The 69751-nt window shown below is 50.1% G+C and overlaps 3 protein-coding genes across 3 annotated transcripts; all 3 read left to right on the plus strand.

Moving 5' to 3' along the window:
- Positions 1 to 4179: 4179 nt before the first annotated feature.
- KRT74 (keratin 74) lies at positions 4180 to 12196 on the plus strand. Its single transcript, XM_019037983.4, has 9 exons — positions 4180 to 4724; positions 5364 to 5578; positions 6027 to 6087; positions 6560 to 6655; positions 7182 to 7346; positions 8032 to 8157; positions 9624 to 9844; positions 10320 to 10354; positions 10845 to 12196. Exons 1-9 carry the CDS (start codon positions 4254 to 4256, stop codon positions 11042 to 11044), a joined length of 1590 nt encoding a protein of 529 aa, XP_018893528.2. The 5' UTR covers positions 4180 to 4253; the 3' UTR covers positions 11045 to 12196.
- Positions 12197 to 24901: 12705 nt separating this feature from the next.
- Positions 24902 to 34155, plus strand: LOC101124417 (keratin, type II cytoskeletal 71). Its single transcript, XM_004053171.4, has 9 exons — positions 24902 to 25419; positions 27813 to 28027; positions 28703 to 28763; positions 29260 to 29355; positions 29740 to 29904; positions 30074 to 30199; positions 31551 to 31771; positions 32465 to 32499; positions 33321 to 34155. Exons 1-9 carry the CDS (start codon positions 24979 to 24981, stop codon positions 33530 to 33532), a joined length of 1572 nt encoding a protein of 523 aa, XP_004053219.1. The 5' UTR covers positions 24902 to 24978; the 3' UTR covers positions 33533 to 34155.
- A 23474-nt stretch (positions 34156 to 57629) lies between these two features.
- Positions 57630 to 63473, plus strand: KRT5 (keratin 5). The gene is made up of 9 exons (XM_004053170.5): positions 57630 to 58301; positions 58883 to 59097; positions 59884 to 59944; positions 60055 to 60150; positions 60294 to 60458; positions 60816 to 60941; positions 61191 to 61411; positions 62216 to 62250; positions 62808 to 63473. Exons 1-9 carry the CDS (start codon positions 57747 to 57749, stop codon positions 63104 to 63106), a joined length of 1773 nt encoding a protein of 590 aa, XP_004053218.2. The 5' UTR covers positions 57630 to 57746; the 3' UTR covers positions 63107 to 63473.
- The last annotated feature ends 6278 nt before the right edge of the window (positions 63474 to 69751 follow it).

Below are 69751 nucleotides of genomic sequence, written 5' to 3' on the forward strand. Positions count from 1 at the left end.
GTACTCTACAAAATAGTATCTAGATAATCTCTATCATCTTCCTGGGGCGCTTTTCCTATTCCTCTGTGCCTAGAGTTTCCTCTTCCCCCACTCACCAACACAGAGCTTTCTGCTTCACTCTCCACACCCACTCCAACTAGGCCCCAAGCCATGTCTAGAGCCTGGGATTGCAGCAGTGGGTTCTGCCCATGTCTCTGGTGCATATCCCATCTGTCATCGGACTCCTGGCACAGAAAATTTAATGTCAGAAAAGTGAAGGGTTTTGGGAGACACATGGGGAAAAAGCAGATGAACTCTATTGTCTGGGCTAGCTAACTTTGGACTAGGATGGAAAAACAGGCTCCTTTCAAACCGGTTCAGACAGGCAGAGGGTATTAGGTTTCTGCACTTAGCTTATTTTCAAAGGGAAATCAGAGAACTCAGTTTTAGGTCCTTTCCAGTGCTAAGGTGCTGTGGTTTGTCCCCAGGTCTTGTCCCCGCAAAGTTAGCTCAAGAATCCTTCAAGCTTCTTTTTTTCTTTCTCTCTCTCTCTTTTTTTTTTTTTTTTTTTTTGAGATGGAGTTTCGCTCTTGTGCCCCAGGCTGGAGTGCAATGGCACAATCTCAGCTCACTGCAACCTCTGCCTCCTGGGTTCACACGATTCTCCTGCCTCAGCCTCCCAAGTAGCTGGGATTACAGGCAGTGCCACCGCTCCCAGCAAATTTTTGTATTTTTATTAGAGATGGGGTTTCACCATGTTGGCCAGGCTGGTCTGGAATTCCTGGCCTCAAGTGATCTGCCCACCTCGGCCACCCAAAGTGCTGGGATTACAGGTGTGAGCCACCATGCCTGGCCTTCTTTCTCTTTTCTTTAATGACCTTGATCTACAGAATTTGGGTCCTTCAACTGTTGTTCTGTGCCCAGGAGCAGTCGAAGGCCAAAGGGCTAGAGAAAAATGGCATTCACTATTCATCTTCAAACTACAGACATGATGGTTACGGCCATTGGGGTTTTTCATGGGGCTGCTTTTTATTTCCCTCTGGTGAGGTGCTCTGCAGAAGGGGATTCTTATCCTCCAGGAAGATGGTGAGAGATTATGGCCCAATTGACTCAGCTCCCTTGGGTTCCCTGGGGTACCTCTGTCTTCCACAGCCCTCCTCTTGCAACACAGAGCCTATTCCTTAACCGAAAGCACTGGCCCTGTGAAACTGCTTCCCCTCAAGACCCTCGCATGATGCCACACTGTCTACAGGGAGAAGGGAACTGTCGAGGCCTGTGCCGCCATCTCTGCCTCCATCTCTGCTTCCCAAGTTGAGCCTTCCTTTACAATCCGCCTGGGCCTCTCGCTGTCTCAGGGATGCTCCATGCACCTGCCCAATCTGGCCGACCTTCCAGTTCCCCACCCCTACCTCAGACAGCTCAACCTCTCTTTTATTCTATTTTTCCATTTCTTTTTAATTCAAGAATGGAGAAGATTTAGGGTAAGCAAAAAGTAGATTTTCATGTACTTTTTAAATTCTTTTTTTTTAGATCAGAATTTCAATGAACAGCTTGTCTGAGTTACTTGTTCAAGCACATAATCCAATATAGGCATGTAGAATTAAAACTACAGCAATAACAACAGCAAAACAACTTTTGTATGTTTATATTGTTTGTCCTCCAGTTCAATTAACTTCCTAAAAGAGAAAGAGAGTGTCTCAGACATCTCCCCGTCTAGCATAGAGCTGAACACACAGTAGATGCCCAGTTTTATATGTATTTAATGAACTAATCTCTTCAGGACTTGGGACACTCATTAGTCCAATGAACTCAAAGACCAGGGTGTGGTGTGTGATTACTAATTAAAGGGTATCTGACACAGTGAAGGCTGGAACTCTAGGGATCTGACTGCATAGGCCAAAGGCAATTCCCCTGCAATTAAGCTCCCTAGGAACCAATTAGGAGGATTGCTTCTGTGTGGCCACAATCACAACACTGTTGTCAGGAAATTCTACTCTGCCTCTACCTTTTCCTTCTCTGTCACAGCCACTCTGCCACCATCATTACCACTACTGTCAGCAACCCTTATGGCCAGCCTCCAGCACAGGGCCCAGCCCACAGGGGCACCCTTTGTAATGAATACAAAGGGTGCCAGGACCCCTAGCCTTAGTCCTGGCCCTCCCCAGCCCATCACTTCTGAGTGTGGATGGACCCCATTCATTCTGCTGCATTTCCTTGGGCACCTGGATATCTGCTTTTTGTTTACCCCAAGTCTTCTCCAGCCTCAAAGATCTAGCCTCATGCCTTTTCTGCTTTGTAAATGCCTTTTCGTTGAAGTTCCTATCAGATTGGGGCTCATAGTCAGCCAGGCAGTGATGGCGCAAAGACTCAGCTAGCCAGAACTATGATTATTTCCCCTTGGAGCCGGGCAATGAAGGGCCAGCTGCTGGTGATTCTAGAATAAAATAGCCGCTCATGAAAGCAAGTCTCTTCCTTCCCACTGCCCATCCTTGCTGTGGCTGATTTTCTCTCTGAACCTAGAGTGATGTCTTATCTTGAGCAGCTACCCTTTGCAAGCCCTTAGTTCAGCAACAACCTCCCCTTCTCCTCATGTCACACTTGAATCAAAAACAATAGAAACACAAGCACGAGGGCCCCAGCCCACAGCTGCCATGCCTGCCACATGCACCACAATGTCTTTGCATCTTTGCCACTAACTTCCATCTCTATCACATAACACGATGGTCAGGAACATGGACTTTGAAACCAGACGCATTTGAATTCCAGGCCCAGCTCTGACTTAACTAGTTGAGTGAGATGGGTAAGTTCCTCTGTTTCTTCAACTGTAAATGAAGTTAGTTAAAGAGGGTTAAGTGAGACATCCCATGTAGACATCCCATGCCTGGCACACAATAAGTGTTAACACTTTCTGTTACTACCATCACTATTATACAATGATGTTACTACCACTATTGTACTACTACCATAAGGAATACTTCCAGCCCCACTACCTCTGAGCCACTACTCTGAGCCAGCACCTGTAATGGGCGTTGTTGGGAATATAAGCCTGGCTTCTGGAGATCCCCAAAAACCCTAATCAAGATGAGCCATTCTTCAGTGCACCTCTGATTCATGGTTCATAATGCTTTTCTGTCATTCCAGAGCTTTGGCTCTACTTTAAGTTCTTTGTGTAGATTCCTCTCATTGGTCTGCAGGCTTCTTGGTGGCTGGGGCCTAGGACAGTCACCCCCAGGTTAAGGAACTCACGCCATTTTTTGTCTTGCACACTCCAGCACAGGAGGGCGGCAAACCCAGCATCTGGCAGCACCCCTGCTGCTGCCCTTGCAACCTGACTTAGAAAACCACAAGCAACCCCTTCGATTACAAGCTCCTGTGCTCTAGGGCTAGGCCCTGCCAGGAAGGCCCCCCGAGACAGGGTCCCTGGGGAAGGACCTTCCACCGTTACCTCAGGGGCTGAGAGGAAAACAACTGGGAGAGAAAATCCAACTGGAGGAAATGCAGCTGACTGGAAAGGTTCTCATGGTTGTAAGTCAATGTCAAGGTCACCACCACCCAGGCCCTGCCCAACACAGAAGGCCCTAGACAATATCCCTGCTAGGGGGGCATGCAGATGCTGCAGAGTCATTCCTCTTCCTTCCTGGGGTCCACTTCACTGCTAGACAGCTGTGGTCCTTAGCATGGCCCAAGGACGGATCCTGGAGCTTCTTACCCAGATCCAGATCTTTGAGGACACCTTTCCAAGAAGAATCATCTTTCTATGTCTTCTTTTCCGTGATGTAAAAATTCCAGCTTCCACACAAGACCCTATAATAGAGAGATGGTTTCTTTTGGGAAGAAACCTGGGGTTTTTCAGGTGAGTCTCCTCTGGGGAAAGCCAGGCATTTCCCTTGCTCCTTGCTGATGGTTAAGCAAGAAGGAGGTAGCACTGGAAAAATAAAGCTAGGAGATCTCTTCAGGGGATAACTCTTCAGGTCCCTAATTAGGGAGCACAGATAAACTCCAAATTAGACCACTCCACTTTGCAAGGGCAGCATATTCCACTTGCTATCAGAAGAGCTTTGTTGCTGCAAAGGGCTTGGAGATCTCTGTTCTACAAATTGCCCATGGCCCCTGGCCCATCAGCAGGGGAAAGGAGATAGTGGAGAGATGCCCTTTTCCGGTGTCCTGGGCTCAACAGGGATAAAAGGAGGCAGCACTCTGGGTGCCCCATCAGTGTGTTCTCTACCCCTTGGCGACTGCTTTTCTCCAGCTCTGTCAACTCAACCTTTCCCACCATGAGTCGGCAACTGAACATCAAGTCCAGTGGTGACAAGGGCAACTTCAGTGTGCATTCGGCAGTGGTGCCAAGGAAGGCTGTGGGTAGCCTGGCTTCTTACTGTGCAGCTGGCAGAGGGGCTGGTGCTGGCTTTGGCAGTCGGAGCCTCTATAGCCTTGGAGGGAATCGGCGTATTTCTTTCAATGTGGCTGGTGGCGGCGTTCGGGCTGGAGGTTACGGCTTCAGGCCTGGCTCTGGGTATGGAGGGGGCCGGGCCAGTGGCTTTGCTGGCAGTATGTTTGGCAGTGTGGCCCTGGGGCCTGCATGTTTGTCTGTGTGCCCACCTGGGGGCATCCACCAGGTCACTGTCAACAAGAGCCTCTTGGCCCCCCTCAACGTGGAGCTGGACCCTGAGATCCAGAAGGTGCGCGCCCAGGAGCGGGAACAGATCAAGGTGCTGAATGACAAGTTCGCCTCCTTCATTGACAAGGTGGGTCTCATAGGAGGAGGATGAGGCCGCCCCCTGAGGCCTGAGCAGTTTTCCTGCTGCCTGGGAATGGACTGCACACTGTGGCTGGAAAGGTGCAGCTGGGCCTCAGGAAGGGCTTCCTCATCATTAGGGAAGGAGAGTAGGTCTGTGAGCCATGGAGGCCAAAGGAATACATGAATATATTGGCTTCTTTGGCGATTTTGCAGGGAAGGATGGGAAGCTGGGTAAAGAGCAGCCCTTCCTTGACAAAAAGGTGATGAGTTTCTTGAGGACAGCTGGATCTTCCAAGAACATGAAAGGCTAATAGAAACCAGCAGTGTTCAGAGGGAAGGGCTCATGGTACAGGAAGAGACACTTAGTTGAGACATAAGGAAGGACATCTCCTGGGACCAGGGCCGAGCAATAGAAGAAAGCTGTGGAAACTCCTTGAGTGAGTTCTCAGTGATGGCTTATCCAGAAGGCTAGGAAATGAGCACTTGTAAAGGATCTAGTTTGTGTGGAATGGCAAGGGTGGAGAGTCAAGACATGAGCAAAAATGACTACAACAATCTATGGCAAACCTGGGGAGTCAATGGTGTGTGTCCAGGGGGCATGACTGCACCCATTGTGGTTCCAGGTGTCTGTTGATTTGGGTTCCAGGTACGGTTCTTAGAGCAGCAGAACCAGGTTCTAGAAACCAAGTGGGAGCTGCTGCAGCAGCTGGACCTGAACAACTGCAAAAAGAACCTGGAGCCCATCCTTGAGGGCTACATCAGCAACCTGCGGAAGCAGCTGGAGACACTGTCTGGGGACAGGGTGAGGCTGGACTCGGAGCTGAGAAGCATGAGGGATCTGGTGGAGGACTATAAGAAGAGGTGAGCAGGCCCCACCCGAGGGTCACAGACCATGTTTCCCGTGCCTCTGGGCTCACCTGATCTCTGTGCCATTATGTTTTAGGAGATGGGCGAGTATGCTCCAGGGTCAGGAGCTCACATCCCCTTCTCTGGCTAGGGGGAAGGGCCTATCCTCTTTGATGATAACTTCCTGCCTAGTTGATAGGAAGCAGTTCCTGTGCTCCTTGACCCACTAAAATGTTCAGTTGCTGGTGTCCGGGGCCCAATAGACACCTGGGTGTTTTCCTAACATGCAAAAACTAGGAGGCAAGTGAAGCAACTCAGGGATATCTTACTCCTGTCACTAGCCTCTTACTGCTCACCCCAGAGACCCTGCAGGGACCCCGTATCCCAAACATTTGCCTGGCCAGCAGGAAGAGAAAGTTCCTTGGCTAAGGGGGCTAAGGCCATCTACTCTCCCTGCTGGCAGATATGAGGTGGAGATTAACCGGCGCACAGCAGCAGAGAATGAGTTTGTGGTGCTTAAGAAGGTAAGGGAGGGAGGAGCCTCCTTATTAGGGTCTCTCGCACCCCCATCTTAGCAACTCTGCTCAGGACTTCAGCCCAGGAGGCTGGGGAGGGGGCTGGTGCCTGGTGAGGGTGGAGTCATAGTCCTGGCCTCCAGTGAGTTGGAGAGGAAAGACACACACTCGGGAAATGGACAGAGACAGACAGAGAATTCTGGTCTGGGAACTGTGAAACTCGGGTCCAGCTCAGCCTTGCTGTGTGACCTGAGGAAACCTACTACCTCTCTGGGCTTTGTTTTCTCCAGGCATAACAGAGCTGCCCCATCCTCCTTTCCCTATTCCCAAAGCTTCAGGGAGTCTGAGAAGTAATTGATATTGAGTGAGCTTTCCTTTGTGGGTAGAAAATAGAAAATCAGGTGGCTTTGGGGCAGGAGTTGGGCAGGGCAGCTGTGGGATGAGGGTTGCATCCCCCAATGACTCTGGGGCCTCTTGGCAGGATGCAGATGCAGCCTACGCAGTCAAGGTGGAGCTTCAGGCCAAAGTGGACTCACTGGACAAAGACATCAAGTTCCTCAAGTGTCTGTATGATGCAGTAAGGACACTCCTGTCCCCTCACCCTCACCCTGCCTCCTTCCCGACTCTTCCAGGGAGATACCAAAAGGAGAGATTTAGGATCAACAAAATGAAAGATGTTTCGGTAGAAAGGTGCAAAACCCTGCACCAGGAGACCATGGAAGTGCAGGATGCTGGTTCTTGGAGGCCATACATACAGGAGGAAATTGATCTTGACCACAATAGTGGCCTTGCCCATAGGCAGGAAAAGATAACCCAGTGAGGTCTTACAAAGCACAGACCCTTGGATTCTGTGAAATTGTGGAAAATGCATTCTTCACCCATCTGCATGTGCCAGCGGGCATCTGCCATATGCAGGGTTTCCTGCTGCTGTGAGCTGCTCTCCCTCAGCTCTGCAGACACATCCCAGAGGGCACTTCTTCCCCCTACTTTGTCCCCGTGGATCCTAGCAGCCTATTGGGCCAGGGACCATGGGCCCAGAAGACTGATGGGGCAGAAGAGGGAAGCCAGGGGGTTGCTGAATCTGTCTTCCTCTCTCAATGCAGGAGATCGCTCAGATCCAGACTCACGCCAGTGAGACCTCTGTCATCCTGTCCATGGACAACAACCGGGACCTGGACCTTGACAGCATCATCGCTGAGGTCCGCATGCATTACGAGGAGATTGCCCTGAAGAGCAAGGCCGAGGCCGAGGCCCTGTACCAGACCAAGGTGGTCACCGAATGAGTCTCCTCCCACAGCAGCCCCTCGCTTCCTGGGAAGGGTCACCTGCACAGTGAATGTGAGGAATACTTTTGTGGGCATGCTGAATGAAAGAAAGGTTCCAACCAAGGCTTCAAGGAAAAAAGGAATTCTTAGCAGAGCTTGTTATCAAAGATAAATCATGAAACTGGTATGGATTGAATATATGCAACAGAGAGGATCCCTCACTTCTTTCCTCCATCCACGAACTGCCTGTCCCTCTCTGTTGCATGTGAAAGAAGTGAGGTGGTAAAACTAACACACTTATAGGAATGGGGGCATGTTGCCACAGGGCAGACGGAGAATCACAGACTTGCGGGAGTGTAGCCATGGGTGAATTTGGTGCGGGGCGAGTGAGAGAAGGAGAAGCCTGTAGCTCTTTCCTGATCCCCACGGGAAGACTTTCAAAAGGAAATGGAAGGCGAGGAGTGCTCTGAGTAATGGAACTATGCTTTGGGTAAACTGAGTAATGGAACTATGCTTTGGGGCTGTCAGGGAGAAAACCCCTTACCTGGGCCCCCAGGACCCTGTCCCAGCACTCCTCTTCAGCTCCGTTAAATCCCACTAACAGCCAGGGTGGCAGGGGTGGCTTATTTACAGGACCCTTCCCCAGTGCCCTTGTCTCATCGCCAACTTCCTATCTCTGGGAAACCAGATCCAGGAGCTGCAGCTGGCAGCCAGTCGGCATGGTGACGACCTGAAACACACCAGGAGCGAGATGGTGGAGCTGAACCGGCTCATCCAGAGGATCCGGTGTGAGATCGGGAATGTGAAGAAGCAGGTGGGCAGCAGCCCCACAAAGAACTCTCGGGCTCCACAGCAGGCTCTGGGATGAGGAAATGGGGCCTGCCCTTTGGGAACAAGCAAATATCCCCTGCTGGGCTTAGGGGTCCCTCGGCCACCCACAGTCTCCCTTTCCCACCCTGCCTCGGTACCCCACCATCAGAGCTGGTACCCTGCCCAGAACTGGGAGGAGCCTCAAACCTATTTCTCTGACTCCTCGTTTTGCAGATAAAGCAGCTGGGCTGGGAAGGGGAAGGGACTTGCCCAGAGCCCCCAGCTGGTAATGAATGGAGCTAGGATTAGAACTCAGGTTCCTCTTCTGCAGATTTTTCTGTGTCCAATGAACCTGCCCCATGTCCCCTTTGGGTTCCCCCTCTGAGGGCAGACCCTCTGTCTCCTCCTCCCACTGGACACGGAACGTGTGTGGGGTGCAGAGGGTGTGCATCAGGCGCCTCTGTGGCCACACCAGGTTCCTGCTCTCGGAGTGGGGCATGGTCTGTTGACTGAGGGACACAGCCGTCGATGAAGCCCTCCTGGGTTCCCCTGCCCTGTGCCATGGTACTACTTCCATGTTAGTGGGCGGGGGGTGGGGCTGGGGGGCCTGTCTTACCTGACAGCAGCAAATTTTAAACACTGCGTCAGTGGGGAGATGATATTGGAAGCTGGAGGATCCTTCCTGTGACCTCTCTGAGAACCAAGTCTGCTCTGCTAGTGATAGAATTGCCCAGCGGAAAGATCTGAGCCTGTTCTCCTTCTGGTGCCCCCACAACCCTCCATGCCCTGCAGGCAAACACAGGGACAGCTCTACGACTCTACATTTGGCCGATTCACAAATTCCATGAGCATAGTTCCTCCCTCTCTGTTAGCAACAGGCATCGCAATGCCCCCCAGATGTTCATCAGAATCCAGCTTCTGTGGTTGTGCCTATAATTTAGGGCCTTATCCTCCTGCTCTAAGGGAAGGCCAGATGTGGGAGCCTTCACACAGACTCTCCCCAGAGTGCTGGAGTCCAGAAACACTCATCTGGATGCTAACAGATCAGAAGGATCCCCAATGGGGAGAGGTCCTGCAGCAGGAATCTGATCGCAGTGGGACCGTGGCATACTGTCTCATCCTCAGGGCTGGCCTTGCTAGGGGATCGGGCATGATTTTCCTGAACCTGGAGTATTTTGAATCTGTAGATACTGGTGGCCTCCAGTCTCAGGCACTATCTAACTTTGCAAGCATCGACATTTCTTCCTGACCCCCTGAAATGCAACTGCTTCCACAGCTTCATGTGACAACAGCTTTGAATACTCCTCTGCAATAGAAAATAGAAGAGACAAAGTTCTGGTGTTGGCTTTGCAGCTTTTACTCCTTGTCGCCTAGGGCTCCATCTGCAAAATGAGGGCATTGTTCTACTTAACTGGTATGAGCTAAATGTAATTTTCTGTTCTGATGGTGTCTCTGTTCTTTGCCCTTCAGCGTGCCAGCCTGGAGACGGCCATCGCTGACGCTGAGCAGCGGGGAGACAATGCCCTGAAGGATGCCCGGGCCAAGCTGGATGAACTGGAGGGCGCCCTGCACCAGGCCAAGGAGGAGCTGGCGCGGATGCTGCGCGAGTACCAGGAGCTCATGAGCCTGAAACTGGCCCTGGACATGGAGATTGCCACCTACCGCAAGCTGCTGGAGGGTGAGGAGTGCAGGTAGGTGGGGTGGAGGGGAAAGTGTGAGAAGGGACTGGGGTGTGGCTCCTGTCTGGCTGAGGGGCCACCTGGAGAACAACATGGTTAGTGCCAATACAAGCAAGAGATGTGGTGATTTCGTGAACTCAGAGGCAGCTTCCTGCAAGGGGTTGTTGGACATGAGCCATGAAGCGTAGATGGCCGTGTGCTGCTGTGAAGAGAACCGGGGGCTCAGACAGACCTGGGGCTAATGACTGGCTGTTCAGCAGGGGCTAATTATTGGCTTTACCCCATGCTAGTGGTGTGGTCTCGGTAAATCATCTAGTATCTCCAGGACTCTTGTTTTCTCATCTGTAAGATGAAGGCGATAGTGTCAGTTTCGTAAGTTGTTATAAGGATGAGTTTAAATGATGCACGTATAAAAGCAGGAGCCCATTGACGTTTACTGGAATCTCGACACTGAGTTTTTATCTTTCTCTAACTTTCTGTCTCACAGGATGTCTGGTGAGAATCCATCCTCTGTGAGCATCTGTGAGTACTCTTGAGAGATGCCTTGGGTTGGGAAAGCCAGGGACCCTGGGACAAAGTGATGTCACCTCCACTTACTGTCTCACCTCCCAAGAAGCTTCTGTTACTGTCTTGGGAAGGTTTCTGGGCTTCAAAGGAAATGTTCTCCCTTTTCATCCTGTGAAATGGTGACTGAGGTCATGCCCACCCTTTTCCCTTCCTGTTTCTCCCCTGGGACATTGTCATTTGGAGCAAGGGTTGGTGGACATGGATTTTCCTAGAATTTCCAGGAGGGCAGGGACTGTATCTATCCTATGGGGTCTTCACCTCACACAAAGTCCAGCCCATAATAGGCTCTCAGTTCTTCTCTGTAGTGCTTCTTGACTACTGAGGGTGGTTCTGCGGATTAAATGGGGTGTTGTTGTAGAGAAGCCCTTGGGGACAGCCGTTACCATAGCTGTTATCTGCTGATTGACACTGCTCATCTCCCCTGCTCTTGGCCCCTCCTCCTCAGCTGTCATCAGCAGTAGCAGCTACAGCTACCACCACCCCAGCTCTACGGGTGCTGACCTCGGGGCCAGCGCTGTGGCAGGCAGCTCTGGCAGCACCCAGAGCGGGCAGACCAAGACCACAGAGGCGCGAGGGGGAGACCTCAAGGACTCCCAGGGCAAGAGCACCCCAGCCAGCATCCCAGCAAGGAAAGCCACACGCTAGACCCATGGCCTCACCCACCTCAGCACTTGGAAGAAGAGGTGACTTTGCCACCCCCAAAGATGTCTGCCACACCCAAGTTCCCAGGCCCTGAGTTTTAAAACTGTCTGTAGTACACTCAACTGTCTGCATCGTGGTTTAGCTTTTACTTTCAAGCTCTGATTGACACAGTCACCTTCCCTGTTTCCTTAGGTCCCATGTGGACTAACGACTTCTCATTTTCCTCGCTGCCTTTGGCTGGCAGGAGGCTTTGGAGGCACAAGCCATTATAACCTTCTTGGCCCTAAGGAAGCTGTGATCATCCCTAGAAAGAGGGAAGGAGCAGGAGATGACAGGGGAGGGGCTGGTTTGTTCTGTGCTTAGGCCAAGTTAGCTACTGTCTGAGAGGTTTTACATCCCCTGCCAGCATGGTGGGGTGACACGAGACCTGTAAGCAGGTGGTGAGAAGTTAGATAGCCTTTACTTGCTCCATCAGAAACAACTTTGCAGGATGACGCCAATATTTAGGACACCATGTGTACATCTGTAGACCACCAGCTGCACCCATCTCCACAAAGCCAAGTGAAGGTGTATTGGGGATTCTCTGCCAGCCTGTGTCACCCACCCACCTCTTTCATTATCAGCAATAGCTACCATCATTTGTCAAGCACCTACTAGATGCCAGGCACCCTACACGCATTGCCTCCCATTCTCATCCAGTCCTGCAAAGAAGATGCAATGAGCATCCTTGGAACAGACTGGGAGCCTGATCCCAAGAGGCTGCAGAACTGGCCCCAGTCACCCACCTACGTGCCAGAGTCAGGCCTGGCCGACACAAGGATCTATGCTCTTTCTGTGGTGTGTCACTGCCTTTTTAACAAAAGGGCTGTCAAAGTCACCATTCTTTTTGATGAGGGCAGCGTAATTACATTGCCTTTTGTCAGGACTGTGGGTATGTGATTTGTCTTCCACAGTCTCTCTGGGGCTGTGTCCTACATAGCTTCTGACTCTCAATTTTTGGTGCCATGAGCTGAGCTCAGTGAGTGGAGCTGGCTTTTCTGTCGCTGAGTGGTACTGCGTAGTCCAGATGTCGTGGCTCAGGGTGTAAATATTCCTAAGAATGGCAGCATCTATTTCCTCTTTTGTTTGAATTAAAGACTCTGAATTTCTGCTGTATATTCATTAAGTTGTCCTTGAGTGGTGTCAGAGGTACGCTTCTGTCAGTCTGTCAATCTTTCCAAATGTTCCACCCTCTAGTGATGATGTGCCACCCTCCATTTCTCCCCAGCAAGCGTGCAGGACTCTTGCTGGGAAGCTGCAGGCCAACTCAGATGAGGCTGCTCTGGAGGCAATCTCAGGCTGCTGGAAGAGACAGATACACACTCATGTAAATCAGGGAAGGGCAGCCTAAGGCAGCAATGCTAGTAAGGGACTGGAATAGAGAGGCTAAGCAAGGAAGGCTTCCTGGAGGAGGAGGAGAGTTTAATTAAATAACCAGAAAGATGGACACATGGGCTCCTGGAGAGGGAATTTAAATCACAGCAACATAGTAGTTTGGACACAGGCTTTCATGTGCTTATTTAGTAGGGGGTGGGAGATCTCAGATTTTCCAAAGTCAATACAGATTGGGTATACCTTATCCAAAATTCTTGGGACCAGAAACATTCCTGACTTTGGATTTTGAAATATTTGCATGTGCATAATGAGATACTTTGGGGATGGAACCCAAATCAAAACATGAACTTCATTTATGTTTCATATATACCTTCTGCATAGACTAAAGATAATTTTATACAAATTTTAAATAAAATGCTCCAAAAGTTTTGGAGCACTTTGGATTTCAGACTTTTGGATTAGAGATGCTTAATCTGCAGTGGGGCTGGGTGGATTCCAAGTCTCTCAGCTGTGGCCGGCAGAGTCTAGCTGTCTAAGCAGCTTTCAAATTTGTCTTGTGTCACGGGTGTGCCCAAAGATGTTCACCTCTACAGGCCTCAAGATAATGGGGACAGGCCTTGGGAGAATGGGGACTCTGGCCTAAGTAGTGGCCTCCATTCACCTCCCTGTGGCTTTCATGTATTAAGGAGGTCCTCTTCTGTGTGTGCCAGGGTGCAGTAAACCATGGGAAACACAAGAGCCCAAGAGTGTGTTGGGCTTTCTGCCCAAATGTCTCCCTCTGATGTCACCACTGCTGCCACTGTGGATACTGAACTAGTGCCCTGGGAGTGGGAGGCTCCATTCTAGCTCTACCACTAACCAGTCACCTGTTCCACACAGTGGTTCTTAACCTTGTAAGTCATGAACATTTTGAGAGCTGATGAAAGCCATGGATCTTTCCCCTGAAATGTGGACAGGGTCTACTGCATGTCCAGAGGTTCACAGATCCCCACAGCCCATCCATGGATTCCCTGGGTCATGAACCACCAGTTAAGAGCCTTTGCACCAGATACCCTTAAGGCCCTTCCTAGCATTGATGCTCTGTCTTTCCCAAAAGACCACATTCCCAGTGAGGGACCCAGTAAGAGGGCCTGAGGTGAGAGAGGGAATGAGACCCACAACCTGAAATAGCATTTGGAGAAGTATTAATACATGAGTCTCCGTGAAATCACTTCTTTCAAGGCTGCTGTGCAGCATGCCCCTGACAACTGGGCACAGCTGAGCTGGTGCTGTTGGGCTGTGATGGCTGCACACAAACGTGGCTCTGGATGCAGGGACGAAGGGCTAAGAAGATGTGATACAGTGTGTCCTCTACTAGAGTGCTGAGGTGGGCAGAAGGAGCAGCCTCTCTGGCTGCAGCTTATCCACCTGAGAAATGGAGAGATTCTCTGCCATCTGGGATTATGAAGATGCTGAGAGGTGCACAGGAGTGACTGTGCTCTTGCTTTTGGACTCAGTTAGAGTCCCCTGAAGCCCAAGAGGAGAAATCATGAAGGCAGGACCAGAGGCGATTGTTAATTTCAATTATTTACAGTTATGGCCATTTTGACATGGGTACCAAGACCATTCAATAGGGGAAAGAATAGCTTCTTCAACAAATGGTGCTGAGACAGTGAGGTATCCACATGCCAAAGAATGAGGTTGAATCTATTTTGCATCATATACAAAAATTAATCAAAATGAGTCAACAACCTAAATATAAGAGCTAAAACCATAAAACTCTTAGAAAAAATGTAGAGGGAAATCTTTGTGACCTTGATTTGGCAATGAATTCTTAGATATGACATCAAAAGCATAAGCAACACAAGAGAAACTAGATAAATTGGACTTCCTCAAAGTTAAAAAACTTCTTTACAGTAAGGGACATTATCAAGAAAGTGAAAAGACAACCTGCCAAATGAAAGAAAATATTGGAAAATCATAGAGCTGATAAGGGTCTAGTATCCAGAATATATAAAGTACTCTTGCAACTCAACAATAAAAAAAACAAACAACTCAGTTAAAAAATGAGCAAGTAATTTTAATAAACTTTCTTTAGAAGATACACAATGGCCAAGAAGCACAGGAAAAGATGCTCAACATAATTAGTCATCAGGGAAATGTAAACCAAAACCATAGCTAGGCACCAGTTTATACTCACTAGGATGATTTATAATAAAAATAACACAAAATAATGAATGCGGTGAGATTATGGAGCAATTTGAACATTCATACATTACTGTTGGAAATGTAAACTGGTTCAGCCATTGTGGAAAAGTTTGGCAATTCCTCAGAGTTAAACAGATTTGCCATATGACCCAGCAATTCCACTCCTAGATAGAAAGCCAAAATAATTGAAAACATGGCTGAGCTCACTGGCTCATCCCTGTAATCCCAGCACTTTTGGAGGCAGAGGCTGGGGGGCGGCTTGAACCCAGGAGTTTGAGACCAACCTGGGCAAGGGAGGTTGCCCTTGGGCAACCCAGGGCAAGGGAGATAGGGAGATCCTGTCTCTTAAAGAAAAAAAAAAGCTAGGTATGGTGATGCATGCCTGTGGTGCCAGCTACTTGGAAGGCTGAGCTGGGAGGATCACTTGGGCCCGGGAGTTCAAGGCTGCAGTGAGCAGTGATTGTGCCACTGCACTTCAGCCTGGGTGGCAGAACAAGACCCTGTCTCATTAAAAAAAAAAAAATTAAAACCAGGTTGCTCAAACAAACACATGTACATGCATATTCACAGCAGCACTATTCACCATAGCCAAAGGTGGAAACAGCTCAAATGTCCATCAATGAATGAAAAACAAAAAAAAAACAAAAAAAACTGTGGTATATACTTTCAGTGGAATATCATTCAGCCATAAAAAGGAATGGCTCAGTGATATGTGCTACAATGTGGATGAATCTCAAAAACATTATGCTAAGAAAAAGAAGCCAAACAAAAAAAGCCACACATTATGTAATTTCATTTATATGAAATGTCTAGAATAGGTAAATTCATACAGATGGAAAGCAAATTGGTGGTTGCAGGAGTTGGGGAAGGGGAAATGGGGGTGACTGCTAGTAGGCACAGGGCTTTCTTTCGGGGTAATGACAATGTTTTAGAACTAGATTGAGGTTATGGTTGCACAACATTGTGAACATACTAAATGCCACTGAATTGTTCACTTTAAGTAGTTAATTTTATGTTATGTGAATCTCACCCCAATAAAAAATAAAATAAAATTTGGGAGTGCAGCAGGGAAAAGGTCAGAGAAACTGTATCCCTGGACTTTGCTCTCCGCCTTCCCTACCACGTGGCAAATAGCAACCTGGCATAAAGACAGAGTTGTCCATGACCAGCAGGGGGACAGGCACTACTTACCCTCATTTTGACTGGCTAAGGCAAGCCCTGGGGGAGCTGGACTTCTGATGGCCAAGAGCTGACCATGTCTCTGACACTTGGCCGCCACACCCAGCTGAGGGCAACCACTGGCTCTCTCTCGGCTAATTAAGTGCTTGCTTAACTAACCACCTGAGTCTCAGACTTTGGTTATGAAGAGCAACTCAGTGCCCTCGAGTAGCTCTCATAGCTCGTGCTGATGCCTGTTGAGTTGAAGCATCTGAGGCCAAAAAACTGCAATACTTCTTTTTCTCTGTCAGGGTCATAGCCTCTGTACAGTGACCTGGATTAAGATTTTAAGTGGACACCCAAAATCTTGCTTAAGTTCCCAAACTCACTGTATCTTGGTTCATTAGTTGAAGTGAGCACAAAACCCAATTGCTACTGGAATCTTCTCTCCACCTGGGATTTAATGAAACCTACAAGGCTCTGCAATGGCAGACCTATCTGCTGGACCGAGAAGTCCTCAAAAGCAGGCTGGTGTCTTCCTCTATCCCTGCATGTGGTAAATGCTTGGCACAGAGAGGCTGCTTAGTAAGTGTCAAATGGGATCACTGAATGCAAAAGAACATGGCAATCAGTGTCTGTGCACTGTGTCCTGGGACCTCATCCACCCTTTCCTGCAGCTTCTTCCTATGCCTCTCCCTCTGCCTCTGACCTTCCCATTTTCTGATTTTTCTAACCATTCTCTCTAGGTTCCAAACTCAGTGTAGCAGGAGGCTTTAACTGAGTAATCTGTGTTCATTGGTAGAGAAAGTCTCATTGAAATGCATCCTCTGTGACCTTGAAAGGTCACCTTGGCCATCCTCCTGCCCTGGGGAAGGGATGTTCTTTCAGGTCTAAACTGTCATGACTTCTCCTGCTTTCATGGTCTCAGAGCTGTTGAATGAATGAATGAATGAATTTGATTCCCTCACTTGGTCACCAGCTGGGAGTCACTGCATTGCTCCCTCCCGTCATGGCTATTATTGAAAAAGAATATATTGAAAATATATGAAAAAGGGACAATCAGCTCCCTGTTAGAAACCACTAATGGAGAATAATGGAGACTCAGGGGTCTGAAAGCAACAGCTAATAGAAGATGGGAGCAATTATCAGGTGCAATGTCATCAGAAACCCATGTACACATGCATAGACATGAGGCTGCAGGCTCACAAAGCTGATGTCTATGGAAGATGCAAAACATTTAACAGCTGGTACCAGCAGGCACTAACCAATCAGAGATGTCAGCCATGGACAACCAGGATAGCCATGTTCATAATGGCTGGACACCTGTTCTGCTCCCAGCAATTCACATACAGATGTGCACACACATCTTCTGATATGCCTTGGAACATGTCTGTCAGCTGGTAAGACATGCAGTGCTCACAGTTCCTGCATTAAGCCCTGGAGCCTTTGGTCATTTTGGGGTGGAGGGATGTGCCCAGAACCTGAGCAGCAGGAGAAAGCTGCAGCCTGACCCTGACAGGGAAGGGGTGGAAACCAGGGGAATTCGGGAGGGCTTAGGGGAGGCTTCTTGGAGTAGCTATGTCCTGCCTGGTAGGCAGGAGGCTGGGAGAATAGCCCAGAGCATGACATCAGGAAAAAGGAAGCTGCCCGCAAGAAACATGTCAGGGCCTCACAAGCATCCCCAACACCATCCTCACCCAGGTCCTGAAATCACATCTATTTTCTCCAAAAGAGCAAAGAAGGCTGAAAAGGGGACTGAGGAGTCAGATGTGGCTGGCTGGAGGGTTGTGACAGGAAGACAGGAGTGTGTGAAATGTCAATCCTGGAAACCAGAGGCTTATAGGGTGGGCTGGTGGGAGGACCACCCAAGAGGCTGCTGCCAGAATTCCAGAGGGGAGAGGATGAGGGGCAGCCTGGGCCATGCCATGGCGATAGATGCAGAGCAACTGCCTTAAGAGACGGCAGGTGACTTCTTGAGAGTGGGGAGCACCCAGGTGAGTGAGGGTGTGGGCACTGATGGGGTGGGAGGGTATATTAGGGACAGAAAGTGATGAGCTCAGCTTTTCACACTGTGGTTCGAGTGTTGGAGGGACAGGAGAGAGCAGAGACCAGAGCTGGTGAGGGTTAGAGGTGGGCATGCTCACCTGGGAATAGGACACGCAGGGGCACTAGACATTTGTACTCAAGAAAGCCAGGATGGTGTGGAGGCTAAGGGCACAGACGATAGCCAGCATGCCTGTATTTGAACCCTGGCTCAAATCCTGGTTGAGTACTGAGCTTGGTGGTTCACACTTGTAATCCCAGCACTTTGGGAGGCCAAGGCGGGTGGATCACTTGAGGTCAGGAGTTTGAGACCAGCCTGGCCAACATGGTGAAACCCTGTCTCTTCTAAAAGTACAAAAATTAGCCCGGTATGGTGGCCCACACCTGTAATCCCAGCTACTCGGGAGGCTGAGGCAGGAGAATTGCTTGAACCTTGGAGGCAGAGGTTGCAGTGAACTGAGATTGTGCCACTGCACTCCAGCCTGGGTGACAGAGTGAGACTCCATCTCAAAAAAAAAAAAAGATCCTGGTTGAGTACTCTCTTGAGTAAGCTGCCTAACTTCCTGTGTCTCAGCATCTTCATCTGTAAAGTGGGGACAATAATGGCACCTACCTCATAGGGCTGTTGTGAGAATTAAATGAATTAATATATGTGAAGCGCTTAGAAGGATGCCTCACAGCACTCACATTGTATATGTGTTAACCACTGCTATTATTATCATCATCACCATTATTCTTATTTACAAGGTGCCTCCCAACCACCTTGGGGAGTAGGTGGAGCAGGTGTTGGCACCCCCTTTTTTAGAGATGTGAAAACAGAGGCTTAGGAAGGTAGGAGACCTGCCCACAGTCACATGGCTCATGAGTGGCCAAGGCAAGACTGGGACCTGGGTCCTCAGAGTCTCAAGTCCATGCACTTCGCCAGAGGCTTGGCGTGGGGCTGGAGCATGGCTCAAAGGAGGTGCTCCCAGCCACGGAGCTGAGTGAGGAGGAAATGAGGAGAGGGGCAGCCCCAGATGACCCTCTCTGTCAGAAATATGGCAAAATGGGAGGGGAGCCGTGCCTGGAAGGACAGCCCTCCTATCCTTTATATCCCAGCTCCTCTGGGGTGGGCACACCCTCAGCCTTGGCAGCTGCAAAAATGCTGACCAGCTGTCCTGCCCCCTGATGAATGGTGGTTTGTGGCCAGGCACCCTGCACTGTGCTCCATCCGGCTGGCTGGGGCTGAAAACCCTGCCTATCTGAAACCACTGAAAGATGAGGGAGTGCCAGGAGGGGGGCTTCTGGGGGATCCATAGATGACATGCTCATTTCCTGGGTTCATCTGCTGAGGAGGGCTGGCAGGACCTGGGCTGATGTCATCCAAATAGCTCAGCTCATTCTCTCTAATTCTGGAGACAATTATTTGCTCAGAGAACCACCTGCCCCTCTCTCAGTGCCTCCAGCCTCTCTCCACCCCCACCAACTCTGCTCACATAGCACCTGGATTCTGCTGCCTCAAACATGGATTGCTCAGGCCCTCCCTGGCTCAGTAGCCCTCAATGGCTCCCCATCACTTGCCCGCCCCATCATGTGCACAGCCTGGCATCTAGAGTCCCCCACCCAAAGTCGTCCTTTATTCATGATTGCTCCAGCCTGGTGGGTCTTTTCCTCACAAATGACCTGCCTCCTGCCACCCAGGGCAGTTTTCCTCATTCCTCCATGCCTGTCCATCCAAGCCTTCTTTCCTTAAGAGACTGGGATCCAAACTCCATCCTCCAGGCAGCCCTTGTAGGTTTAGTGTCCCCACATCTATGCATTCCCCTTTCCTCTCACCCAGCAACTACCCTCTTATATTGTACTCAGTTTTCTTGCCCTGCTCTTGGAGGTCTTCTCTCTCCAGACTTATCAGACCCAAGAGCGCTGAGAGGAAAGAGCAAGATACAAATTAGAGCCATGGGTTCACACACAAATGTGTCAAACTGGTCATGATCACAGACACAGAAACAACAATACAAAGACAATTACAAATTATACATGTAAGCCAAATAAAACATGTGACTATAAAACCAAGAGCCACACAAATGTAATGTAACATGCCATTTAATTTTTTTCTTGAATGTCCAAGCCAGATGTTCCTGGTATCTTAGGGATTTGATCCTCTGATATGACGCATTCCCCTGACTGTTTCACAGATGGGTATAACTGGCCCAGAGATGTCCACGCCTGCCCAAACACTGCTCAGAATTCAATTCTCATGTGGAAAGCTGGACCCCTCCCATGGAGGGCATGAAAGAAAAACAGAGCCAGACGGGCAGCTCAGATCCTGCCTCCCCACCAGGCAAGAGGGCTCCCCAAGCAGGGGTGCTGGCTCCTCCCACCCCTAAATCTTCCCAGATCTCAGTTAAAGCGGGACTGGGGGGATTGGGGGTTTAGTCCCCCTAGTGAGCTGTGGCCCTGTCCTGGTTTCCTTCAGTCTCTCCTTTTTTCCCTCCCGAAAAACACAGGCACCTCAGGAGCCCCACCTAGGCCCTCCCTTCCTGTGGGAGGTCCCCAACTCTCCTTCTTCCTCTATCACTGGCCTCATCAACAACACTGGGTGTCTCATGCCTAATGGCCAGTGTCTGACTAACTAATTCATGCTAAGGTGTTAACCACTTGTTAATAGCTTGATGAGCTTCTTCTCCCAGGGGTGCTTGCATTTGGAGGGACCCAGAGACTAAATCATTTGAGGGCAGGAAACTTTTTATGGCCCCCCTCAGCACTTGGTAGGTACCCAATAAATATTTGATAAAAGATCAACACCAAAAGATCTGAGATAATGTTTGTAAATTGCCTCCTACTGAGTTTTGTACTTGGCTAGCACTTATTAGATGGTGGCTGTTATTTTTATTTATTTATTTATTTATTTTTGAGATGGGGTCTTGCTCTGTCGTCCAGGCTGGAGTGCAGCGGTGCAATCTCGGCTCACTGCAAGCTCCACCTCCTGGGTTAATGCCACTCTCCTGCCTCGGTCTCCTGAGTAGTTGGGACTACAGACACCAGCCACCATACCCGGCTATTTCTTTTTTTGTATTTTTAGTAGAGATGGGGTTTCGCCATGTTGGCCAGGCTGGTCTTGAACTCCTGATCTCAAGTGATCCTCCTGCCTTGGCCTCCCAAAGTGCTGAGATTACAGGCATGAGCCACCACACCCGGCCTACAATTTTTATTTTTAATGGCAAATTTTCCAATAGCAAGGAGGGTCTGAGTTGGCAGATTCTTTGAGCCTGGGGCCTGAGGGAACCCCACTCCCTCCCTTTCCTACAACATCAGATGACACTGCGTGGGAATGTGATGGTCCAGAGGAGAGAAAGGAGAGAGGGGAGGACAGGCCAATTCCCCAATTCTACTGAGCTCTCTGCTTTTAGTTGTTGATAACATTTATTATGTATTTTATAAAGCAGGCACTTTCTATGGATTAACATGTTATCATCACAACTATCTCACCAGGAGTTTATTTCCCATTTACAGCTGGGGAAGTTGAGGCTTAGAGACACCGAGCAAACTGTGCTGCTGAGTGGTGGCATGGAATTCAGATCCCTGCAGCAGCCTGGGCTCCAACCTGGTGCCACTCCAGGTGGACAACAGGCCTAGAAGCCCCCTAAAGATGCCCTGACTCTGTTCTGTTTTGTTGCTTCTCCAACAAGGGGCTATTCACTGATTCTCCCGTACCTGGGAGGGGATGTTCAGAGGCTGGTCCTGGGCTCTCAGGGAAGGCACAGAAGGAGGAATTGACTGGGGCATGGGACCCTCCCCAGGACCCAGGACCCAGGACCCAGGCCCTAGGAAACAGCAACCTGCACATGGGTGTCAAGGGACAGAGGAGTCGGGACGCTGGGGAGGGGAGACTGCAAAATCCAGGGTTTTAAGCAGGAGTTCAGAAGAGCAGTGGGATTGGGGTCAGAGGAGATCGGGAGATAAGGGGTTCCAGACTAAATAAGAATAGCTTGGCAAAATTTTGGAGGTAGTCGAAGATGGGGCCAGTGGGTGAGATGTCCTTGGCTGGGGCATCGAGGAAGGAGGTTGTGGGATGGGTTGGGGTGGCTGCAGCAGCAGCAGGGACACTAAAGGCTGGGCTAGGGCTCTGCCATGCATGTCAAGAAATGCAGCCTTCAGAGCCAGAGATGGAGGACCACACGCAAGAGCTCTAGAAAACCTTCAAATCTTCAGTGTACACCACCAACTCCTGTGCCCCCAGCACTGAGCATGGTGCCAGCATACAGCAGACACTCAGTAGAAGTCCACCAAAGGAAGAAAGGAAGGGTGGGAGGGAGGCAGGAGTTCTAGAATCAAACTGGAGTCCACTTGCCCGGCCCAGGAAGACCAGATATCTACACCGAGGTTTGCAGCAGTGGAAAGGAAGGCGTTTATTTGCAGGGCACCAAGCAAGAGGGACCAGGCAGCTAATGCTGAAGTCCCAGCCTCCCTGATGGCGTGAAGATTAGAAGCTTTAAAGGCGTGAAGATTAGAAGCTTTAAAGGCGGGGTAAATTTCAGCAGAGCAGAAGTTACAGGCGAAACTCAATACATGAAGGCTACACATTGGCTTTGGCCTAAAAGGGCAGGATGTCTTTCTTTTTTTTCTTTATTTCTTCTAAAAAAAACTAGGATACCTGTACAGAACGTGCAGGTTTGCTTCATAGGTACACATGTGCCATGGTGGTTTGCTGCACCTATTGACCCATCCTCTAAGTTCCCTCCCCTCACCCCTCACCCCCCAACAGGCCCTGGTGTGTGTTGTTTCCCTCTCTGTGTCCATGTGTTCTCAATGTTCAACTCCCACTTATGAGTGAGAGCATGTGGTGTTTGGTCAGGATGTTTTTAAGTGGGAGCTTACAGGTCATAAATAGATTCAAAGATTTTATGATTTGCAATTGGTTAAGGAAGAGAAACTTTGTTTAAAAATTTGGGGTCAGCAGAAAAGAATGTTAGCTCTGGCTTGTGGGTGTGACATTCTCCAGGCCCCTCGGGAAGAAATTTAGAACAAAGAGTGGTGGTCAGAGTTCAGTGCCCACTGTCCCTTTATCTGAGGTCTATGTGCCCAGGCATCCCTTTTGGTGGGGTTTGGGTTTCTGACAAACAACTTCGGGACATATGTTAAGGTGCTATCTTTAGTTTCTATGGCGGAACCAAACATCCCATGATTCTAGCTTTTGTGGCTGTTGTTTTGGGCTACTGTTACCTTCTTGCTTATCAAGTTGCTTATTTATTTCTCCAGGCTAGCAAGGTGCCCAGAATTTCCCTTGAAGGAACTCAAGATTGTCCTTTATTTCCATGCTTGAGGGGACCTGAAGGCCCCTAGGAGGGTGTCCCTGTTCCATCTCAGAGTGCAGTAGGTGGTCTCTAATCTGGAGAAGACTCTGCTAGCTTTACAAAGAAAAACTAAGATGACATATGACATGGCTTCAGAGGATCCCCATGGGAGCTGTCACAGAGTTGCAGCCCCTCCAGCACATGCTAAGGATGTGTTCAGAGCGGAGGGAGGTGAGGAGAGCTCAGACCTGGCCTGTATGGGTGCAGGAAGACCTCCTGGAGGAGAGCAGGATGGGGAAGTGACAGAACAAGAAATGGCGAAAGGCTGAGAGGGAAGGATGGAGGGAAGATGGATGGGAGGGATGAGGAGGGATGGAGAGAGAAGGTGAGAAAGAGAGAAGGCAGGGATAGGAAAATTCGGGTGGTTTCAGTAAGAGCAAAGAAGACAAAATGGCAGGGGCAAGAGTAGAGGAAGGAATGCAGAGGAGTGGGAGGGACTGGAGTCCAGGCTCTTCCCCTAAACAATATGAGAGAGAGCCCCAAACCAGCCTGTCTCCAGATTTTCTTCCCTCCTGTGCCCCACCCAGCAAAGAGCTGCTGTTCACCCATGGGGCTCCAGTAGGGATCTCTGGGCAAGGGGATCTTCAGGGACAGAGCTGCCTTGGGTTGAATAAGGCCACAGTGGCAATGGCGATCATGGGAGTAGCTGGGGCCCAACACAGGAGCCAGTGGCTAGGAAGCAGGGGCCGCAGCCAGAGTCTCTGAGGCTGGCATCAAAGGACTGTTTGGAGTAGAATGACATCGTGCTTACTGGGTCGCCCCCATTGGGTCTTTCTGGTCTGAGCCTGCCTGGAGGCTTGCACTCCTGGGGAGGGTTTAGCCAGCCTTGTTCTTGGCCCACTTGGGCCTGGACAGAGGCAATAGGAGTTAAGTTTCATGTTGATAACAGCTTCTTTATTTGAACTCTAAACAGATGATTACTGTCCTCAAGTTGTTCCTAGTCTTATTAGCAGATACACATTGGAGGAGAGACAGAAATGATGAAGTGGACCACCCAGGAATCTCCATAACCCTCCAGGCCATGGGCCAGCCTCTGTCTTTGTCTTCTCTGTACCTCCTTCCAGTCAAGTCCCCGAATTTCTCAGCCACCTGCCCCAACTCCATCCTCCTTTTCTCGTCCTCATTTTCCCCAGTATTTGAAGCCTCTAGCCTGCTTTATTATGGGTGTTTGAGGGGGGTGAAGTGAGGATAGTGCCCATGGTTGGCTCTGGCCTGGGCTGCTCCTGTCCCATGCTAGCGAGAGGGTCACTCCACCTCCTAATACCCCATGAGTGAGAGCAGCTGCCCTCTATGGGTTATGTTTCCAGGAGGCCTGGGAAGAGGTAATGCCTGATCAGTCCCTTTCCAGGAAGGAGGAGAACAGAAGTTGGAGGCCCCAGTACTCTACCCAGTGTCCTGAACTATCCAGGAAAGTCCATCCTGTCTTCACCTGCTGCATCCCCAGGAGGAAGCCAACAACCCAGAGAAGATTAATCAGGATAGGGATGGTGCAGTGCCAGTGACATCCCCCTGGAGAGGCTGGGACCTGGGGCAAATTACCCTATAACAGCAGGTTAATTAGATAAGACCCAAATTACATGAGCAAAGCTTGCAAGCCCAGCAATTTGAAGGTTTCATGTTGTTTCGGAGGTGGAGAGGGCTTGATCTCTAGCTCAGCATAGAGAAAATGACTTCTTGCTCCCAGGCAAGCCAAACCCACGAATTAAGCTCTTGACTGCCCATCCACAAACCCCAGTGCCAAGCACATATAAAGGCACCTGCCAGTCCTCACTACAACCAGCAGAACATTTTGGGATTTTGTCTTCCTCCCTCCTGCATCTGAGCTTTGTCTCCACCAGCAACATGAGCCGCCAATTCACCTGCAAGTCGGGAGCTGCCGCCAAGGGGGGCTTCAGTGGCTGCTCAGCTGTGCTCTCAGGGGGCAGCTCATCCTCCTTCCGGGCAGGGAGCAAAGGGCTCAGTGGGGGCTTTGGCAGCCGGAGCCTCTACAGCCTGGGGGGTGTCCGGAGCCTCAATGTGGCCAGTGGCAGCGGGAAGAGTGGAGGCTATGGATTTGGCCGGGGCCGGGCCAGTGGCTTTGCTGGAAGCATGTTTGGCAGTGTGGCCCTGGGGCCCGTGTGCCCAACTGTATGCCCACCTGGAGGCATCCACCAGGTTACCGTCAATGAGAGCCTCCTGGCCCCCCTCAACGTTGAGCTGGACCCCGAGATCCAGAAAGTGCGTGCCCAGGAGCGAGAGCAGATCAAGGCTCTGAACAACAAGTTCGCCTCCTTCATCGACAAGGTGGGTCTTCTAGGACCTGGGGAACTTGTGAACAGCCTTCCTCTTCTCTTCTTGGAACATAAGACTTTGTTACAGCAGGAGAGATTGAGGTTAGATGTGAGGAAGACTTTGCTGTGGGCAAGGTAGGTACATCCCATCAACAGGGTGACCTGTGTAAGGTTCTCTGTGTTGTCTTTCCAGAGAGAAAACAGAGGCAGGTCAATTTCTACTGGCAGAGGCTTCTCAGGGCTCCCAGCAAGAGATGTGGTCCTTCCTCTTGAGGGCTAGCTTGGTGCCATTGCTAGGCCTGCAGGCCGTGTGCAGAAAAGGCCTGTGAGAGCCAGTCTCGCCCAGAGTAAGCAAGGAAGCTGTCCTCCTCCCCTGGTATGCTGCCCTGCCCACTAGTCACTTGCCCAGCGGATCAGGAGCAGCAGGAAGGGGCCACTTCAGGCCCTCTGATTGGGCATTTGCTCCGGTCAGTTGAAGACTTTCTTGAGAGGCAGAAGAGGGCGCTGGGGAAGGGGACTCCACGGTGCTCTTGTGCTCACTGCTGGCCACAGCTGAGTGGCTCTGGCAAGATGAGTTGCCTGTCTGTGTCGCCATCTCCTCATCTCTAAAATGGAGATAATAACTTCTGTCCTGGGGTTGTTGTCAGGCTTATAAAAGAAAATGCAGGTGAAGATCTTGTCACAAGCCTGACGCACACTAAATGCTCCAAAAATGATTGTGATTGTGACTCTCATTTCTTATCTCTGGAAGGTGGGGGAGGGAAGCTCAGGGGAGGAATCAAAGGTGTCTAGAGACCTGAAGAGATGACACAGTCCAGATAGGCCCCTGACTTCTGGCAGAGAAGAAATGATTATCCCTATTGTATGAGTCACTGAAGGCATGGAGGTAAATGGCATTCCCAGGGTCATTTGGGGAAAGGGAAGGGTGAGGCTGGACCCTCAGCCTTTTGCCTCCAGACCCAGAGGAGGAGACTGGAGGGCTCTGTTGGCTCTGTGGCAGTCAGGCACCAAGGACGGGTCAACCCAGGACAAAGTCTATGGGTGAGACGGTCATGTGGCCATCACAGCTTAGCCAGCTCCTGCAGCTCAGACTTCCTGCCTGGAGGAGTCCCTGCTGCCCTCGGCTCAGCCTCGGGGGCTAGGACTGGCTCTGTGGCTTCTTATTCTTCTAAGCCTTTTCATATCTGCAAGATCAAAGTGTTCTGAGATGGGGTCTGGGTGATGGGAGTGGACTGATTGATTCTTGGCTCAGCTGGTCAAAACCTACAGAAGGATAAAGTCTGGAGACATGGGAAGAAAGATGAACATGAGGACGGTCACATCCTGTTTATAAAGATGGTCTGCCCAGAGGGAGGGGAAGGAGGCTGAAAGGCTTGGACAATTCCCAAATAATTTCAGTCTCCAGAGATCAGTCCCTTAACCTCAGGCAGCCAGAGAAGATGGGTAAATCCTTTCGGCATCCAGATGTGTTCAGTAGTGCAGGTGTGTATTGTGGTGTCTCAGATGCAGGATTTACTCTGTGGTTAATGCTCAGCCTCGTAGATCACATGAAAAATTCAGGATTGGTTAAACCAGACCAAATGCTGGAAGACGGGCTATAGACAAATTTTCGGGGAATAATTCTATCTTGACACTGAATCTTAGATAGTTTTCCCATGTCTTGTGTTTCTGATGTGGGGGAAGACAACCTTATTCAAGCAGTAGCTGTGCTCATGTAGATTAAGGGAAGTCACATTTTAAAAACTGTGCTCCCCATCCCCAAAAACCAAACAAGAGGTGTGTATGGACATCTCCTTCTGGCCAGTTTCCTGGCTCAGTGAGGGGCTACAATGGAATCAGGAGCTCCATCTGTCCATCATGTTCCATGTGCCATGCTTGTTGCAGAGAAGATGGTTCTGGGGACCAGGACCAAGGAGGGAGAGGAGGGGCTATAAGCAAAGATGAAGCTGGTGCCTGCTCCAGGCATTTAAAATACCTAGAAGCCCTTGGCCCAAGCCTTACTGAGCTCTGACATGCCCTGAAATGAAGAGCAGACTTTTCTTCAGGATGGTCAACCTGTCCAAAATGGTGGACCCATCCTGGCTTCTCTGCTGGTATTTTCAATCACAGCCAAGCCCTGAGTTGGTGCAACCATGGAGGGCACTGGGTGATTGCATGCACGGGTTACAGGGACATGTGTCTAGATTCAGTTCCGGGCTCCACCGCTTCTTAAACTGTTGGGCCTTGGAAACAGCCGAAGTTGCTCTGTGTCTCAGTTTTCTCTCCACAGCAGAGGGTAATGATTTGCCCACCTCTTTCAGCTCTATTGAGGAGAAAATGCAGATAGAAGCTTTACACAATGCCCTGTGAGAGACACGTGTGACTATTACTGCAGGGGTTCAGCAGTTTCTGGGATTTGGGTTCCAGGTGCGGTTCCTGGAGCAGCAGAACCAGGTGCTGGAGACCAAGTGGGAGCTGCTGCAGCAGCTGGACCTGAACAACTGCAAGAACAACCTGGAGCCCATCCTCGAGGGCTACATCAGCAACCTGCGGAAGCAGCTGGAGACGCTGTCTGGGGACAGGGTGAGGCTGGACTCGGAGCTGAGGAATGTGCGGGACGTAGTGGAGGACTACAAGAAGAGGTGAGCAGGAGGAGACCCCCTGTAACTGGACAACTGCCCTTGTCCCTCTGAGGGACCCCTGGCAGTCACCCCAGCTTAAATGCTTTGGAGGTCAGTGGGGGGCATTGTTCTTGGTCATACCAAGCAGCATCACCCCAACAAAACTCTGGAACTTGCTCTCTGCTCCTCCAGCCTCTGGCCTGACTCTTAGGACAAATGCCCAGTGAGCTGGGCAGTGGGCAGAGGGTTATCTCTGGCTCTGGGTTTAGGGAATGTTTGGGGAAACCACTCACGTTCTCCTCCCATGTAAGAGGAGGGTTAACTGCATCTGGCTCCAAGACTGCTCTCAAGGGTAACTGAGGAAACGCAGATTGGAGCACTTTGTCATTTGTAAAGCTGTACTCAAATTTGGGGAGGGCAGTTCACATCCTGGTTCCTCTGAGAGTCCCACAGGGCATTCGCTCCATGTGCTCCTTCCTCATTTGCCAAGCTGGATCTTTAACAGTCTCATTCTTCCAAACTGGTTAGCATGTTCCCTCCTCCAGAAAGCCTTCCCCCACTTACCCCCGCCCAGTATTCTGTGGTCCCCAGCACCTGTATCTTCTGATGGACATGCTGCTCCTTGCTCAAACGCTGCCCTGTGCAAGCAAGGGCTTTCAGTGAAATATTAACCAATGAGCCCTCACATTCCCACAGGTATGAGGAGGAAATCAACAAGCGGACAGCGGCAGAGAACGAGTTTGTACTGCTCAAGAAGGTGAGGGGAAGGCAGGCCCTGAGTCCCGGGGGCTGGCCTGGGACCTGGAGGAACGGAGCCTGCCAAGGTGCTCTGTTAACCCCCCTCAAGGTGAACTGATTCAGGAAGAGCAAGGTGAAGGCAGAGAAAACTTGATGAAAGACTATCCAGAAAAAAGAATGAAAAGGCAGGGAGGGTGCCAGTGAGAGGACACCTGACTGCATGTCCAATGCAGCTGTGGTTTGAACACGGAGAAGAATACAGAGGACAACACTGAGGGGCTCCCCTGCAGCCCCGGGACCCGGCTCAGACGCCACAGGCACTTCATTCATGCTGAGGGAACAGATTCCCAGGGTGGGGTGGGGTAGGGCTGGGCCTTTGCTCCTTTGTCTCCTTTCCCAAGGCAAAGTGAAGAGAAGAGAGTGACTCCTTCCTCACTCAGGGAACCCAGGCAGGGATGGCTGCTGCCTTCTTGGCTGTACCGGCAGTGACAGGGGATGGTGGGGGCATCTTTCAGGATGTGGATGCTGCTTACGCCAATAAGGTGGAACTGCAGGCCAAGGTGGAATCCATGGACCAGGAGATCAAGTTCTTCAGGTGTCTCTTTGAAGCCGTAAGTCTGTCTGCCCACTTGGTTCATCTAGGGGAGGCTGGTGGGTTAAACTCTATTCTAGGGGCTGCAGGAGACATGGAGGCCCCAGCCCTCAGTGAGACCCCTCAGTTAGCCAACCATCTCCCGCATCAACCTTGTGAGGCTCCTAGGTCTGCACACTCTGAGTGGGAAGGGAATGGGCCAGGCCCTTGCTCCACAGCAGTGGGAATCTGTCTGGGCCCAGCAGGGAACTTGCTTTGCCGCAAAGCAAACAGCCCTGGATGGCAGCAGCCTTGGGTTCCAGCCTCCAAGATGGCATCACCAGAACTTGCTCATCTTGTGTGGGGTTGGTGGTTGGCCTCCGACAGCAGTTGAGCCGAGAGACCATCTCTGTGTCCCCTGCAGGAGATCACTCAGATCCAGTCCCACATCAGTGACATGTCTGTCATCCTGTCCATGGACAACAACCGGAACCTAGACCTGGACAGCATCATTGACGAAGTCCGCACCCAGTATGAGGAGATTGCCTTGAAGAGCAAGGCAGAGGCTGAGGCCCTGTACCAGACCAAGGTGAGCTGGGCTGAGGTGGGGCCAGGGAGGGTGATGCCAGCAGGCAGCAGATGGAGACAGATCGTGCCCAGAATAGAAGCAGTGTCCCAGTAAGTGTCTGTTGTGTTCTGATCCCAAGATACATGCACTCCCACGACACACTCATGACTCTGTGCTTTGGGGTCCCCAGTTCCAGGAGCTTCAGCTGGCAGCTGGCAGGCATGGGGACGACCTCAAAAACACCAAGAATGAAATCTCGGAGCTCACTCGGCTCATCCAGAGAATCCGCTCAGAGATCGAGAACGTGAAGAAGCAGGTGAGAGCACCTTGGCCTTGGCCTGTGGTCAAGTGCAGGGGAGCATGAGTAGAGGGGAGATGAGCTGCTGAGAACATGGGCCTTCCAGATCGCTGCCTGGGAGAAGAGAGGAGGCCAGTGAGGTCGCTGCCTCAAACACCTGGAGCAGGACGTCCCTGGGGGCTACTCATCTCTGACTCACTCCAAGGACCTCGGCCTCGAAGCCCCTCCTTAGAAAGCCTCCTCGGCACTGGGCTAAGACCTTCCCCCAGCGATGTACCCTCCTGGCACCTGTGCTTCCCTGTATTTGTCACACTTCCTGTTATTACTGACACTGCCACTAGACTGAAAGGGGGCAGGGAGCTGGCTGCTTTGTACCCTGTTTCCCCAGCATCTAGCACAGTGCCTGGCACATAGTTGCAGCTTGATAAACATCTGTGGAGTTAATGACTGAGATGGAGAAATGGGCTCAGGGAGCACCCATTAAGGTGCATTGTTAAGGATTGACTAGGGACTACTCCCAGGAATATAGGATGCAGCCTCGGCTTGTAGGTGAGACACAAGATGTACATATATGGTAGCAATGGCAGCGGCACCTATTCTTCTATCGCACTTCATCCTCACCAAGACCCCGAGAGGCAACAGTTGCCCTCGCTGTTGTTACAGATGAGGAAACTGAGGCTCAGAGAGGATAAGGGGGTTACACAGCTGGTAAGTGGCAGAGCTGTGATCTGAACCAAGGTCTCCTGACTCCTAGTCCAGTGCTCCTTCTATTCTTTTGTGGGCTTTAACACTTAGTTGCTTTGTGACCTTGGACAGGTTACTTCTGCTCACTTCACAGGGTGTTGCAAGGACTAAATGCGTTAAGTTATGTCAATGGTATGTACAGTATTGAGCCTGGTGCTGGCATACACTAAGTGCTTGGCAAATAATGGTTGCTCCCGGGGTGTGTCCTTCCCTGTCCCCCTCGACTGTGGTGCCATGCTCCTGGGCAGCTGCTGCCCTTGCGTCTGCCACAGCATATTCAACCATCTCTCCTCCCAGACCTAAACAACTCAAGAGCATTGCTGTCATTCATTTCGTGCCCTTGGCATAATATGGCTGAATAAATGTCTTTATGCTGAACTAAAGTGGCGCTCAGGAGGACATGGCTGCATGATTTCCATCACCCACACATCCAACACAGGGAATGGGGCTAGAGCTAAGGAGGGAGGTGCCAGCCCCAGAAGGGGCTCTGCTGCAAGGAAGTGTGATGGTGTGTGTAGGGTGGAGGCGGGCCACTCTGCCCCACTCTAAGGACCCAGAGGGATTTGGATGTGGATGGTTGCAGTGGCTCCTCCAAATTTTTCGACTTCACCAATTCCTTCCTTAGGCTTCCAACCTGGAGACGGCCATCGCTGATGCTGAGCAGCGGGGAGACAATGCCCTGAAGGATGCCCGGGCCAAGCTGGACGAGCTGGAGGGCGCCCTGCACCAGGCCAAGGAGGAGCTGGCGCGGATGCTGCGCGAGTACCAGGAGCTCATGAGCCTGAAGCTGGCCCTGGACATGGAGATCGCCACCTACCGCAAGCTACTGGAGAGCGAGGAGTGCAGGTGGGCGGGGCGTGCCCAGACAGGAGGGCCCCAGGGGTTTGGGAAGACCCAAAGGAGAAAGCCTAACACATCTCAATCCAGAAGAGATGAGTTCTTAGGAAGTGTTGGGGTGATGAGGATAGAAATAATGACAGTAATTAACAATACTACCATGAGTGGACATGAGTATCCACTCAGTAGACTGTGAGAGCTTGCTTCATGGCAGGCACTATGCTATGTAGTAAGCTATGCAGATTTGCTCATTCTTCCTGGGCATACTAGAAACAACCACCGCCCTGCTCCCTGCAAAACCCCATTACTCTATTAGGCATTCTTGCTCCCTCTTCCTGATCTGTCCATGTGCAACATGGGCTTGTTGGGGGTGTGCCGGGGCAGCCACCCCAGCTTCCCCAGGGCTCTACAGGGATGGCAGGCTGGTGTGTGGACCTGACACGTGGGAGGTAGATACACTGCCCCTACGTGTGCACCTCTTGTAAACTATTGTTTGACTAGGGTTGTTGTCTGGTTACCCCAAAGATTCGGGGGGTAGTCTCCAAAACTTCTCAGGCTCTGCTTGCATCAAAGAAGCTTTGGAATTTCCACAGGTGCCTGTTGGGTCCAAAAACCCACATAAGGCTGATGGTGGCAGTAGCTTTAAGGAGACTGAGCTGGATGACTTCTCTTCTCCTCTCATTTTATTTTTCTCCTAAATAGGATGTCAGGAGAATTTCCCTCCCCTGTCAGCATCTGTAAGTATTTGTATACTTTGACCTAAAATTGTAAAATCTGCAGCCTGGAAAGGACCTTAGTGACACCCTCTGTGTGTAGATGAGGGATCTAAGAACCAGAGAGGGAAAAGCTTTGCCTGAGATCACAAAGCCAGATGGCAGAGCCATGGCCAGAATCGGCTTTCCTGACTCCCAGGCCAGGCCTCCTTTATTCTTATCCCTCTGACTTTCTGTTCCTAGGGGATGGCAGCAATGGAAAGCTATTGTCATGGGAAAGCAAGGGTCATGTTGCAGAAAAATGATGCATGGGTCTGTGTGAGGCTTAGGGAGTCAGGTTTGCAAACTGCAACCAGACTTGGGCTTGGGAAGTAGGGAGGGCTGAGGGAATGAGAGAATGAGGGATCTTAGAGGTCAAGCTGGCAGTATCAGATCACTGCATTGCTTAGCAGGGCTAAAAGAGTTAAACTAGAGCTTGGGAAAGATGCCTGCTGTGGGACAGCTAGCAGGAGGAAGAGGTTAGAGGCTGGGAAGTTTGGCAAAAAGGCTAATAGAAAGGGCAATGGGTGGGTGTCCAGGAGGACAGGTAGGGGTATTGGTACCTGGACCAAGGAGTAGGGCCTCTGAGCATTAATGGGGCAAGACTCAGCCAGATTGGATATAAGCCAAACAAGCCAAGGACAGAGCATTAGGGAAGCTGTCTTTGGTACATTCTCCCCAGGGGGAGGGAGCGGGTGTGCACCTCCCCACTCAGCTTCTCCAAGAAGAGCCCTGAATGCCCTGGGGAAAAGGAGGCCTCCCCAGCTCTCTGCCTGAGTGGGTGTTGGCTTCGGCTCCCCCTGCAGCCATCATCAGCAGCACCAGTGGCGGCAGTGGCTATGGCTTCCGGCCCAGCACGGTCAGCGGTGGCTACGTGGCCAACAGCAGCAACTGCATCTCTGGAGTGTGCAGCGTGAGAGGCGGGGAGGGCAGGAGCCGGGGCAGTGCCAACGATTACAAAGACACCCTGGGGAAGGGTTCCAGCCTGAGTGCACCCTCCAAGAAAACCAGTCGGTAGAGAAGACTGCCCCGGGCCCCGCCTCATTCCATGACACAGCTCTGGATCCCACACTGTATTTCCCACAGCCCACTCTCAGCTCCATCTCCACCCTGCTGGTCCTGCTCCCGTACACCTGGCACTGGCCTTGGCCACCCACTTCTCCCAGCTTGTGTCTTCCTGATCCTGGGAAGGCCTGGATGACCAAGCTTGGTGAAATTCCTCCCTGTACACACCCTATTCACTCCTTGTCTGTGGTCCCCCAGCTACACCACCAGCCCAGGTCCCGGCTGCCAGCTTTCCTCCTCTGCCCGGCCTCTAGCTCAGTCGCTAACTACTCTGCTGGGCTCCCTGGGTCTCTGCCCAAGGCCCCTCACACACTGGGGCCTAGCATAGTTCCTGCCTATGCTAGGAGCTGGCTCTGTGTTCAAGAAAAGGAGGACTGAAGGACAAACAACAAAGAGTGGCCCAGTCCCCACCCCCACATCTAGCTCAGTCTCAAATCTGAGTGGGACCAAGTGCAATTCAGGGCCTTTTTCTCCAGTCACCTGCACCCAGAAGCAGAGAAAAGCAGGCACTGTTCACTTTTCCTTTATTCTTAACGGCCTTCCTCTGTTGCATCCTCAATAAACAGCACAATCTCATGGCTTGGTCTCTGAGTATTCAAAGTATGCACATGCACCTCAGTTCACTCACATGAGCACGCACCATGTACATTCATGAATGCATGAAGCACAAACACACACACACAAGTACATCACTGTGTATTGCCCATGCAGCCTATATGTCTGTGTTAATTTTCAGGAGGCAAATGGGGTGTGGAGCAGGGTCTGGGAGGAGGGGCAGGGAGGGAGGAAAGGAGAAGCCCAGAAAGCGTGTGCATGTACTGGCTGGAGGCTTCAGCAGATGGACATGCACAAACTGTGTCCAGTGACAGAAATGGTCGTGTTCCTGACCTGACCTTGCCTCTGAGACTGCACCTTTCCTTGTCGGAAGGTGGGCTTAGTGCACGGGTATTTGCATTTGTCCAGGCCTTTTCTCACTGCTCAGAGGCCTGGCCTCCTGCGGGGTCAGAAGGTGGGAGTCCCACACTCTTGGCTTCTCAGATGGAAAGATAAGTAACAAGTCTTGGAAGTTGGGGCTGGTGTAGGGAGGAGTGAGCTGGGGTCCCACCATGGGGTGGGGGTGGGCTATGAATTTCAGTGACTGTGGGGTTGGCGCTTCCCCAGACATACTCCTATCCCACCTTCCAGAACCACTATGGTGATGGCCAGTCCTGCCTTGGTAAGGGGTGTAAGGAGAGTGAACAGACAGATTCCCCAGGCCAGCTCTGTGTCTTGGGTGGGGAGGGGAGGTGTAGGAGGCTCAGCGCATTTGCAGGTGGGTGGGAAGCCAACGTCTTTGCAGTGAGTGGGCAGCGACCTAGTCTCACAGTAGCCACACTAATGACGTCATCTGGGGGAAGGAAGAGGGTTTCAGTTTCATAGAGGAGCAGGGAGGCCTGGTATTGGGGCTGGGCTGGAGGGGGATCAGAGGATGAGGGTTTGGGGCAAGAAGACCAAGTATAATGGAAGAGGAAGACAGAGGGTCCGGAGGAAGGGACGGATGGTCTGAGTTGACATCTAGGACATTTAGAGTAGTGACTGGGGCTTAGGGCAAGGCTCAAAAGCCCCTGCCCAGGAGATGGTTAGAGCCAGAGACTCCTGGCTGTCATCAACCTGTCAGCACCGTCATCTAGCAGGTGGGTAAGTGGAATAAGACTCAACAACATGTTTGCATCCTTGATTGATAAGATGAGGCATGTGTGTGTGTGCATGCATGTGTGTGTGTGTGTGTGTGTGTGTGTGTGTGTGTGTGTGTGTTCAGTACTGGGCACAGACATTGCCATTTCCTCAGTGAAGGCACCATGCACACCTGCTGCCTTTGCTAGCCTCCTGCCTTTGCAACAGTAGGGACTGAGGTTGGATAGCAGAAAGAACTTTCCAGTTGAGAGGCTAAAAGAAATGGCTAGATTCTCAAATGTGAAGGTGGAGGCTTCTCTAGATGATGCTGGTTTATCTCACAGATCTGTGGAGGGAGGGAAGAACTCCCTTTATGCCCCAGGGCTCACAGAGGTCTCCTGAGTGGGCAGGGTTATCCTGGGTTCTGAGTCTGTTTTCTAGAGCCACAAAACCAAGTGCTGGAGACTGGAGCCTCCTGCAGGAGACTCAGAAACCCAGCACTGGGGCCCATGGCAGGGGCCTGAGCTATCAGCTTGACAGGTTCCAGCATGAGAGGGCAGGGTTTGATGGACAATTTTGGGAGCAAGTGAGGGCTCTGAGGAAAGGAAATAATGACAATGACTAGCAGGCAAGGTGGCCACCATGTGAATCTACATGGTAATTTGGTTATGGCTGCCAAGAGTAGTAGTTCTTTAAACAGGCTGAAAAATAACCCGGGAACTTAGAAAAATACTGCTGTCTAAGTCTCTACTCCAAACCAATTAAGTAAGGCTACCAGAAGTAGGGCCTAAGCACTGACTGGCATATTTTAAAAGTCAGCAAAGGAGTTCTAATGAGCAGCCAGAGCTGGGAGCCATCAGCCTAAACTGTGATTTGGGGGATGCTATGGTGGCATCCAGATACAGATGGAAAGAATGGTTTAATCGATTAGTAATGTCTGCCACGGTCACCAGTGGAGGAAGTGATAGTGCATATTTTTCTTCTGATGGGTGCCTACCTGTTGCTTTACAGTTTACAAAGCATTTTCATGCCCATTGCCTAAGAACAGCTCTGGGAGCGAAGGACTGTTGTTACGGCCATTATACAGATGAAAAAATTGAGGATCAGAGCCCCAGCCTATTTATAGCCACCCTGGGCTAGACCTCAAGGATACCCTGTGTATTGTCTGCCTTTTAGGGGGCCACGGGGAGGACAGTGGGTGCAGGCCTCCGGCTCGCAAGTCTGGACAGGAGTTCGTCCTTGGCAGTGCTGCCACCTGCCTGCTTCCCCCAGCTGGAAGGTTCCAGGAAGAGGCCATCGCAGGGTAAATGTGGAAGAGGACTAGTGCTGCAGGGACTCTTCACAAGGCCCTGGTGTCCTGATGGGGGGTGGCTTCTGTACTATATAGCAGGAATTGCTCCGTTTAGTTTACCAGTGGGAACAAAATGTCAGTGGGTCAATCCCAAGGTGAGATGGAGATGCTGGAGGATCTCTTGGGCTGGAGACAGAGACTGGCCCAAGACAGCACTACAAGCAACTGGACAGCTTCATTGAACAGGAGCGCTTTGTGCAAGAGGGAGCCTGGGGGCGGGGCTGCGGGGCTGGGGCGGGGTGAAGAAGGCATCCAAAGGCAGAGGGGGCTGTGATTGCAGGACTATGGGAGATGAGGAGAGGAGTCATAGTTTGTTCGCATGGAGTCTGTTTCCTCAAGTGCAGACAGTGAAGGCCCAATGCTTGACAATTGCCACTTGGGAGAGAGCCCTTCTCTCTTCCAGTTACTCCCACAGAAAGGACTTACTGGTCCTTTCTGGCAACTCTCCTAGTGCCAGTGACCAGAGACTGGATTGCCTTCACCTTCATATTCCCAGCACATGCCTGGCACCCATTTGCACTCAGCATGAGCTGATGGCCTATCTCTCCTCCCCATGGGGCTTTGACTCCAGGCTTTCCCTGAGGACACTGACAGGAGCCGGTCCTCAGGACACCCAACTGGAGGGTGCCTGCAGCAGTCCAAGCCAGATACAGCAGCCCAGAGGGGGAACCACCAGGGGCTGCTGGGGGTCAAGCCGGCTGTAGACATGGAGGTTGGCACCCTCAGGACACCTCTGGGGCTGAGGAGAGCAGCAGGTTCCCATGGCACCTGGGCGCCTTGCCGAGGTGGCGGAGGCCTCCCAGCCTGGGCCACTGCTCAGCTACTTCTCTCCATCTGCAGAGCCTCTCCCCCATGGCTTGTCCTGCACTTCAAACCCAGAGTACTGGGCAGGGGAAATGGAAGCTGATGTTTGTGGAGCACCTTCCATGGGCCAGGCTCTGGAGGCTGGGCACAGCTCCTTCATCATCCCTCTGAGGTGGGTGTTATTATTCCCAAGGCAGAGACATACCAATCCCAGGGCTGCAGAGCCAGAATCCGGTGAGGTCTGTCTCTCCATAACCCACACTCTTTCCACACCACTGCCCTGCCTCCCGGGATGGGAACTCTGTGCCCCTGCAGCTGCACCTTTCCACCCTCCCCTGATGTCCTGCAGGCTCCCTGCCCATTTTCTGTTGGCACTTCTATCATATTCCGTCAGCCAAAGCCTGATGTCTCTGGGTCCCAGGCACTGGCTGGGTCCCTTTTCCCTGGGCTTTCCTACTGCATGCTGCCTGCAGAGGCTGTGGCCCATTGTCACTTCCGGGCCGTGGAGGTGGATCCTCTCAGTGTTGGGGGTGTCTGGACAGTGCCTAGGACTCAGCTCCACTTTTGCCTTCCTTGAAGCCCTGGTCCAGAGGTGGCCAGAGCAATGGAGGAGGTGTGGGCCCCACAGAAAGCAATGGGGACAGGGAGGAGGTGGGAGAGGGAGGAGGTGGTGGACTGAGGTGGAACTGGGGTGTGGAGGGTGGGCGTGACTTTGGAGGGAGAGAGGTTGGAGCAGACTGGGGTGGACAGCTTATCCTGAGCTGAGTTAACTGGGAACAGAAGCATCAGAATGAAACCTGAGACCAGCAAGAAGGCTCTGGAGAGGCAGAGAGGAGATGGGGCCGGCCGTGCAAGTGGCCTCTTCCGGGCACTGGCCTTTCTTCAGACATTGGTGTGGTGGCCCAGCAGGCTGGAGATGGCCATCTTGTCTCCCATCCTGGCTTTAGAAAAGTTCTACCTTACATCTGACCTCCACCCTCCAGCCACACGGGCCCTTGCTCCCAACAGCTCACTCCCTCCAAGGCCAGCAATGAGGGCTGTCTCTTCCCAGCTGGCTCTACCCTTGGCCTTCCCAGGCCTGCAGCCTGACCTGAGGCTCACTCTCTAACGTCCCTTCATTCAGTTGTGGCCTTCTCACAGTGCCAGCTCAAGGAGAGATGCATTTTCAAGCCCAGGTTTCTGCCATAACTATTTCTTATTCCCTCCATCCTTGACTAGAGTACAATTGCAGTCCACAGCTGGTGCTAGTGAAAGTGGTAGAGAAATCCACTGATGATCCAGAAATGAAGGCTACACCGTAACACAGAAACTTCAGGATCACAGCTAAGCCAAATGGGAACCAGCTGCCCTCACTTGATCCAGACTTTTTTTTTTTTTTTTGGTTTGAATAGATCTTTAATGGTCTTGGAATCCAGCCAAATGGGAAGAGAGGGGCCTCTGAGATGCCATGCAAAACCCTTGAAGCAAATAAAAGGTGGATGAATCATAACACTGGACTGCTTTAGGGATGGCTGGGACAAGGGAGGGTAGAGGGAAGATTCTTTCTTGATTTTCCCCCAAAGCAAACAAAGTGAGTACCAGGGAAAGGGGCCCCATGCAGGCTGAGGCAGGTTTGGAAAAGAGAGTTGGTGGGGACACTGCACCCTCTGAAGCCAGAAAGGCAGGGGCATTCCCTCTGCACATCCTCGCAGGCAAGTCCAGCTCAGCCTCAGGGCTCTCTGGATCTGAGACCCCTTAATCCATGGTCAGGGGTAATGGAAGGCATTTTCCCAACTCAGATAGAGGTGGCAGGGCCACCACTTTTGAGCATCCTTCATGTTTGTGAGCAGCGTAGGTATCCCTGGGTAAATGCTTTGGCTGGAAGAGATGTGCAGTGAGGGAGCCCTGAGCCAGGCCCAGAGCCTCCAGACCACTAGAGTCAGATGTTAGGAGTCCACCATCATCAAACAGCATTTCACATCAGCTGCTGGGGCTGATCTGGAGCTCCAGAGAGCCAGCCTTTTATTTTGCCAAAATTGGACATTAAGAGTGCAACAATCACCACCCACTACCGTCATCATTTCATAAAAGAAAAGGACAATTTAACAGTAGGAAGGACATTCTCTCAGACTAAGCTCAGCCCTTTAGATAAAGTCAAGCTAGCCGCATGAAAGATTTACTGCACTGCACTTACTTTTCTCAATTGCTTCAGACTACTGAGAAACACATCAAACCTGCGCCCTGTCTCAGCATTTCCCAGCCACCTCTTTGTACCTCAGGGTCCTCAACTACACGATGGGAATATGACCACACTGTCAACTGCACAATGTTCAGAAAATCACCAAAAGGGATGGAGAAGGGGAAGCACACAGAAAAATACCGGGATCTCCTGCCTGTCAGGAACAAGGATGGCAATGGTGAGGGTGACGACGGTCCTGCAGGAGTGATGCCTTGCAGGGGTGAGGGGCCTGGCTCTGGGCCCAGCCTCCAGCAGGGCTGCCACACTTAGCAAGTTCTTTAATCTTCTTGCGTCTCTTTTCGTTTCTGTAGAAGTGAGGATAATAATAACAATAACAGTAACAATAATAATAATAACTACTTCTTTGCATCTTTTTGTTTGAGACATAAAATCCCAGGCCCATAGTAAGAGCTCAATAAATGTTAGCTATAGCAATAAGTGATTACTATTATTAGATACAATAATACCTACCCTAGAAACTGTGGGTAATTTTTAGGGGTTCACTGGGGACTCTAGTCCTAAATCGATTTCCCAGCAGCGGGAGTACTTGTCTCCTCCTCCTTCTTGTGCCCTAGACCAGTGTATTTTAGACCACGTTTCTGAAATGTTGCCTCCTCCAGGGGACTAATCAGAGCTTCAGTCTCTAACTTCCTTCTCCATCTCGCCCCACTGCAGTGGAACTTTCCCCTGTACTTCTCCCTGAACCGAACTCTTGGAGTCTTCTTCTAAGGCCATGCCTTGCTCCCAAGTTCATGATTTACTTTAAACAGGATTGCTACTTCTACCCCCAAGTACCCCCTCCTCGACCTTTGGAAGTCTTGATCAATGTGTCCCCTGCATCCTGGAGGTTCCTGGTGGGCACAGCTTGGGTGGTGTAGTGTTTTTTGTGTGTGGTGTACATGACAGAATTGCTGCAGGCTGCACAAGGTGTTTGCAATGATGGCGATTATAGGAAACTTGCAGAGCCGCAGAGCTGTGTCCCCAATGCTCCGGACACCATTCACTGGCACAGCCTCCCCTCTCTGTGATGTGGGCACCCCTTGGTCTTGCTTCAGAGCTATCTTTGATGGGGTTAGAAAAGACTAGCAGACAGGTGGGAGACCTAGTCACCACCTGACATCCTGAGGGCCAGGCCTGTCAGCAGCCAGTACCAAAGGGCAAGAGCAGGCAGGCAGGGCTGGGGCTGAGTGCCAACCTGGGGAATGACATCTCTGTGGCACTGTGGTTGACTATCCGGGGCACGTGTCTACAAACTGGGATGGGAGGCAGGACAGTGGAGTGGAGAATAGATTGAAAAAGATGTCCAAAGTAGAAAAAAGGGAAGAGGGGAAGAGGAGGCGCAGGGACCTCTAGTCCACACCTCTGAGACCCTGCGGATTTGGAAAATGAAGGAAGGGAAGAGATAGGCTGTCAGTGCCACAAAGGGCCTGGGCAATGGGCTCACAGGGTAGCAGGAGGGGTGGAGACTGTGGTGTGCTGGTAACTAAAGTGTGCTGCTGAGCCTAACAACCAGCTCTCTGAAAAAATGCATAGATGTGTATATATACGAATATATATACATGTAAATGTGTATTTATGTTTATGTTATAAGTTTACTAGAAGTTTTACTGCCATATTAGATATGTAGCATACAGTTTACAAATAATAATAAAATCTACAATAGTCTTTTTTTTTTTTTTGAGACGGAGGCTCGCTCTGTTGCCCAGGATGGAGTTCAGTGGCGCCATCTCGGCTCACTGCAAGCTCCACCTCCCGGGTTCAAGCCATTCTCCTGCCTCAGCCTCCCAAGTAGCTGGGACTATAGGCGCCCGCCACCACGCCCGGCTAATTTTTTGTATTTTTAGTAGAGATGGGGTTTCACCATGTTAGCCAGGATGGTCTCGATCTCCTGACCTCATGATCCACCCACCTCAGCCTCCCAAAGTGCTGGGATTACAGGCGTGAGCCACGGTGCCCAGCCCTACAATACTCTTTATTATAAACTTGATACAGCCAAGTGACCCTCACGGAATGCTTTCAGTTGGCTTTTGCCAAACTCTTATGCCCATGGTTGGCCAGTGGCTGCAACCAACAAACCAGCATAGCCCCCACATGAATGTTAGCTCCCATGTTCATCTTCACAGTTAAGATGAACGTGAAACGATGAAGATGAATGTTGGAACTTACTTGCTCCTCAATGATGTGAGTGACTTCTTGGCTGAATCAGATAATGGGTTTTAAATACCCACTGGCTATTCATAATGTTATTATCAATGGGCACAACATACTTTTAATTTTAATCTACGTTATAAACATTTTCCCCATCACTTTATTAAATTTAGACCAGAGCTGTCCAGTAGAAATGCAATGAAAGCCACAGATATTATTTAAAATCTGCTAGTAGCCACATTTAAGAAATAGACTAAATTAATTCTAATATATTTGACATAATATATAGAAAACACTATTCTTTCAATAGATAATCAATATAAACATTTTTGATGATATATTTTACATTCTTTTCTTCCATTCTGAATCTTCGATATTCAGTACGTATGATGTATCTAAGCTTGGACTAGCCACATTTCAAGTGCTCAGTTAGCCGCATGGAACTAGTGGCAGCTGTGTGAGGCTGTGCAGCTCCAGACAATCAACCAAACAATAAACCAAGCTCTGATGTGTAGTGCTTGCCAGTTCGCTTGGGGTAAATTCTCCCACAAAGGTGATTTCAAGCTACCAACATGATGTCACTGATTACAGGCTGGAAAGAGATGTGAATACCGTGGTAGGGGATTTCTGCATGTAGATTCAATAAATGTCAACAACCACAAGAACTTAGATAATAGTAAAGTATAATAAAATTAGAAAATGATGAGTTTTAAGCATTTCTTCCCTTTGTTTTTAATGCAATGTATTTAACTATAATTTTACGTAATTTAATTTGAATTATGGCTATGTTTAATAACAGCTCACAACGTTCTTGAAAATTTAACAATTGGCTTTTGCAATCCCTTTCAGTTTGCTCTACCACAACAGTAGTCAGATATAAGAACACAGGGAGGTCTTCAAATGAGACGTGGTTTTTTTGCAACGATCAAAATGGGATTTATGTTTAGTGAAACTTAACAGACACTTATTGAGGTACCATCTGGTACAGGGATGATGCTGGAGGGTTGGCGCAGGACAGGGTGGATACAGAATGAACACAGTGTGATTCTGGCCCTCAGAGGTATTGAGGTTCTAAGGAAGCACAGATGATCACAGTAATAATAATATGTGCAAGTTAAAATGGTGGCCCTGAGGGTTGTGGATCCCAGAGGTGGCAAGGTTAAAGGGCATTTGGGTTCCAGACCTGGCTCTGTCTCTAAGTCACTGCCTCACTTTGCCCTCAGTTTCCCTGCCTGTTAAATGAGGGGGTTGAGCTGGGTGAACCCCCAGGTTTCCGTCCAGCCTCCAAGGTGGGTCTTCCAATGTAGCGACTGAAGAATGTGGCTTTCTGGATTAAAGGGCATTGGAGCTGGGCTTTAAAACACTGCCTTCTCCAATGTCAGGAACTGTGAAGGTAAAAGGGGCAGGAACATGAAAGAAGCTTTGGGAAGATGAGATCCCTGGGCTGAATGCAAAATAAAGAAGGAAGAGTAAAGGGGGTAAGTACCAGAGTTTTAGGGGTAGGAGTGATGTTAGAGTTTATCTAGAGATCTACTAGGCCAGGGCTTCAGTTTACAGATGGGGAACCTGAGGCTTAGAGACGTTAAATAACTTGCCCCAGGTGACGGAGCCAGAAGGTGGCAGAATCAGGTCCGCGTGACTCTATACAGATAAGGATATATGCAATGTGTGCTTTTTATGCCCAAACTCACACCTTCGGGTGGCTATTCCATATAACAACTTATTTCTAAATGTTTGGGTCTAGGATAATCATGGATGAAACCAAAACTAAAATTTTTCTTCTTATATGAAGACGGTTGGGTCCAGGATACTCAAAAGGATGTCCTGAGAAAATGGCATGGAATATGGGGCAAATTCTATGAAAATGCGTAAGGAAAACATAAAAACTGATAAAGCTGATAAAGCAATTTGCTTACATGAGCCCCTGAGAAAGGTCAAGGTGTTTGGGTACCTCAGCTTTGCATCTGCTGTCAGGAGGCCCCAGCAGCTTCCTCTTTGCATCTGAACGCTTAGCCCAGCTGGCCTGGTGTCAAGCAGAACACAGTCAGCAGGCCGGGAACCCAGGCAGGCCTATCCCCTCCATGCACCGAGACAAAGCCTCCACTTCTAAAATGTCTCCAGGCCAGTGGCCCAAGAGGTTTGAGTCTCCCACAGACGGACCCAGTAGGCCAGGCTCAGTTGGAGATTTTAATTTTGGACTCGTCAGAGTTCCAGAACTCTGGAATGTGGCAGCATGGAGAGAATTCCCGGCTCCTGGCCTGCAGCCTGCCCCTTTCTCTTCCTACCCCTGGCTTTGCTCCCTTGCCTACACAACCACAATCTGCAGACAGCCTAGAGGTGTGCCCAGCATCCGGCAGTCTGCTCTCCAGAGGACAGGCCTGAGCATGGGCTGGGAGTCACTGGAGAGGGAATGCTGGGGTTTTAGGTAGCTGAGCGGGTCTAGAAGGGGAGTGTGGCCCCCATGAGCATGGCCCTTGGCCCTGCAGACTCCTCACTCTGTGGAACAAGGGCAACTAGAAGGCCCAAGGCAGGGGCCCCTCTTGACCAAGTCTAAGGGGACTTTGGAGACAGCACCCACACTTGGGACACCAACTGGGGGAGAACCAGGCACCCAGGCCAAGCTTCCGGTGTCAAAAGACAGGAGGACGGGATAGGAAAGGAGAGGTGCAGAGCCCGTCAAGGAAATGGGAATGGGAAATAAACACAGAGATAAACCTTGAAGGTGGGAATAGTGATCATCGCTATAGTTAATTGAGGGTTTCCTGTGTGTCAGGCCATGAGCTACGTTCTTTAAGGATATTTCTTATTAAATCCTCAACAATCCTATTAGCAACACCCCCCCCAACCAATTTATATTAATAAGGAAATTTAGGGCCAGAGGGACTATGAAACATGCTTAGGGCCACCAGGGTGAAGTGGCCGGCCATATTCTCTCCTACCTAGGGAGAGAGAAATTTTACTGTCTCCCTCTTTTGTCCCAGATCCGGCACCTGAAGACACAGGACCAAGTCCTGGAGTAGCAAGGGTCCTTAGGGCTTCCAGAGAGGAGGGGTACTCTGTGTGGGGCCAACAGTAAGGGTCTGGGAGGGAAAAGGATGAAGCTGGAGTCAGCCTTTGGGACTGGGCAGGAACTGCAGAGACGGTCAAAACCAAGCAAGGGGCCCAGTGACCCAGTAACCCAGGGAGAAGCCAAGTGCGTTAGGGTGAGAAGCTTTTCAGGTATTTGTCCCAGGTCTTGCCAGAGGGCGGCAAGAGTGGTTCCCAGCATCTCTCTGTAGGCAGCACCTATCACAGGTGGGGTGGGGTAGGGTGGGGCACCACAGCCTTCTCCCCCTTCCCCAACACACCCAGGCCGAACCTCCCACAGCCCCTGTTGTTTTGACGGCCTGGTCAGAAGCTGCAGTTTGCCACACTCACCCTCTCACCCTCTGAGGACTGCAGTACAACTTTCCAAGTGCTCATTTGTGGTTTCCAGCCCCTCGACGGTGTCATTACAGAGACTCCCCCACGCCACCCTGACTCTGCGTCAAGGGTGTGTGTTCATCCAGGCACACAGCTGGACACTCAGAGGTTTAAGGCGGCCCAGGCATGGACCCTGGCCCCACAACCCAGCCCTCTCCTAAGTGCTGCAGAGGAGGTTCCTTGTGTGGTGGGAGAAGAGGCCTGAGATCAGAGAGCAAGGGAAAGGCTTGGCCTTCCAGGCTGGAGAATGAACAGGGACCCAGGAAACAAGAAAGGTCTATCTCTAAAACTACTTACTCAAAGGAGGAGCCCAGAGCTATGTTAGAAGGAGTCTGGGGCCAAGGCTTGAGGAGGGGCAGAGGGGAGGGGAGATGTGGTAAAGCCGAGCTCCCTGGGCAGAAAGGGTATGCTGCTGCAGGCACACAAAATCACTTCAGGTTGCATGGCACAGCCTGTGTTATGGTCATGGCATGATTTTGGTGTATATTAGAAGATATGTAAGTCAGTAGTTAACAGAGTTTCCTTATCAAACAAATATACTAGGTCAATATGTAAGCCAATTAAACAAGATACATATTAAAGAAAATAACAGGACAAGTCGTTTGTGGATACAGGCAAACTTCTGTTGGTGGCCCCTGAATGACAGTAGCTTGGGAAATATTTGACTCATATAAATGTGAAAGAGGGCTGAAGGGTCACCGCTGGAGAGGCCAGCAATGCCAAACTGGGCTTGCGTTAGTGGCAAGGGCTGCAGACACTCCTGAGGGCTGTGAGGAGCTGGGTCAGGAAGCTGCCGGTGTAGGCAGCCTAGGATTTAACCATGTCTTCTCCCTAGGAGTCAGCGTCCTTGGAGTTGGAGAAGGGAGACCAAGAAATGTCCACAAACATAGAAATACTTGTCAAAGAGGAAGAGGGTCTGATCCTCTTCTGTGAAACTCCACAGAGCGGAACAACGATGTGGAAGTGGATGTTAGAGGGAGGCAGATTTCAACTCACAATGAGGAAGAACACGCTGGCCGTGAGAACCGCCAGCAGCTGTACTTTGGGTCTGGTGCATGTGTGGTGAGCTCCATTTCGCTGGTGCCTCCCAGCAAGCACAGTGCAACTGTGGTGCTCCAGGAAGGGGAGGTGGAAGGGAGACACAGCCACTCTGCTTTCAGAGGCAGGTGGAGGAGCATGTCTGTGACCAGGCGGCCGGTGTCACTTAGGGCCCAGCCACGTGCTGAAGAGAGATGCTTCCCAGGCTGGTTAAAGGCCAATTCTGCTTCAGAGCAAGATGAATAGGAACAGGGAGTATAGACTCTGAAGCCTGATTGATATGCTCCTGCCCTCAGCCCTCAGGAGGGTTTTGGAAACAGCCTGCCTCAGCCATCTTAGGATTCTTGTCCATGGAAAACAACTGCAGGCTGGACCTGAGCAGATAGGAAGGAAGCCTGGGGCCAACTTGCTGCCCAGCCCAAGGCCAAGCTGGGCTCTAGAACCTGACCGAGGCAGGTAATCGATGGCGCTGGAGGCCTTGGGAGGCACCTGCCCCGCTGACTCACAAGGTGGGGCTCAATTTGGTAATGTGAACCCCAGGATTGGGGGTTAGAACTCCCATGTTGGATTGGCTTCCTCAGGGAGGAAACTCAAGGTCTTGTCTACTCTTTCCCTTCCACTTTCATCTAGAGCTGTTCCCCAGCATTAGGACCAGCCATGCTCATTTCTTGGAGGGGAGTGGAGAGGGTGCAGGCTGTGGGAGCCCTCAGGAGGGTGTAGGGTGAAGTGCAGGACAGAGTTCCTGAGCAGCCCAAAGCTATTTTCAGATCAAATACTTTGTCTTTAGATTGTTCTCCCTGCTGAGGTCATGATGAGATAAACCTATGTGGCATGCCCCTCTTCTCCTCAATGAGTAGACTCTGTCAAGATTCTACACAAAGGGTGCCACAGTTCTCTGCCAACTAAGAAGGCTATGGGGCCTTGGGAAGATGGACAGAGTCCATTTCTTTCAGGCTGAGCCCTCTGGGACTATCTGGGGGGAAGGTGTGCATCAGGCTGGTTTTCACTGCCTCCCCACAGGAGCTGGGCCTCTCAGGAAATGTCTACATTTGTCTGCCAGGGCAACGACCTCAGAGAAATCCCAGTTAATGGTGTCATATTCTAGGACAAACACATGCCTCACCAACCAGACTATTCCCTGCAAGCTGCCATCTTGCCTTACTTGGTCTTTCCAGAGTGAGAACCTGTACCTAGCAGCCAGCGATGGGGGAAGAACCAAAAGTGGACAAAAGCAGCAACGGGCGGAGCCAGTTGCCTGGGAAATGAGGCCACCGAGCTGCTGGGAGACCAATCCCCTCCACAAACCAGGAGAAGGCTGGGAAGGTGGGGTGCGCTTCATCAGACCGCAGGGTGGAGCAGGCATGGATTTGAGGGCTCACTGCTATCAAAGAGTAGCCAAAGGGTGGGTCTAATTCCAGCCCCAGTTCTTCCTCCCCTCAGCCAGAGAGTGAGCACCTAAGCCTGGCAGTCAGCACAGGGCACAGCTCCTGCTAAGCCTCGGGGCAAAGGGATGTGGAGGGATGGGGAGAGGAAGTCGGTACTGAGGAAGGTAGACTCAGGGACCAAATCCACAGTGAGCTTTCGATCTGAGACCGGTGGACAAAACCCTCAAACACATAGAGACGCTGGGTCAGTAAAGCACACGTCCCGCAGAGGGTCCTGGCAGATTCCCCAGCAGATGGTGAAGGCTGCCTGCTCACTTATTCCATAGACCTAGTCCAATGCCTGCGGCTACACAGTGATGCTCAGCGAGGTCTGTGGGGTGGGCAAGTAAGTGAGGTGAAAAGCAGTCCTCAGGAGGAGGCCACCTTTTGGAGGGAGCTTCCAGGAGCAGAATTCACGATGAAGGAAGGGCAGGCAGGGCTGGGAGGCAGGGCCAGGGGAGGAGACCATGAAGGTGGAAGAGGGTCTCCTGAGTGTGGCAGAGAAAAAGAAGGCTCCCTTGGCTGCAGCAGAATCTAGATAGAGATGGTGTGTCTAGACATGGTTTCTTGTTCTTGCTGTAGTAAAGTTACCCTAAACTCTGGTAAAACGGCACAGATTTGAGATGTGATGGATCTGGAGGTCAGAGTCTCTCTGGGCAAAAATCAAGATGCTGGTAGCACTGACTTCCCCTGGAGACTCTGGGGTAGAGTCTGCTTCCCTGCATGTCCAGCTTCTAGAAGTTGCCCACATTCCCTGGCTCATGGCCCTCCTCCTTTCATCCAAGCCAGCAACAGGGGATCAAGTTCGCCCCAGATGGTGTCACTCCAATCTCCTGCTTCCCTCTTCCACATTTAAGGACATTTGGGATTATATTAGGCCCACCCAGGTGATCCAGAATAATCTCCCTATTTTAAGGTCAGGTGGTTAGCAACCTTCATGCTGTCTTCAGCCTTAATGTCTCTTTGCCATGTAACATAACAGATGTACAGTTTCTGGAGATTAAGATGGGGTCTTCTTTGGGGGCCATTATTCCACCTACCATAGATGGTAGGAGGGATGATGAGGAAGGGGGACCCAGAAGAACGAATGGTTGAGGATAAGGCCAATAAGAAGCTACTGTGCATTCCTGGGCAAAGGAAGGCCCCGCTTCACCGAAGGACTGGGGCTAACCTTGGTTCTCAGGCTGAGAGTGAGATCATTTTCCAGACTCAGAACAATGGAGCCATGTTGTACCTGAGGACTTGCAGACCATAACGTGTTATTGTTCTTTGCTGAGGGCAGCGTGCCAACCTGCAGGAGGCCATGACTGACGCCAGAGTGAGGGGGCCCAGCCCTCAGGGATGCCCAGGTCAGCTGCCCGAGAGGCCTAGACAGGTCATGGCATCTGCTGTGTAGTGTCAGTAGCTGCTGAGTGTCTCCCTAGCCCTGGACACTGAGGCCCTCCCTTCCAGGATGGCCTGGGGGTGAGGAGGCTGATGGCTGGGTCAAGCCCTCAGAGCAGATTGAGAAACTGGCTGGGACTCCTGGGGCAGGTGGCTGAGGAGGGAAGCAGGGCGAGGAGGGAAGCAGGGCATGGTGGGGGCGGGGAGAGGGTCATGGTGAATGGAGCTTTTGTTCACTCCTTGGCACGGCCCTGCCTGGGAAGGCTGATGGGTAGAGATGGAGAGCATTTGGGCCTCATAGACCCAGAGAGCTCGCAGCTACATCTTGCAGGGGGCATGGTGGCATTGATGACCCTAGTGGCACCCCCAGAATTTCTTCCTGGGTAGGGCCTGTGGCTTAGAGGTGGCGATCTGGTTAGGAGGGGTGGTGACATGGCAGGTCTGTGTCAAAGCTGGTTTGCAGAGGAGCATACCATTTTGTTTAAGTGGCATGTCTATTTGCGTGACTTCAGTATATGGGCTGCTGATGTTGCTGACGGGGATACTGGCTCTTCAGGGTCCCCTCAGCAATTTCCCTTATGTGCTGATTGAGAGCATAAGCTCTAGAAGCAGCCAGACTTGGGGTCAAATTCCAGTTTTGACAATATTATCCATATGAGCTTAGGTAAGACATGTTCCTTTCTGAGGCTCAGAAAACGGGACAAATAGTAGTGCTGATCACCTGTGGATGAATATGGATGCAATAGTAAGTAAGATAATGCATGCTACATTTTGGCACAATGTCAGGCGCACAGTAAGCACTCAGTATCCATTCACTTCAAAGAAGGGCTGGAGGAAATCAGGTCCAGTATCACCAAAAGCAACGAGGCTACATATCTCAGTGAATGGTGCTAATTTCTTTTCTAAGTGGGGCAGCCTCATGCAAGGAGCTGGTCAGTCTCTAAGAGGCCGCAGGGTGGTTTGGCCCATCCCAAAGGATCCAAAATGCCAAATAATGCTCAGGCTGGGTTATTCCATTTCATACTCTCCTGATCATGGCCTCTGCTCATCCTGAACAAAGTGTTGCAGGGCCCTGTTTGAGTGTCTTGGCAATAAGCGGTTGTGGGGTTTGGAGAGGGGAGGAATAGAGGGAATCGCTGAAGCTTGGGCCAAGACACTGGGCTACTCCCGAGGTATTAGGAAGTATCAGCAGTTGTTAGCCACGTCTCAGGCATCTGGAAGGACTGCCCCAGGAAGCATCTGGACTTTGCCCTGGGCCAAGTGCCAGGGTAGGAGGGAGATGGGTGTCAGGTGATCCCCAAGCTTCACCCTTGAGGACATTGTATAGGATTTTATAGGGAACCCCAATCCCCTGAGTCTTGCCCCAGAGTCTTAGTGGCCCTGCCCTGGGTTCTGGCAGTTCAGAGAAGGGAGGGGGTCTCCAAGGACACCTCCTCTGTCTATACTCCAGGGCAGGGGTCCCTCTCTCTTGGGGTTGCTGGAAGATGTTGTGGTATACTGACTGCTGAGTGGTATCTGGGGCCCTCTCTGTTTGCTGCCTTCACAGGCTATCTGGAGATTGAGGCCTCTGCTGAAGTCGTCCTCTTCAGAGTCAAATCACAAGTCCTGCACTGAAAATCCAAGTGCCCACAATGGTGACGACAAGGGCTTTTGGAGACACCCTTGCCTGGGCTCTTACCTAGGCTCTGTCACTTGCCAGTTGCTTACCCTCTCAGGGCATCAGTTTCCTCATCTGCAAAGCAGGGATCATATTAGGCCCAACCCATGAGGCTGTGAGGAGTAAATGAGTTGATACATCCAGAACCATGCCCGGCTCACAGTCAGTGCCACTCAAGTGTGGCGATTGCTGTCATCTTTCACCAAGCCACAGAGCACATCGAGGGCTCAGGCTCATCCCACGCTGTGAGCTTTTTGGGGATCATGAAAGTCCAGAACTTCAGAGAGACAAGCTGCCTAGAAATCGTCAGATACATCTCCACATCTCCCCCATTTGCAAGAGACTGTCAGAGAAGGCATCTGGGTCCTTGTTTCATGTTTTGTGCCAGAGAAGATGGGAGTGGGGAGGCACAGTGTAGGGAGGGAGGGAGCAGGCAGAACCAGCACTGAGCACTGACCGTCTAACATTAAATCCGGAACCGGCAGACATGGGGTTGAGGCTGTGAAGGGATCCACCTGGCTGGAGAGTGGAGGTGAGGCTGAAAGGCCCTGGGGACCAGGGACTTGTGAATGAGCAAGAAATAGTGGGAGTCCTTGATAACTGTTACAGAGGATGTGGGTTTGACTGGAGGCCCAGCTAAGCACTGTGAGGCTCTGGGCACGGGCAGAGGGAGTCATGTGTGAATTCTCACTCCTTATTATCAGCCACTGGAGTAGAGGCGATCAGCGTCTGCAGACTGGTGGGACCTCATGGCCTAGAGCAGACAAATGCCTTGGAGGAACAGGCTTCGGTGCTAACTTAGGCTTGAAGGCCAGTCTGCTCCCTGGAAAGACCCAGACCAGCACCTGGACATGAGGGCTCTGGACAGGGGAGGGGTGGGGAGCAGTAAAAACACCCTCACCCATCACGGTCACCTGTCAGCCCTGTCATGCACACAGCCCTCGGGAAATGGCTCTCTGAAGGGGACTGAGACTTGCGGCCTTGGACTGGGAGACAAGTAGGCTCTTGCTGAGGCCCAGATGGGTAGTGCAGGGCAACAACAGCATGTGGGACAGGACCAGGACCCAGGCTTGGCTCTCACCTCACCTTGCCAAGGGCTTGGCGTTAGGCTCCACCTCCCTGAACTCAGCCTGTTCCTCTATGGGTGGATCACTGGGCTGATTTTTTTCTCTGAAACTAAGTCAGGCCAGCTTCCCTAACCCGTGCACAGTGACCCGTCACTGTCAAGTGGTGTGGGCCACCATCCTGGGTCTGGTAAGGAGATCCTAGAGGAGATCCAGCCCTGTTTGCAGTCCTGGAGTATGAGGAAGGAAGTGGGGAAGGGCACAGGGTCACACAACCAGAGTCCAGAAGTCCAGCACATGGCATCTGCCTTGGCCAAGTCACACATGTGGAACAGGACTTGATTCAATGACTGGCATGAATTGAAACGCTCCTGCACGCTCTCTTTTCTCAGTTGCTTTTCGCACTGCGTCTCCCTTGGAAGAAGCCTTAACCTGTTTTCACAAACCCTCAACAGTGATCGTTGGTCCAAGTGGACAGTGAGCAGGTCAGTGTTCACATGTGCCCACGGAACGTGAAGATGGGAGCTGCGAGTGTGTCCTGGAGTCTGAGGGAGGAAATGCGGAAGGACACAGGGTCACAGTCTCACATAGACGGTGGGACTGGGGCCAGCAAGGCGGCCCCTGGCCTTGAGGACTGTGCAGGTGCTGAGTGCATTTCCTGAGGGTGGCCCTGGGAGAGGCAACAGCTCCAGCCTCAATGCTGTCATTTACTTTCTTTTCTCCCTCACCATATTACCACCCTCTGTATTGATTCACCCCACCTGCCCTCCACCCATGATCAGAGCTCACCTGACTCACCCCACCTGCCCCCCACCCATGATCAGTGCTCACCCAAAGCAGGAAAGCCAGATGGAATAAGCCTCTGTCTCTGGCACTTGCTCTCCCTCCCAGGACCAGGAAGCCCTGAGCCAAACACAAACTTGGAGGTGGGGCAGCTGCAGCGTCTCCTCTGCCTCCCAGTTCCCAGTTGTGGCTACTGGTGAGAGAACAGAAAGTAGCAGGGAGAAGTGGAACAGTGGGTGAGTTGGGGACGTCAGCAAGCTTCCTTCTGCACCTCTGATGCTGCAGGGATACAACCTGCTGTAAATGAGTCGTGTCTCTGCCTCTCCACTGAAGAAGGAGGCTGCAAATCCCCAGAGTATGGGACACACTCACACCTACATTGGACAGCCAAGCTGAGGAAGTGCTAAGAGCCCTTCTTTGCATGCTCCAGTTTCAGATTCATATATGTAAAGTGTGAAGGGCAGTGCCTGGCACATGGTCACTCCTACGTACGTGTTTATTTAAAAAATAAAACCACCATCTATGAGAAAGCAAAGCACAGAGGATTTTGCTGTATATCCTTTTTTAGTTCCTCTGACTAATTAAAGTATTTGTTGATTTCCAGCCCATAGTTTCAATCAACCAAGAGGGATTTTCAAAGAGTTTGGTGTGCCATGAGCAAAACACCTTTCATATGAGGGAAGAACATTCCTCAGACTTGCAGAGGCCTGCTGGAGGGAAGCGGAGGGCTCTGCTCTGCACCCTCTCCTGCCAGGGCCAATCGGCTGCTGAATCTAAGGGATGGGGGCCAAGGCTGCTCCCCGCAGCCCCCTGCAGGCCTGCCCCTCCCTTCCTGCTCAGCCCCAGCCAGCTCAAAATTAAAATTCCAGCTTGCATGGCCCCTCCAATGAGCCCAGGCCCATCCCTTCTCTCCCAGCTCCACTGGACAAAACTATACAGTGAGAGGTTGGGCAACTCGTTCAAGGTCCCAGACCCATCCAAGGACTGGGTCAGGACCAAGACATGGTCTGGAGTGGTGCCACATGCTTTTGCACCTATGCTGTGACCCACAACGTGTGCGAAGCCCGTGCACAAGAAAAACTGAACTCCAGGGGGTAACTTGTCACTACGACCTCAATAATGGCAGCAGGGACTCACCTCCAAAGGCCCTCTGAGCCAAGGCTGAGCAGTTGCTTTACGTCTGGGCATTTGCCTTTCTACCTAGTCCGGTTTTCAGACTGGGGTCTGAAAGCCCTAGAGACATTGGGCTGTAGGAGGGAGGGGGTGGTGTGTCCAGCTCTGCAGATCCAGAGTGGCCACTCCCCTCAGGGCCCTGTGATTCTGAGAATCTAGCTAGGACCAGAGCTGGGACCCAGGTTGGGATGGGGGTAAGATTCCGCTGGCTTTGGGTGGAGGCAGGAAAATTCTTCCCTCAATTCCCCCCGAGGCTAGGGCTTTGTGAAGAGCTATCTTGGGCTGGCCCGCTGTTCCATCTGCCCTTCCCCATCCTGCGAATCTGGCTGCAGGCTCCCTGATGGGGCTGCCAACCATAGCCCAATGAATAGGGTGACTCACATCTCAACTATTGCTCCCCACTTTTTGTGCTGAACAAGCGTGAGGTGGAAGGGCTGCAAAGTTGAAGCCACTAAAGCTTTCTTTCTCTCCTGGAGAGGCCTGGGGGCTGGGGTGGCACGTGCAGGCTACTTGTTAGTGGGCTCAGATGCAGAACACCCTCAGAATAAGGGCGAGGGGAGAAGAAGGATGGAGGGAAGGCTAAGGAATAAAGAATCCTAAATGCTAGATTAAATCCTAAATCCTAAACACAGAGCATACCCAGTGTGAAGGGGACAACAGACTCATCCTGTAGACACGGACTCAGAGACAAAAGCAGATGGACAAGACTCTGGGACTCAGCATAGGGCTGGAGGATTCACAGAAATATATGTGAATATATATAATGTATGTACATTCTGTTATACATAGGTTGGTGTAGATATAGGTTGGTGCAAAAGCAATTGAGGTTCTTGCCATTGTGGGCTTCACATAACAATCTGGGGAAGGAGCGGAGGAAGAGGATTTTCTGTCTGTCAATTCACTCCAAAAAATATCCGCAGAACACCTCCAGTGCCCAAGGCTGGGCTGAGGGTGTGGGCCATGCAGAGATGTTCCCTAACCTTGGAGACTGCCCTGCTGCGGGGGGACTTAGAGGATATGTACAAATGCTGTTCTATTGAACATGTTCTATTTATCATGCTCTATTAAATGTATCTTCTACTAAAGCCCTACAGATTGGAGTGGAGGCTCTGAGGAGGAGGAATCCTGGGCTAGGATGGCAGGATTTGCCTAACCCTTGTTCCACGAATGGATACCACCCTCTCCCTGGTGTCTGTGAAGGGCTTCTCCATGTATGAAATGCTGACCAGGTCCTACATTCCCTGCACAGCTCTGCGAGAGAGGTCAGGGCAGCCGGCTTACTGTCCTTTCTCTGATGGGGAGAGCAGCAGGGCGGGCCCTGCACTGTCTTCTGCTGACGAGGAAAGCAGCACCCAGAGGAGAAGCTGAGCAACATGTCCCACCAAGCCTGGGAACTGCCTCTGTGGGGTGCCCAGCAGGAAAGCTCCCTGGTGAGCCTAACACAATCCCTCCCTTCCTGCCACAGTGAAATTCCAGGCTGGGGTGGGACTCTCCCGAGCTGCAGTGGTACTGGTGCCTGGCTCCCCACCAGGAGCGGCTCCATTATTTATACCTGTCCAGGTCTGGCATTGAGGGAGGGGCTGCCCTGCCTGCTCATGGGAGGATTCCCACGAAGCTCGGACAGAAGAGTGCTGCTGCTTCTCCCATGGAGCACCCACATGCTACCTGCTCCCTGCTCCCGCGGAGCACCACACACTCACCGTTGGTCCCTGGCACATGGATCTGAGCTTGGCACACTCTAGCAATCCTCAGACTAGCCAGAACTCATTCCTGCTCTGCCAAGTCCTCTTTCTTCACAACACAGCTGGGAGGAGAATGAATGGGGAGAAGAGAATGTCCCAGTGTCTCAGGAGGGGTGGGGCTTCCCTGAGGGCAGTGAGGTCTGTACCTGGGACCTGTGAGTGTATGTGGTGGTGGGGACATACCCCGATATCAATCTTTGAGTGGAGAGGGAGCATCCCACTACGAGTCCTCAGACACTTGCTTCAGGCTTGGATCTGTTCTGTTCTATCAGGAGCCGAGGGTCCCCTGGTATGTCTCAGGCCTCCAGGACACTCACATCTGTTCTCCAAAAAGCAACCAAAAGTGAAAATGGTGAGCTCAGCACAATTCATCTCTGAGGGTCTCAGAAATGCTCCAGCCAGGGAGGTCACCCAAACCATTTTGCTCAAGACCTGTAAGACCGGCTCCGGCCATTTGTCTGTCTGCCGAGATTGACCTGTCAGCTGCTTGCTCATCTCAGCCCTCTGGTGAGAAGTCACTGTTTCAGCTGATCCTCAGCACCAGGGAGTCATTTTCCCACAGCCTTGGCTTCCTTGTGGCCAACCACAGGCCCTGGTGAGAGATTCCTGAGCCTGGGTCTGGTCCTGTTCTTCTACTCTTGAGAATATAGCCCCTCCTCCCTGAGGCTTTGAACCTATCCCCATTGCATTCCTACCTCCCGCCTCGGGCCACAGGACGCCCCCGAAGCTCTGAACAGCCCAAGCACTGTCCTGCCTGAGAGCCCTGCTTCTATTTGGGGGACGGCAGAGAGGTGGCCCCACTCAGATCTGCTGCCAAAAAGAGTGGGTGTGGTTTAGAACAGACGTGTGTTAAAACCTCATCAGAAACCCCCTTTCCTCCACCTGGTGCCACAACCCCCCAGACAAGTTTTGCAGAGGGGATCTCAAAGGGCCCTCCCTAAAGCAACTGGCAGCTTGTCATGCCAGCTGCCTGGGCCCACAGGCCTGCTCTGGCTAGCCTTTCTGGCAGGACAATCCATAGACTTAGAATCCCGTTTTCCATTGCCTTGGCCCTGAAGGAGGCTTTGGGCTACAGCATACAGAAAGCAGAGCAAGTCCCGCTGCTTGGAACAGGGTGGTTCGCCGTTATAACAGGCCGCCAGACTCTCAACATGTTCCTGATGAGATTAGAAGCTCCTGCAGGTATGTGTTTGTGGCGGCCTTCAGCCTGTATCAACACATACGATGACTCATTTCTTCCCTAGTGGAATAGAGCTTGCTGGAACACACCTGGGGGGCCGGGGAGCCGGCAGAGTAGCTACCCCCAAAGAGAGACGCTATAGCCCATGAGTCTCAGGGCTTTTTTTTAAGGGATTGCATGGGATCCCCGGGTTTCCTAAGCCCCCCACAGAGTCCTGCCCAGGCCAAAGAGCAAGGAAAAGGTCAAAGGGCAGAAAAAATGCTGAGTTAGGAGGAGCTATGGAAGGATAAACCTGGCCTTAAAGAGGTCAAAGTGGTTTATAGGGGGCGCTGAGGGCCTCCCACATTCTCTGGCCTAAACCTTACAGGCAGAGCCCAGTGGGCTCTGGGATAGCTGTGCCTTTCCTAAGAAAGAAATTGTGCAGAAAAGGATGAAACTCTATTTTCCCTCTAGCATATAACCAAGATTTAAGGCTACAGATTGCCTTTCCCAGAGGGGAAAACCCTGCAGCAACCTGCTGCCTGGAAAAGTGTAAGAGCAGATCACTGGGGAATCGTTTGCCCCCTGCTGATGGACAGCTTCCCCAAGCTGGAAGGGCAGGTGTTCAGCATGTACCGTACTGGGGTGGTTGTCAATACTCCTGGTCCTGTAAGAGTCCCCAGGACACTGGCCATGCCAATGCCTCCTCACTTCCTGGCATCCTTTTTGGGCTGCTCACAGCCCCCAGCCTCTACGGTGAAGATATACTTGCTAGCAGCGTCACCAACTTGCTGCCAAGAGATCAGTGCTGCAAGGCAAGGTTATTTCTAACTGAGCAGAGCCTGCCAGAAAGAAAGCGTTTGCACCCCACACCACTGTGCAGGTGTGACCGGTGAGCTCACAGCTGCCCCCCAGGCATGCCCAGCCCACTTAATCATTCACAGCTCGACAGCTCTCTCGCCCAGCCCAGTTCTGGAGGGGATAAAAAGGGGGCATCACCGTTCCTGGGTAACAGAGCCACCTTCTGCGTCCTGCTGAGCTCTGTTCTCTCCAGCACCTCCCAACCCACTAGTGCCTGGTTCTCTTGCTCCACCAGGAACAAGCCACCATGTCTCGCCAGTCAAGTGTGTCCTTCCGGAGTGGGGGCAGTCGTAGCTTCAGCACCGCCTCTGCCATCACCCCGTCTGTCTCCCGCACCAGCTTCACCTCTGTGTCCCGGTCCGGGGGTGGCGGTGGTGGTGGCTTCGGCAGGGTCAGCCTTGGGGGTGCTTGTGGAGTGGGTGGCTATGGCAGCCGGAGCCTCTACAACCTGGGGGGCTCCAAGAGGATATCCATCAGCACTAGTGGTGGCAGCTTCAGGAACCGGTTTGCTGCTGGTGCTGGAGGCGGCTATGGCTTTGGAGGTGGTGCCGGTAGTGGATTTGGTTTTGGCGGTGGAGCTGGTGGTGGCTTTGGGCTCGGTGGCGGAGCTGGCTTTGGAGGTGGCTTCGGTGGCCCTGGCTTTCCTGTCTGCCCTCCTGGAGGTATCCAAGAGGTCACCGTCAACCAGAGTCTCCTGACTCCCCTCAACCTGCAAATCGACCCCAGCATCCAGAGGGTGAGGACCGAGGAGCGCGAGCAGATCAAGACCCTCAACAATAAGTTCGCCTCCTTCATCGACAAGGTGAGCTACGATCTTTTGTAAAAAATCACTGTGGGTCTGAAATAAATGCCAAAGAGAGAGAAAGAAGGAAGATGTTTTGGCTTTGCGCAAATACTTTTATAGTTGTACAGTTCTGTGTTTCCATTTGTTTCTGTGCCCTGGATTTGTGAACACGTTCTGAATTAGACTGGCAGCTGGGAAGGGAGAATTATTTCTTCCCATTCAGAGGTTAGCTCACAAGGGCCTCTTAACAACTGTTGGACAGAGAGATGAATTTCATGCCATATATAAAGGGGCTGACTGTACAGGAAGGTAGACAAGTGCATGGGCAGCAGCCTGAGTGCCTTTGCAGCCACCCCTGAGCCGGGACACACTCCAAGCAGCACTCCTAGTGCTTTCTGTGCCCTGGATAGGTGTCCTATCTCCCCCTGGAAAAGTGAGTTTGGGTGCCTAAGTCTGCACCTCCCCTCCTGGGGCCCAGGGCCAGGCACAGTGCACAGAAAAGCTTTAGAGGGACAGAAAGAGGTGGGAGGCACCTTAGTGAGTTGATCATAGAACATGAAATCCAAGTTTCTCTATCTTCAAACTCTGCTCCCCTCCAGGTGCGGTTCCTGGAGCAGCAGAACAAGGTTCTGGACACCAAGTGGACCCTGCTGCAGGAGCAGGGCACCAAGACCGTGAGGCAGAACTTGGAGCCGTTGTTTGAGCAGTACATCAACAACCTCAGGAGGCAGCTGGACAGCATCGTGGGGGAACGGGGCCGCCTGGACTCAGAGCTGAGAAACATGCAGGACCTGGTGGAAGACTTCAAGAACAAGTGAGTTGGGGTGGAGGGTGGACACAGGGGAGGGTGGTGTCTTCTTGGTACCAGATGGGCTTTGTTACTAGTCTACTACCATGCCTTCCTTGGGGGCTGGGAGGATATACCTTCCATGGACACCTCCAGTACTAAAACAAACAAACAAATACACAAGCCAGGCTCATGTTTAGAAAGTTCCAGCCCCAGGCTCAGGCCCTCTGCAAGGAACTTAGTCAACAGCCAGAGCAACATGCTCTGTGCCCTTGGCACTACCTGGTGAAATCTGCCCTGATGTAAGGCTTGCTCTCTGGGACTTTCCTCCCCGGTACATGGGCCTTTGGATAGATTTGTCTCAAAGCAGGAGCTGGTGACATAACCCAGCTTGGTGGCTCAAATAATTTCTTTAGTCTTATGAACCAGCAACTAGGATGCTAGATTTAATTTTGTTTCTTTTCTTTTTTTTTTTTTAAAGCCTCTGAAAGCTCAAAAAAGAACACTAGAGAAATTGACTAGGTAATGCAGTTGGGGAGAAACAGCACAGCTTTTCTGCAGGAATCTGCTCGAAACAACTGAATTAGAGCAATAATAGAATTATTATATGGTAGGCAGTTACAGAGAAAGCAGTATTTAAATGGGGAGGGACCTTGGCCAGAGGTTCATGCTACCAGTGTCCCCTCCCTCTCTGCCTATGAGGAGAAGCCCCTTCTACTACTGCAAAAGTAGGCTTACAGTTGACTGCATAATAAAGACCCCTTACCTGTTGCTCATCCTCTGACAAACACTTCCCATCCCTTTCACCACCAGGTATGAGGATGAAATCAACAAGCGTACCACTGCTGAGAATGAGTTTGTGATGCTGAAGAAGGTGCGTGTGGGTGGGAGAGAACCAGCAGCCTGCAGCTATGCTCTCTAAGCGTGGAGCTCACTTAAGTAGGGTGACGGTGTGTGCAGTGCCAACCATCCCTGTTTCCCCAGGATGTAGATGCTGCCTACATGAACAAGGTGGAGCTGGAGGCCAAGGTTGATGCACTGATGGATGAGATTAACTTCATGAAGATGTTCTTTGATGCGGTAAGAAACTTATCTAAATTTTTCACATGGGTGGGTTTTTTTTTCCTCAAGTTGTCATATCACAATGAGTGAAAGATTTGAATGGAACTGACATTAAATAACATAACACAGAACCAGATGACCGACCCCAAATCTCCCTGCAGGAGCTGTCCCAGATGCAGACGCATGTCTCTGACACCTCAGTGGTCCTCTCCATGGACAACAACCGCAACCTGGACCTGGATAGCATCATCGCTGAGGTCAAGGCCCAGTATGAGGAGATTGCCAACCGCAGCCGGACCGAAGCCGAGTCCTGGTATCAGACCAAGGTGGGTGCTCTGATGACTGTCTCCTGAGTGAGGGGACACACCCATGTCTAGGATTCTAGGCCATGACGACACTAAGAATGGGGCTCCTGGAACCTGCTGAAGCCCATTGGGATGCTTTATAGGAATGGCCTTGTAGACAATTTCCATCTAAACCCAAGGACCTGAGAAAGAATCTCACTCTGAATCTCACACCAGTGTCTCCAGGAGAGCAAAGGCACTAGACTAGCTCAACCTTGGAAAAGCCTGAACTAGCTCCACACTATTTGCCACCACTTAGTACTCACTGCCTGTGAACTTTGGGAAAGTTCTTCCCATTCTCTTATAAACAGAATCTTTCCTCTTTCCTGGCCGCATCAGTATGAGGAGCTGCAGCAGACAGCTGGCCGGCATGGCGATGACCTCCGCAACACCAAGCATGAGATCTCGGAGATGAACCGGATGATCCAGAGGCTGAGAGCTGAGATTGACAATGTCAAGAAACAGGTAGGGTGAAATTGAAAGAGGGCAAGGAAGGGGCCTGAGCTCTAAAAGAAACACCTACTTTGTTTTATTTTGTTTTACTTTTGCTAAACACACGCAGCTAGATCCAGTACCAGTGTTTCAGTGTCCCGCCACCCACGATGTACTGGTTTCTCTCTGGGATTCATGATAGTTTGGTTTGCCCGACCCAGAATCTCAGAAGGAGACACCTCAGGTCCCAAGCAACCCCACTCTCCTCCTTTCTATCTGTAGTGCGCCAATCTGCAGAACGCCATTGCGGATGCCGAGCAGCGTGGGGAGCTGGCCCTCAAGGATGCCAGGAACAAGTTGGCCGAGCTGGAGGAGGCCCTGCAGAAGGCCAAGCAGGACATGGCCCGGCTGCTGCGTGAGTACCAGGAGCTCATGAACACCAAGCTGGCCCTGGACGTGGAGATCGCCACTTACCGCAAGCTGCTGGAGGGCGAGGAATGCAGGTGAGTAGACAGCATGAACTCAAGATGGCCCTCAGCTGATAAAGCGAAGCTGCTCTACTGTGGGGTGTACAACACACATACATGAGATCAGTGACTTGTGTGTGATAATGACACATCATCAACACTATTTCAGTCTGACTCATGGCCATATAGCTGACCTCAACTCACTTTTCTGGTCTCTTTTCCCCCACCAGTGTTCCTGGGCACTGGCTGTCCTCCAAGCACCTGAGCAACTCAGCAATCGTCTTGACACTTGTGCCTTTTCTGCTTTTGCTCACGTCCTTTGCTCAACCTCAATATCCATGTCATGCCCACCTCCATCCACCCTTGTCCTCCAGTACCCCTTCCTTCAGGAAGGCTTTCATGTTTACTCCAGCTGAGTTAAACTCACCTACCTTTGGATTGTCAAACTACTGTTTGCTTCAACCTCTGACATTGCCCATTGCCTACTTTCTGTTGGAGGAATTTCTGTCCGTGCCAAGTTCTCTCACAGAATGTAACTCCTACAAGGCAAAAACTGCTTTCGACATAATCACATTTCCCAAATCTCTTATACTTTCCCCATAGTGGGTGGAGAAGAATGTGAATTATAATTCTTTCCTAACAACTTGTTTCTAGGTCAATCCCTCTTCATTGGAAAATCCCTCCGGAGAGTTCTCCCTTCCTTTAACTTAAGCAGCTTTTGGGTGTACAGACTCCTGGCTTATGGAATGAACTCGAATCATGAGGATGGGAGTTAGCCACATAGACTAATGCTGTCTTTTTGGGAGCTGTTAACCCTTAATTCAATTTTTCCTCTTTCAGACTCAGTGGAGAAGGAGTTGGACCAGTCAACATCTGTAAGTAGCTTTGAACAGACATTAACAACGACAATAATATGGGATATATTTAGTGCCAACTCAGAATTCTGCTGTTTCTAGATCCAAACTTTTCCCATCCCAGCATATGGTTATTTATAATAATACACTTAGTAAGTTGTGGGTGGTGGAGGGGAAGGACAGATTGGGACAGGAAACAATGTGGCTTATGTCTCATCTCTTAAAGGGTAAGCCATGCATCCTATGCTTCTTGGACCCTGTCCCCTGCCTTGCCCCTAGTACCTAGCTCCCCCCAGTACCTAGCTCCTCCCCTCAGTACCTAGCTCCCCTCAGTACCTAGCTCCCTGTAGTACCTAGCTCCCCTCAGTACCTAGCTCCTCTCAGTACCTAGCACCTTGCCTCTTACACTCACCCACTTTTTTAGGGACCTTAACTAAATGACAGTTCTTCCAGGCCTTGTTTGCTACTCTGTAAAGGGGGTCCAGTAGAGTGCTCCAACACCAGCAGATCAAATAAGTGGGCCATACAGGATCAGCCTGGCAGATGGTCTCATTGAGTCCTCCCTCCTTTCCCTGCAGCTGTTGTCACAAGCAGTGTTTCCTCTGGATATGGCAGTGGCAGTGGCTACGGCGGTGGCCTCAGTGGAGGTCTTGGCGGCAGCCTTGGTGGAAGTCTTGCCGGAGGTGGCAGTGGAAGCTACTACTCCAGCAGCAGTGGGGGTGTTGGCCTAGGTGGTGGGCTTAGTGTGGGGGGCTCTGGCTTCAGTGCAAGCAGTGGCCGAGGCCTGGGGGTGGGCTTTGGCAGTGGCGGGGGTAGCAGCTCCAGTGTCAAATTTGTCTCCACCACCTCCTCCTCCCGGAAGAGCTTCAAGAGCTAAGAGCCTGCTGCAAGTCACTGCCTTCCAAGTGCAGCAACCCAGCCCATGGAGATTGCCTCTTCTAGGCAGTTGCTCAAGCCATGTTTTATCCTTTTCTGGAGAGTAGTCTAGACCAAGCCAATTGCAGAACCACATTCTTTGGTTCCCAGGAGAGCCCAATTCCCAGCCCCTGGTCTCCCGTGCCGCAGTTCTATATTCTGCTTCAAATCAGCCTTCAGGTTTCCCACAGCATGGTCCCTGCTGACATGAGAACCCAAAGTTTTCCCAAATCTAAATCATCAAAACAGAATCCCCACCCCAATCCCAAATTTTGTTTTGGTTCTAACTACCTCCAGAATGTGTTCAATAAAATGCTTTTATAATATAAGCTGGTGTGCAGAATTGTTTTTTTTTTTTCTAGGTTTACAATCAGCCTAGAGATACCATGAGGGTCAGTCTACCCAGATGTGATTGGTTCTTTTGATGATTCACAGGGAGAATGGGATAACATTTAAGGGAAAGTGGCTATTGGGGGTGGCCCAGAGACTCCAAGAAGCACAGAGATTATAAAGTCTCTGCAATGAAGGAGTCTCTGGAGGGCATTAATGGGCATGTGCATTGTACTACAATTTAGACAGATTTTAAAGCCTTTTGTTAAAGAGGGCCCTATGCAAGGTGAGATGATTTGCAAGTAGCAGCATATTTGGGCTTATGTAAAGTTTGTAAATGAAGAATATGTTGCCTTCAGGACCTCAAAAGACCTAAAAGATGTTGGTCCTATTGTAATATTGCGGGCGCTAAGATGCTGAATAGCTATTTTTTGACAGTGTCAGGGATGGAGTAGCTCTTGGTTTACCAAATAATTTCTGAAATTTAATGTGGCAGGACTTTGCATGACCTGTGGGACAATGGCAAATCCTTTTTTTCTGAGCTCCTTGGTATCTATATGTCCTGAACGCGTGTATCAAATGCATCTCTTTGGAGGAGGATTCAGCAATGTAAATCATATCTGTACTCCAGGAGAAAGTCAGATGCATTTAAGAGCTTGACTGCAAAAATTGCATGTCATGGCAGGGCTGTTGAGGCAATCCCTGAGTATCTGGGAAAGCTGCGTCATGCCCCCTTGGTGGTGAAGCGAGTTGTGACTGAGAAGCTGTGGCAATGGGCATTCAACAGAATATTTGACAGCCAAATCCATAAGAAGGAAATATCTACCAGCTGCCAATTGGATAAGTCAATAATTTCAGTAATATTGGGTATGGAGCCTTAGTAGGCATGACCATGACATTATGGTTGTGGTAATCCACTGTGAGGCACCATTCATTTTTCCCAAGTTTAAAAATAGGACAAATTAGGTTGTTGATGGAAAAATAATGGATATAAACAACCCTTCTCTAAATAGATCCTGTTTAATGGGCTTCACTCCTTAAAGGTCCTGTTTTAATTTACACTGGGGCATATTAACTATTTTAACTAGGGGTTGGGGAGGCCCATGGTGTCCCATTTTGTCAAACCAATTTATAAATGCCAAGGACTTGATTTAATTTTAATTTATGACTTATTGGGTTAGACTGTCCATGCCCATTGTGGGAAACTTTAGAGGATGCTATGATCGTGGGAAATTTAAGCAAGTCAGTAGTTCTGCTAATTAAAGTGAGGCATGCCTGTTTGTTCTCTATTTTGTGTTCCTTAACTTCCCCAAGATTACAGGAGTACCTTGTTTAAATTTAATAGGATCCCCAGGTATAAGTATTATTTGAGCTTCAGTATGGATTAAGGCCATGAAGAATTGTCAATTATTGTATGTCAGCAAATGTGAAAGTAAATTCAGAATTTATGTGGTGGAGACACCAAGACAGCCTGCACACCTTTTTATCTTTTAGATGTATAAATTATTTTAGCCAATTTTGGATTTCCGATTGTATCAAATTATGGATCTTTGTTTTAATTTTTTGTTTCTTCTCCCTGTTTTCAGGTTTCTATCTCTCTCTATCTTTCTTGTGGTTTCTGAATATAATTTGGCAGGAGAGGAATTTTCTCTACTCTGCCCATATTTATATATTTATTCCTCCAAGGAGCCTCAAATCTGTACTGTCAGGGCTCGAGGCCTCCGCCATGGAAATAGTTGAATTAACCCTTTGGCTGTGCCATGTGTGTTTTTTTCTATAACTCAGAGGATAAGGATCTTTTCTGGTAACAGAGGCATAGGCAGCGGCAGCGGCGGCAACAGGAGCAACAGCAGCAACAGCAGTCTAGACATTTTACAGGACTCTAGTTAGTAAGCACTCTGGTTTTCTGTTTTTTGTTTTCCTACAGAGTTTTGCTATTGTTGCCCAGGCTGGAGAGTAATGGCGCAAACTTGGCTCACCACAACGTCCTCCTCCCAGGTTCAAGTGATTCTCCTGCCTCAGCCTTCCCAGGAGCTGGGATTAAAGGCGTGCGCCACCATGCCTGGCTAATTTTGTGTTTTTAGTAGAGACGGGGTTTCTCCATGTTGGTCAGGCAGGTCTCAAATTACTGACCTCAGGTGATCCGCCTGCCGTGGGCTCCCAAAGTGCTGTGATTACAGGCGTGAGCCACCGCGCCTGGCTGCCATCTGTTTTTAGGAGCGTGGCTTCAGCATGCCTCGTAGTAACTGCTCTTCTTCCACATGAGTGACCACCGGAAGGGACCACATATCAGTCTTTTCCCTGAAAACTCCTTAGAATGAGGGCCGGCACCCGCTTGAGACACACAACCAGTAGTCACGGGGTAAGAGCCATTCCCCTGAGCTTAGCATCAGTCCCAGTTTATGCTGGAATCAAGAAATACAATTCAGTATGGTACATACAGATAGGTCTGGGCTGAGGAACATGATTCAGGGCCTCCTTAAGAGGGCCCCCAATCCCATACTCCTGTCCTTAAATGCCAATTTTTGTAACTTCTGACTTGGGTCTGTAACAGAGGTTCAGCAGAACTCAGCAAATGCAGCGCAAAGCAACACAGCTCAAAGTGCAAGTTTGCCAGCAGGCAGCAACACAACTCAAAGAGCCCCCTAGTCAGCACACAGCAACCCAGAGCAAGACAGCAGAGCCAGACTGGAAGCCAAAGCAAGAAAGAAAAGACTCCGGGGGTAGCAGTCATCATCTAGACATCTAGCCGGCTCACAGTGCTGATTGTCATGACCACCTTCCAGAGGCAAGATGGACAGCCACACAAAATTTCGTTTAGCTGTTGAGACTGATGACATCACACACACACACACACACACACACACACTCCAAGAGGGGATGAATGGATATTTAACTCAAATAATAAGGCTTTCTGAGGAAAGCAAGGCAGGACTTCCAAGCTGGTCCAAAAGTGGCTTGAGTGAGCAGGGTTTTTTATAGCATCAGGTTTTTTATGGTAATTAGGGGTGGGGCCTGCATGTGGTTTGAAGTTGGAAGTTGCTATCATTGCCAAAGGAACACCTCAGTTTTCATATCAGTTTTTCCAGACATGAGCATAATAGGAAAGGGAGGCAAGGGGCTTGCTTAGAAGTTGTCAGCAGTCAAGCATCAGTGCAGTCAAGATGGTTTAATGTTGAAAAAATCATGTAATACACAAAATGAATAGAATAAAGGGAGATAAATCAAATGGCTGCCCAAAAAAACAAAAAATATTATACTTAATAGTAAATGAAACTTTTCCATTGAACAAAAAGGGGGTAAGGATAACTATTATCACAATGATTGCTCAACTTTATACTGGAGATCTTAGCCATTGCAATAAGGCAAGACAAAGAAATAAGCATCTTCTGGATCAGAAGAAAAGCAAACTGCAGGCGATCACATATGACATAATTGTATACAGAGAAAATTAAAATAATCTACAAACTACTAGAATTAATAAGTGAATTTATCAAGGTCACCAGAAAATCAATATACAAATATCAATTATATTTTTGTACACTAGAAAACAACAGTTAGAAAACAAAATTTGAAAGATATTTTTAGTAGCATAAAAAATCTAATACCTAGAAATAAACTTAACCAAAGATGTGTAAGTCAAAAAACTAAAATGATCCTTTTGAAAATATTAAAGAAGACCTAATAAACAAAGGTATATGATATCTTCATGGATTGGAAAACTTAATATTGTAAATACATCAATTTCTCCAAATTGAACTATGGGTTTAATGAAATTTCAATCAAATTTTCACAGATGTTTTGTGGAAATTGATAAATCTATTCTAAAATTTGTGTTGAAATGCTATGATTTGAATGTATTGCCTCCAAAATTTGGATGTTGCCAATGTAATGATATTTAGAAATGGGGCCTTTCAGAGTTCAGAAGCTTCACACAGGATTCAGTTAGGTTGCTCTTCTGCTCTTCTGCCAGTTGAGGAGATAGCATTCCTCCCCTCCAGAGAATGTAGCCCCCATTAGACAACCAAACCGGTCAGTATCTTGATCCTGGACTTCCCAGCCTTTGGAACTGTGAGAAATAAATTTTTGTTTTTTTAAACTACCCAGACTCAGCTATTCCATTATAGCAGAACAAAATGAACTAAGACAGGAAATGAAAAGGAGCTAAAATAGTCAAAACAACCTTAAAAAAGAAGAACAGCTTTTACACTGTTGGTGGGAATGTAAATTAGTTCAACCATTGTGGAAGACGGTGTGATGAGTCTTCAAAGATCTAGAACCAAAAATACCATTTGACCCAGGAATCCCATTACTGGGTATATACCCAAAGGAATAGAAATTATTCTATTATAAAGATACATGCACATGTATGTTTACTGCAGCACTATTCACAATAGCAAAGACATGAAACCAACACAAATGCCCATCAATGATAGACTGGAAAAAGAAAATGTGATACGTATACACCACAGAATACTATGGAGCCATAAAAAGAAACGAAATCATGTCCTTTGCAGGGACATGGATGGGGCTGGAAGCCATTATCCTCGGCACACTAATGCAAGAACAGAAAACCAAACACCACATGTTCCCACTTATAAGTGGGAGCTGAACAGTGAGAACACATGGAGACAGGGAGGGGAACAACACATGCTGGGGCCTATCGAAGGGGTTGGGGGAAGGGAGAGCATCAGGATAAACAGCTAATGCATGCGGGGCTGAAAACCTAGGTGACGGGTTGATAGATGCAGTAAACCACCACGGCACATGTTTACTTATGTAACAAACTGGCAGATCCTGAACATGTATCCTGGAACTTAATATCAAAGTAAATTTTAAAAAATGATGAATAAAGTTGGAAGACTTATAGTTCCAGATACTGAAACTTATTATAAAGTTGTAGTAATTAAGAAAGTATGGTGCTGGGGAAATGATTGACAAATGGACCTATGAGATAGTATATAGAATCTAGAAGCAAACTACATATTGACTCAACTGATTTACAACAAACGTACTATTACAGTGCAATAGAGAAAGGATAGTCTTTTCAATAAATGGTGCAAGGTTAGTTGGCTGTCTATATGGGAAAAATGTATTATGATTTCTACTTCCTCCCATTGATAAAAATCAATTTCAGTTGTATTATAATCCTATATGTGAAAGGTAAAACAATAATTCATTCAGAAGAAAACAGAAGATATCTTTATGGAGTGAGGATAGGCAAAAATTTCTTAAATGGGATAGAAAAAAAGCTTACCTTAAAAAATTGATAAACTTTGTTCATAAAACAACATGAAGAGAGCAAAACAGTAAGTCACAGGCCTGCAAAATTTTGAATATATATAAATATTATATATATATACATAATTTTTATATATATGTGAAATTGTATTCAGAATATACAAAGAACTACAAAACAGTACCCACAACAGCGTTCTTCTCACAAAGGACATTCATAAAGATAAGTAATATGCTAAGCCATAAAACAGCCTCAATACACTTCAAAATATTGAAAACATACTGACTATGTTCCATGATCATGGCATATTAAATTAGAAATCAGTAATGAAATATATCTCAACAATTCAAAAATATTTAGAAACTGAACAAGACTTCTAAGCAACCTATGGGTTAGTTAATGAGGATGATTTGGAGGAAGGGTCTTAAGCTTGGTCCTTGTCTATTGTCTGCCCCTTACAGGAGAAATCCAAAGCAGTAGCCCAGCAAACAACCTGTGCCCTTGTCTGTGATTCCATATAAAGGCAGGATGACTTCATAGGCAGGGTTGCCAGACTTAGCAAACAAAAATACAGGATGTGCCGTTCAGATTGAATTTCAGATAAACAATAAATAATTTTTTTCAGTATAAGCACGTTCCATGCAGCATGTGGAACATACTTACTCTATATTTTTTGTTGTTTATCTGAAATTTAAATTTAACTGGGCATTCTCTATTTTGTCTGAACAACCCTATTCACAAGTGACTGGGATGGCAATGCCTGCTCCAAGTCTCAAGCCAACTGGCATCTAGTTGGTCTCTCAGATCTGGGTAAGGGTCTGGCCTTTACTCGAGGCTGGCAAGGTACCCTGCCAGTAACCTGTTGTCCTGGAGCTTTTCAGCTGGGGAAAGAGAACAGACTTTGCCTGGCACACCGGGAACTTGTCCTAACAGCTTTTGGGGCTTATACAACATTGGTGATCGTCCACCCAGAGTGTCCTCCAGAATCACTGACTGACAGAGTAGGGTGTGGAGCATGGTGAGCTGTCGGTGTGGAGA

This window comes from Gorilla gorilla, chromosome 10, assembly GCF_029281585.2.
Source record: "Gorilla gorilla gorilla isolate KB3781 chromosome 10, NHGRI_mGorGor1-v2.1_pri, whole genome shotgun sequence".
Lineage (NCBI taxonomy): Eukaryota > Metazoa > Chordata > Mammalia > Primates > Hominidae > Gorilla > Gorilla gorilla.

What these genes read in the sequence shown, in the direction of transcription:
- KRT74 (XM_019037983.4), top strand. Translation starts at nt 4,254, where the DNA reads ATGAGTCGGCAACTGAACATCAAGTCCAGTGGTGACAAGGGCAACTTC. An exon ending in AGGCCCTGTACCAGACCAAG is followed by an intron (nt 7,347 to 8,031) that starts GTGGTCACCGAA and finishes CTGGGAAACCAG; the next exon opens with ATCCAGGAGCTGCAGCTGGC. An exon ending in TCGGGAATGTGAAGAAGCAG is followed by an intron (nt 8,158 to 9,623) that starts GTGGGCAGCAGC and finishes TTTGCCCTTCAG; the next exon opens with CGTGCCAGCCTGGAGACGGC.
- LOC101124417 (XM_004053171.4), top strand. Translation starts at nt 24,979, where the DNA reads ATGAGCCGCCAATTCACCTGCAAGTCGGGAGCTGCCGCCAAGGGGGGC. An exon ending in TCGCCTCCTTCATCGACAAG is followed by an intron (nt 25,420 to 27,812) that starts GTGGGTCTTCTA and finishes TTTGGGTTCCAG; the next exon opens with GTGCGGTTCCTGGAGCAGCA. An exon ending in TCGAGAACGTGAAGAAGCAG is followed by an intron (nt 30,200 to 31,550) that starts GTGAGAGCACCT and finishes TTCCTTCCTTAG; the next exon opens with GCTTCCAACCTGGAGACGGC.
- KRT5 (XM_004053170.5), top strand. Translation starts at nt 57,747, where the DNA reads ATGTCTCGCCAGTCAAGTGTGTCCTTCCGGAGTGGGGGCAGTCGTAGC. An exon ending in AGTCCTGGTATCAGACCAAG is followed by an intron (nt 60,459 to 60,815) that starts GTGGGTGCTCTG and finishes TGGCCGCATCAG; the next exon opens with TATGAGGAGCTGCAGCAGAC. An exon ending in CTGGAGGGCGAGGAATGCAG is followed by an intron (nt 61,412 to 62,215) that starts GTGAGTAGACAG and finishes TTCCTCTTTCAG; the next exon opens with ACTCAGTGGAGAAGGAGTTG.